General features: G+C 43.7%; 1 protein-coding gene across 9 annotated transcripts; it reads right to left on the reverse strand.

Annotated features, from left to right (window-relative positions):
* Positions 1–1,416: 1,416 nt before the first annotated feature.
* On the reverse strand, positions 1,417–46,291 carry ZBTB33 (zinc finger and BTB domain containing 33). 9 transcript variants are annotated; one of them, XM_056538736.1, is made up of 4 exons: positions 36,820–36,989; positions 36,317–36,351; positions 12,891–12,968; positions 1,417–6,216 (listed from the first exon to the last, which is right to left on the reverse strand). In XM_056538736.1, the coding sequence occupies exons 3-4, from the start codon at positions 12,937–12,939 to the stop codon at positions 4,196–4,198; spliced, it is 2,070 nt and encodes a 689-aa protein (XP_056394711.1). In that variant the 5' UTR covers positions 12,940–12,968; positions 36,317–36,351; positions 36,820–36,989; the 3' UTR covers positions 1,417–4,195. The 9 variants fall into 9 exon arrangements, with proteins under 9 accessions (XP_056394711.1, XP_056394714.1, XP_056394712.1 ...); XM_056538739.1 differs by lacking the exons at positions 36,317–36,351; positions 36,820–36,989 and adding an exon at positions 45,735–45,823; XM_056538737.1 differs by lacking the exons at positions 36,317–36,351; positions 36,820–36,989 and adding an exon at positions 45,290–45,707.
* Between the last annotated feature and the right edge of the window lie 25,798 nt (positions 46,292–72,089).

A 72,089-nucleotide genomic window follows, 5' to 3' on the forward strand; every position in this document is an offset into this window, starting at 1 on the left:
AAAGCACCACCGCAACTCATCTGCAGGTGATAATTCATTCGAGAGGGGGGGGGGGGGGGGGAGGGGCCCGAGCGGTATGGGAAAAATTCATATCGTGCCGGGAAATTATTTTGGTATGAACCAGTATACCGCCCAGCCCTACTCTCACGCTCCCTAATACTGGTCACTGGAAGTTCAACATGGCATCTTATGACAAAGAACCCTGAGGATCTGTGAAAAAAAATTGTTGCTCTACATAAAGATTAAAATGGAGCTGCAGCATGGTGGGCAAGGACTATAGAGCAGTTTCACAGGACATATTCCACTCTGAAGAGGCCTTGTCATGGTTGACTAAAGTAGTTGGGTTAGTTATATCTAGAAGTTGTCTGTGAAATTGACTTATGAGTGCTGCCAGCATTGCTGAAGAGGTTAAAAGCGGTTTAGCCTGTCAGTGTTCAGACCATATGCTGCACACTGCATCAAATTGGTCATCCTACACAGAAGCCTCTTCTCAAAATGAAGCACAAGAAAGGCTGCAAACAGCTTCTTTACCAAGACAGATGAACACTGCCTTGGTAAAGACGTTAATGGTAAAAGTGATGGACTGGCCAAGCATGTCTCCAGACCTAAACCCTATTAAGCATCTGTGGGGCATTCTCAAACAGAAGGTGGGGGAACGCAAGGTCTCTTAAATGCACCAGCTCTGTGATGCAGTCATAGAGCAGTGGAAGAGAACTCCAGTGGCAACCTGCGAAGCTTTGGTAAACACCATGCCCAAGAGGCTTAAGACAGTCCTAGAAAATAATGCAGACAAAATATTGACATTTTGGTCTCAATTTGGACATTTCCACTTAGGGATGCACTCACTTTTGTTGCATGTTATTTTGAGGAGGCAGCAACATCAAGGGGTAGAAATACACAGCTAATTTCTTTTATAAACAGTACCACCTCTGCTCTCAGGTTATGTGTAGTATTGCAGCTTAGTTCCATTGAGGTGAACGGAGCCATATTGTAATACCACACAACCTGAGGGCTGGAGTGGTGCTGTTTTTGGAAGAACTTCACTCTGTGTTTCTATCCCTGAATAGCCAATGTAATCACGTATACAGGCTGTGCATGCACTTTACTTTGTAGCAGAGTGTAATTTTTTTTTAGGGTTGTAACATGAAAAGATAATAGAATATTTACAAAAATGGAAGCGGTGTACTAACTTATGTGAGATACTATGTATGTGTATGTATATATATATATATATATATATATATATATATATATATATATATACACACACACACACACAAACATTTATTTACTCCTGCCTTAACATATTATATGCCAAAAGTAATATTCAGTGTTCTTTTCCATTTTCACATATGAAGACAGAAGTCCTCGATGTAATGTGTTAGTAAAACATACTATAGTAGGTATGCAAAACTCTATGGCCCAGAGATTTATTGAGTAATTCAACAAATACAAATACTTTAATAAGATAAAATGTTGTTAGAACTGCAACAGTGTGATAGAAAGTTTAAGCTTTTCTTTCCTTTGAACCCTTCCTTTCTCTTTCCAACTACTTTGGCTACTTTTCTCCAGTTTCCTATAAAAAGGCATTTAAATATAGTTGTTATCCTGAATTTAAGCTTATTATATACACAGATACCTGCACCTAGTCTTTGTATACAATGGTATGTATCCACAATGGTATTATCACACAAAACAAATCTCACTAGTTATATCAAGTCATCATTTAAAAAAAAAAAAAAAAAAAAATAAAAAAAACACATACGGATTTGCCTACTTATACTATGCTAACTACAACAATCCCAGTATTCTGTTTAGATCATTTATATCAAGCATGTAGTAGGAATGCTAAGCTACTTTAAACATGTTTGCAATATAGGAGGCCCACAGTGCACAGCAAGGAAAAGTACATACATATACCTAGCCTAAAGGAAACTGTAAATATGCAGTAACTAACCAAGTCTACAGTAAACAGAAAGGCAACTGTATAAAAAAATGTATATCTGTCAAATCCAGTAGGGGGTGGGGAGTTGAATACTTGTTTATCTAAATTAGAAACTGGTCCAATATTAGAAGGCATCTTGTTATAATGTAGCAAATGTCTTGCGCTCTTAAGCGGTGTGTGTCAAAAATCACAGTAGCATACGCAATATTAAATGGGCACTATTATTAAAACTAAATTTTTGCTATTGCCCTCCTTATGGTAAATAAAGGCAATCATAGCTAATCTCACACACTGAACTGCTCTGTGTGTAGCAGAGTGAGGGAGGAAGTTCTCCTCTGTATGGCTTCAGATGAGGTCATGTCTGCTGGGTAACGCCCCTTCCCAGTCTGTGAATCTGAAAGACTGAGCAGAGAATACAGAGCAATATCAAGGTAGAAAACTAGAAAAATAATAAAAATAAAGGCTGGGGTGGTTTATCACGATGCGGACAGTGAACTGGGAGGATTATAAAATTGAACAAGATGATAACAGGTGCTCTTTAAGAACAGAGCAATGTACTAATGTTTTGGAGTGTCTGGGTAATGCGCTGATCAAAGTCCCAAATTACACTCCGTGTTCTAAGGCATTTTTCTTAGAACACTGTACAAATCCCAGTGCAATACTGCAACTCACAAAGTCACTTAAGCTGAAAAATTTAAAAAACTCATATGAATAAGGAAAATGTCATGCGCCAACCCCCTTTGTTTTTGGATACAGGTTAGAAATTGTATAACATTTTAAAACCATATGCAATTCACATACATGAGCGTGGAATACAACTAGTCAGGACATGTGAGTTGACAGGATTAAAACAAGCATGTTTTAACATGGGTGAGATCAAATGTGACTCATGTGTATATAATGCTTCTCAATTTTATTATTGCTACCTTTTGTAATATTTTATCTTTGAAAATAGTTGCCGTACAGCAGTAATGCAATTCATTGTATTTCTTATTCTTATTTAGCTGGACCAATTAGATACCAGCTATGTGCTGCAATCTTGTTTATAACCTTAAAGGGGTACTCCGACGCTAAGACATCTTATCCCCTACCTAAAGGATAGGGGATAAGATGCCTGATTGCGGGGGTCCCTCCTTTGGATAGGGGATAAGATGTCTTAGTGCCGGAGTACCCCTTTGATGCTTGCACAAATATGGGAGTATTAATGCCTCTTACATACACAGAAACCTGCTATTTGGTTAGGGCAATTTTACAAATTGCACCTTAAAAATGCCCTGTGAATACACTATTTATACATCCTTACAGTAAATTTAAAACACAAAACTAGATGTTGGGGACATTTAATCAGAGTTAAAACCTCTAAACAATTTCAGTGGATTACAACAAAGCAAGACATCAGCAGATCTATAAAAAGGTCCAATCTATAAGAAAACACTTCTTAAAACATGTTATGTAAACGCCTTTTTTTCCCCTCTTTAAAAAGTAAAACTACCATGTTGCTATGAAAATGTCATACCATTCAAAGCTTAATGCAATCCCTTTTATTTAGCTATAATAGGACAATTCAAATGCTTCTAGTCCTAGTTCTATCTAAATAAAAGGGACAGTATCTAGTTTAGAAAAAAAAATTATGATGTGGCGTCTTTATACATATCTAGATCTAGGTGGGAAACCCAGCACCCAGAGTCCACAAGAGCGCTGTGATCTCTAATAGAAAAAAACAAGACCTTTGATTTTGACCCCTTCATCATGAGAGAACATTCGCACATCAGACCACTGAACTAGCTTACTTGTCTAGACATTGCCAAATGAATGTCAACATGAGATATCTTCATTTATAAAGTGCAAACATGTCTAAAGTATCGAGAAGCAGGTCTGTCTAACTCACATTGGACCAATTAGTGAAATGCAATACACACCTTAATTTTTTTTTTTTTTTTATTACAAAGTTCTGTGCCTAATCATTTCCTATACAACGACTGCAAAAACCAAGTTATGGCAATGGTCTGTGTAAATTTAGCATCAATGGCCGATTAAGAGGATGCTGTGAAGATGCCCTCACATACTGGTTGTAACTTACAAAAAAAAAAAAAAAAAAAGGCTAAAACTATGCCAGGTTGTAGGCTATATTAAAATGGTGTAGCTAAAAAAAAAAAAAAAAAAAAAAAAAAAATTATTATTTCCTGACAGCAGTTCACCTGAAGATTACGTACTCCATGTTCCTTTTACGCTGAACTTATGTTAACATGATTAATAGGATTCTGGTATAACAAACTCAAATTCAGTACTGCCCTCCGGAGTAGTTGGTTTAAACATGTTCTGGTTGGACTGCTGAATGAAGATATCATCCCAATTTACTGGTTTTGGCCCATCACCAGAATGATTCTCTGCAGAGGCTGGTTCAGATTTGTCTGGGTCAATGTCATACACAATTCCACCATCATTGATAACAGGGACAGCATTGGAACTTTCACTAATGTATGCATACTGCCTAATCTGTAATGTCTTGCATGGATTTAGACGATAAAGCTTTGAATCTCCAGCAGGGTCCATACTGTGAACAGATCGAATGTGTGAAGCCATGACTTGGTAATTAATAAATGAACTACCACAAGTCAAGCACTGATATCTTCTTTCACCAGTATGGTGAATTTCGTGCTTTGTACGATATTCTGCCAGAGGAAAGACTCTCTCACAATAACGACAAGGATATTTCTTTTCCCACGAGTGAACATTAAAATGTCTTCTTAAACTTGTCAGACAAACGTATGATCTCTTGCAGACAATACAGATATAATAGACCCTTCCATCAACGATGAGCTCATAGTGGTCATCATGTTTTAGTTTCATCCGTTTACGATTTGGAGAATCATCATCATCATCTTCCAGCTTGGGCAACCCTTCTTCAGGATCATCCTTGATGGGGATTACTATGTCATATGTGTCCTCTCCAATATTTGCATAAACTTTGCACCCTGTTGACAATCCCTCGATCTCGGATGCTGTGTCCAATGTAATGATTTTTTTTCCATCCAATATGCGTCGAGACTCTGAAGAGTCTTTGCTGCTTCCAGAAACAACATCAGCTATTTTAATTTTGAATTCTCCTGGTTTTGAAGATGATCCAGGACTGAAGGTAACTACTTGCTTTTTCTGTACACCGTCAAAAGACACATTTTTGTGTGTAATTGTAGGTGGCTGTTCCAAGGATACAGCTGTGGAAACAGGGGAATTTGAGATGCTGTTCCCATCTAATATCAATTCGGTTTTGGGCTGAATAATACCAATAGGTTGTAATTTTGGTAAATTTTGATTAGCATCAGTGGGAGTTTGCTTCTGGGCTGATATTGCTGTAACAGAAGAAGAGGCAGTCTGGGAAGTCTGAGCTGGAGGAGGAGCTGTAACCGGAACAGGTTGTGGAGCAGGAGGGACAACAGAACCGTTTGGAGGATCTTGAGTAGACTGCTTTGCCTCTGTATTACTCGATGCAGAACCCATGTTTTTTAAAGGGGGTTGGGTCAGAGGTTTAGTGTTTTGATTAGGCTGCTGAGATTGACTAGATGGTGTAGCTTTTTTTGTATCAGAGGCTTGTTCATCAGAAGTAGGAGTTGGGGTTTGCACAGATTCTTTTTTTTCTGGAGTCACTGGTTTGGCTTGCACAGTCTCTGAACAAAAGATCACATCGTCGTCATCATCGGATTCAATCACCTGAAAATCTGTATCAGTCTTGGATTCTCGAGAGAACGATAAGGAAAATGTTTCACCAATAACTGGCATATCTGATTCACCTACAGCTTTGGCTGAATGACCACTTGTGTTTTTTGTTGATTCCCGCGATTTTGGATCAGAATTAGACTGGCCTTCGGCAGGACCATCCTTAGGTCCACCAGCCATATTTTTCACTTGTGATAAAGGTATTCCAAGATCTGCTATAAAAGGAACTCCTAACAATTTCCCAGATTTGATCAGTTCTTCCAGCATGTCGCATTTCAAACGAACAATTTTAGCACTGTAAATATAGTTAAGAATTTCTGCAAAAATTTCAGCTCGGATAAAATTCAATTCCACTACTGGTCCAGCAACAATGAATAGCTGGTGGAAATAAGTGCTACAGGCAGAAAGAATATTTTTGTGAGCTCTGAATTTGCGGTCTTCAACGATGACAGTGACATCACAATACAAGCCCTGTAGCCGCTGGTCATTTAAAGATTGCAATAAGCTGCCAGAGTACTGGGTGTCAGTCGCCGTAATCAATTTCTTTCCCTCCATGTCTGCAAGTAAATATAAAAAAATGTCAGAGTGTGAATAAAGGACATGTTCTCATCTATACATAAAGCACCAATACATTTCATTCTTCTACAGCTTAAAAAACACAGGAAACATGTGAATGCAGGGAACTGTGACAGGTTCTATAGGACTTCTGGCAAATGCGTCTCCAGATCTTAATATTCTTTGTTACAAAAAGGAGAAGTGCTCCATGGTGCAAAACCGTTATAGTTCAGAAAAGCTTACTGTGAACATGAGCTTACCCTGGGTGGTTGTGCAGATCCAAGCACAACTTTTCTCCAACAAAGATGGGATTACTTGGGCGCTGAGAGAACTTCAAGACAACCTTTGACAGTTAAAAGTATGTTTAATACCCAGCAAGCAACATGTTTAATGGACCAATCTCGCTTCTACAGGCATAATTAGTTAAGACAAGTTTAGCAGTTATATAAGAATTTAACCAGGGCTGTGGAGTCGGAGTCAAGGAGTCGGACGAAATTTTGGGTACCTGGAGTCGGAGTTGGCAAACAATGCACCGACTCCTACTAAATTTAGATTGGAATAAAAAATAAAAAAAAAAGCAAGTTTAAATGTCCCAATTCACAAAAAGTTATAATTAATGAATTCTCTACTATAAGAATAAAGATCAATGCATGCAGTGCCTCATGTAACTGCAAAACGAACACATTAAGTGACTGAAGAAGCATGCTTTTCATGTGCTTTACTATTTAGGAGCGGCAATACTTATACTTTCCATAGTGTTGTGTCCTGCTGTTACAGGGAACCCATAGGTAACCTAGCCTCTCACTGATAAGGGATTAATGAAATATGTTTTTTGCAGGACTTGAGACACTTGCATAAGTGAAGGGAATGGAGGGTCAATAGTTCAAGACTGAAGCTGTAAACCATTGGAAAAACTGCTGCCATTCAGCTAAGGCTATAAAAAGTTGTAAATTCGATTGTTAGCTTAAAGGGGTACTCTGCCCCTAGACATCACGAGGGGCGGAGCCGTGATGTAGTGATGCTTCGGCCCCTGTATCGCCCGTCATTACGCACAGAACAAACTCGCTCTGTGCAGTAATGAAAGCGCGGTGCCACAGTGGCGATCCCGGGGGTCCCCAGCAGCAGGACCCCGGTGATCTGACATCTTATTCCCTATCCTTTGGAAAGGGGATAAGATGTCAGATCGCCGGGGTCCCGCTGCTGGGGACCCCCAGGATCGCCGCTGCGGCACCGCGCGCTCATTACTGCACAGAGCGAGCGAGTAATGACGGGCGATACAGGGGCCGGAGCATCGTTAAATCACGGCTCCGCCCCTCATGATGTCACGACCCGCTACCTCAATACAAGTCTACGGGAAGGGGCGTGGGGGTCGCCACGCCCCCTGCCATAGACTTGCATTAAGGGGGCGGGCCGTGATGTCACGAGGGGCGGAGCCATGATAAGCTGCTCCATCCCCTGTATAGCCCATCATTACGAACAGAGCGAACTCTCTCTGTGTAGTAATGAAAGCGCAGTGGCGATCCCGGGGGTCCCCAGCAGCAGGACCCCGGTGATCTGACATCTTATCCCCTATCCTTTGGATAGGGGATAAGATGTCTAGGGGTGGAGTACCCCTTTAAACTTGACTATGGGATTCTACTAGGGAAATCATGTTTTATAATAAATGCCCCTTCCTGGATCCTCCCACTGCCCTATCTTCAGCAGCAGATCAGCACACAAACTGTTCAATACAGTAGACTGTTGGCTTCCCAGCCAGTAGTCCTGTGGTAATGACATGTATGTTGCCTTTCTTTCCTTCAAGGAATGTATAAAATACATTCACATATTAATACAGAGGAGTCAGAGAGTCGGAAGTACAGAAAACTCCGGAGTCGGAACATTTATCTGCCGACTCCACAGCCCTGAATTTAACCCTTCATGGGATAGCACAATACATACATAAAATTATAACATAAAATATACCTGTATATACAGTCATGGCCATAAATGTTGGCACCCCTGAAATTTTTCTAGAAAATGAAGTACTTCTCACAGAAAAGGATTGAAGTAACACATGTTTTGCTATACACATGGTTAGTCCCTTTGTGTGTATTGGAACTAAACCAAAAAAGGGAGTAATAAAAGCAAATTGGACATAATGTCACACCAAACTCCAAAAATGGTCTGGACAAAATTATTGGCACCCTTAACTTAATATTTGGTTGCACACCCTTTGGAAAAAAAAACTGAAATCTGTTGCTTCCTATAACCATCAATAAGCTTCTTTACACCTCTCAGCCGGAATGTTGGACAACTCTTCCTTTGAAAACTCCAGGTCTCTCTTATTGGAAGAGTGCCTTTTCCCAACAGAAATTTAAGATCTCTCCACAAGTCTTCAATGGGATTTAGATCTGGACTCATTGCTGCCACTTCAGAACTCTCCAGCGCTTTGTTGCCATCCATTTCTGGATGCTTTTTGACGTATAATAGAAGACAAAGAGGCAGTGCAGCTCAATCTACCATCTACTCCGAGGTTACCTGGTAGGTCTAAAAAAAAAACAAAAGACCCAGTAATCAACAAAAAGAAATATAATAAGAGAGAATTATATAACCAGTCCTCAAGAAGTAGTGAAAATAAGTAGTGAAAAAAGGGGAAAGAATAAAAAAGGGGAAAATTAGTGGTTACGAATAAAAAATGTACAATGATATGTGAAATAAAAATAAAAATAAAGACAACAGTAAAAAATAAAAAAAATAAAAAAATAAAAAAAATGAAAAAGAGAAAGGGGAGAAGAAAATGATAAATAAATGAGGAAAAAAAATAAATAAATAAAAGTGCACAGTATCGAAGAAAAAAAGAATGAAATCAAAGTGATAAATAGAAAAAAATGTGAATAATAATTTGTTAAAAAACAAAAAAATAATGAATAAGCCTGCAGAAAATGATAATACTTAAACAATCATATGCATTTATTAAAAATAAAACTGATTGATGCCTGGGCAGGGCCCTTGCTCAGGCATGCGATAAAAATATACCAATAAAATAATAAAAAAATGCCAACTATCTCAAATTACAAAAATAGTCCTTTGTAGCCGAAAAAATGATGTGAATAGCAACAATATTAAATGAAAAATCCGGTGATCGGAGAGACTGTGTGCTCCAATGATACTCCTATATAAAATACAGTCACCTTGAGCTGTGATAAATGTTTCAATGTTTCATTGTAATTGCTCGCTGTTATCTACTTGTGTCCCACAACAAATGTTTGTAGAAATAACAATATTGATAGCAAGATACAGTTGCTTATGTGAGATCAGGCACAGTACCTTATGCTTATGTTCACCGTGATGATCGGCGGCTGTATATCTCCAAAGTTGCAGTCTCCGGGGACTGTGGGAGCCCAGTGCCTGCACGGACCGGATCGATCACTGCCCTGGTATGGGTAAAGAGGTACTTATCGTGCCGTGGTTGGGATGATGTGATGATCCCGATTACGATAATGTAAGCCGCTGGGTAATAGATCGTAGCCAGGTGGGAGTATCGTGCTTCGCACAGCTTAGTGGCCGGTCTATGGAGAAAACGGCAGCCGCTGCCCGGCGTCCTCGTGGCGTGTGAATGGCGCGTTAATTCACAGTGGTCCACTAGTCCGGGTCCTACAGCGCTGTCCAGGTAGTATCGGCTGACACAGGTGTCAAGCCAAATTTGAGATAGGGATGGCAAATGGATGTAAGACAAGGCTTAGCCTTGTCTTACATCCATTTGCCATCCCTATCTCAAATTTGGCTTGACACCTGTGTCAGCCGATACTACCTGGACAGCGCTGTAGGACCCGGACTAGTGGACCACTGTGAATTAACGCGCCATTCACACGCCACGAGGACGCCGGGCAGCGGCTGCCGTTTTCTCCATAGACCGGCCACTAAGCTGTGCGAAGCACGATACTCCCACCTGGCTACGATCTATTACCCAGCGGCTTACATTATCGTAATCGGGATCATCACATCATCCCAACCACGGCACGATAAGTACCTCTTTACCCATACCAGGGCAGTGATCGATCCGGTCCGTGCAGGCACTGGGCTCCCACAGTCCCCGGAGACTGCAACTTTGGAGATATACAGCCGCCGATCATCACGGTGAACATAAGCATAAGGTACTGTGCCTGATCTCACATAAGCAACTGTATCTTGCTATCAATATTGTTATTTCTACAAACATTTGTTGTGGGACACAAGTAGATAACAGCGAGCAATTACAATGAAACATTGAAACATTTATCACAGCTCAAGGTGACTGTATTTTATATAGGAGTATCATTGGAGCACACAGTCTCTCCGATCACCGGATTTTTCATTTAATATTGTTGCTATTCACATCATTTTTTCGGCTACAAAAGGACTATTTTTGTAATTTGAGATAGTTGGCATTTTTTTATTATTTTATTGGTATATTTTTATCGCATGCCTGAGCAAGGGCCCTGCCCAGGCATCAATCAGTTTTATTTTTAATAAATGCATATGATTGTTTAAGTATTATCATTTTCTGCAGGCTTATTCATTATTTTTTTGTTTTTTAACAAATTATTAATATTCACATTTTTTTCTATTTATCACTTTGATTTCATTCTTTTTTCTTCGATACTGTGCACTTTTATTTATTTTTTATTTTTCCTCATTTATTTATCATTTTCTTCTCCCCTTTCTCTTTTTCATTTTTTTTATTTTTTATTTTTTTATTTTTTTTATTTTTTACTGTTGTCTTTATTTTTATTTCACATATCATTGTACATTTTTTATTCGTAACCACTAATTTTCCCCTTTTTTATTCTTTCCCCTTTTTTCACTACTTATTTTCACTACTTCTTGAGGACTGGTTATATAATTCTCTCTTATTATATTGCTTTTTGACGTATGTTTGCGGTCATTGCCCTGCTGGAAGACCCAAGATCTCGGACGCAAACCCAGCTCTCTGACTCTGGGCTGTACATTGCGACCCAAAATCCGTTGGTGGTCCTCAGATTTCATGATGCCTTCCACACATTCAAGGCACCCAGTGCCAGATGCAGCAAAACAACCCCAAAATATAATTGAACCTCCACCATATTTCACTGTAGGTACAGTGTTCTTTTCTTTGTAGGCCTTATTTCATTTTTGGTAAACAGTAGAATGATGTGCTTTACCAAAAAGCTTTATCTTGGTCTCATCTGTCCATAAGACGTTTTCCCAGAGGAATTTTGGCTTACTCAAGTTCATTTTGCCAAAATGTAGTCTTGCTTTTTTTATGTCTCTGTGTCAGCAGTGGGGTCCTCCTTGGTCTCCTGCCATAGTGTTTCATTTCATTTAAATATCGACAGTTCATGCTGACACTGATGCTCCCTGAGCCTGCAGGACAGCTTAAATATCTTTGGAACTTGTTTGGAGCTTGTTATCAACCATCCAGACTAGCCTGCATTGACACCTTTCATCAATTTTTCTCTTCCGTCCACGTCCAGGGAGATTAGCTACAGTGCCATGGGTTGCAAACTTCTTGATAATGTTGCTAACTGTGGACTGTGCAGGTGGGATTTTTATATTGCCCACACCTGTTACTTGCCCCAGGTGAGTTTAAAGGAGCATCACATGCTTGAAACAATCTTATTTTTCCACAATTTTGAAAGGGTGCCAATAATTTTGTCCAGCCCATTTTTGGAGTTTGGTGTGCCATTATGTCCAATTCACTTTTTTCCCTCCCTTTTTTGGTTTAGTTCCAATACACACACAGAGAATAAACATGTGTATAGCAAAACACATGTTACTGCAATCCTTTTCTGTGAGAAATACTTCATTTTGTTGAAAAATTTCAGGGCTGCCAACATTTATGGCCATGAATGTAACAAACAGTGCTTATTCATTCACAATTATGTACATTTTTAATAAATTGTTTCACGGTTAATACTAGTTTGATTTTTAATCACAGCACATACATTATCTTTTCCTGCATTTAATTATACCTCTTTTTTCACTTTGATGAGTGCATATTAATATTAATGCTAAAAAATGGCAGCTAGATTTTAATAATATACTGATATCTTAAGTTTTTATATGTAAAAAAAATAGGTTCTCTATTATATATTTATATTTGTTTTTATACAAAAAATATTTGTATAGTTGTAGTATAATTGTTTGTTATATGTAGGTATATTTATGTTATAATTTCACGTATGTATTGTGCAATCCCATGAATGGTTATGTTTTATCCCTGAATGGGTTAAATTCTTCTTATATAACTGCTACACTTTTCTTACCTAATTATGCCTGAAGAAGTGGGATTGGCCCATGAAACAAGTTGCATGCTGGGTAGTAAACATACTTTTACCTGTCTGCGGTTGCCTTGAAGTTCTCTCAGCACCCAAATAATCCCATTTTGTAAGAGGAAATTTGAAGTATTGCATTGATATTCTTTGGGAACGTTTTGGGCATAGAAGTTGTTGTGAATTTTAAACAGATATACTGCCGCAGAGTTCATCATTAGAGGTAAGCATTAAAAGCATTTGTAAAGCATCTAAGCCCCATAAATGATAATCGATTGTAAAAGTCATGTTAGTAGCTCCATGGATGGAACAGATAATGTAAATAACTATATTAGCAGTCTCTAGCACCACCCAAACTCTGCAATTTTTTTTTTTTTACTGAGCCATAATTTTGACACCCATCTCACCTACTCCTCCTGGCCAACTTGGGATCATGCAGTTTCTTTGCTGATGCATGATCAAAGGGACTCCGGTCACAAGTATTCCTGGTACAAAAGGTACAAATCTTTCAATTATATATTTTGTTCTCTGTAGCTTCCACTTTAATTTGGGCTGACAAATACTGATGAAAAATACTGAGCCAAATACTGCCATGTGAAAATAGCCTTTAACCACTTCGGGACCAAGGGCGTACAGGTACACCCTGACACTTAAAAGGGTTACTCCACCCCTAGGACATCTTATCCCCTATCCAAAGTATAGGGCATAAGAAGTCTGATCGCGGGGGTCCCGCCGCTGGGGACCCCCGCAATATAGCATGCGGCACCAACCTGTTTCTTGTCCGGAAGCGCTGGAGGGTCTGGGTCCCGACCACGGGAATGGAAGTCCATGAAGTCACGACTCCGCCCCGTGTGACGTCACGCCCAGTCCCCTCAATGCAAGTCTACGGCACACGGGGCAGAGTCCTGACTTCACGGACTTCCATTCCCGTGGTCGAGACCCAGACCCTCCAGCGCTTCCGGACAAGAAACAGGTGGGTGCTGCATGCTATATTGCGGGGGTCCCCAGCGGCGGGATCCCTGCGATCAGACATCTTACCTCCTATCCTTTGGATAGGGGACAAGATGTCTAGGGGTGGAGTACCCTTTTAAGGACCAAGGGCATATCTGTACACCGGGCAGGGATCGGGATGCCTGCTGAAATTATTCAGCAGGCAACCCGTGCAAACCCTTGGTGGTGATTTAAAGTTTGGTTCCCCTGCTCTGCCCACCCATGGTAGTCAGGGCAGAACGGGGGAACCGTAATGTGACTGGCGGTCACTTACTGGCGGCGATCGGAGGCAGTGGGCAGCGATTACATGCGGCTCCCTGGTGCAGACTACGGAAGCCGGTGAGTTGTTGCCTAGCAACATCTGAAGGGCTACAGTTTGGAGAGCACTATATACTGTGGTCTCTAAACTGTAGCCCTCCAGATGTTGCAAAACTACAACTCCCAGCATACCCAGACAGCTGCTTTCTGTCTGGGCATGCTGGGATTTGTAGTTTTACAACATCTGGAGGGCCACTGTTTGGAGATCACTGTGCGGTGGTTTCTAAACCGTGGCCCTTTAAATCTTGCAAAACTACATCTCCCAGCATGCACGAACAGCAAAAGGCTGTCTCGGAATGCTGGGAGATGTAGTTGCGGGCCTCCAGTTGTTGTATAACTACATCTCCCAGCATGCCCTTTGGCGATCAATACATGCTGGGAGTTGTAGTTTTGCAACAGCTGGAGGCACACTGGTTGAAAAATGCTGAGCTAGGCAACAGAACCTCACTGAAGGTTTTCCAACCTGTGTGCCTCCAGCTATTGAAAAACTACAACTCCCAGCATGCACGGACTATCAGTGCATGCTGGGAGTTGTAGCTTTGCAACGGCTGGAGGTTTTCCACCCCCCCCATGTGAATGTACAGGGTACATTCACAGGGGGGGTATACAGTGAGTACCTGCTTGAAGTTTGAGCTGCGGCAAATTTTCCGCCGCAGCGCAAACCTAGTGGGAAACTCACCGTAAACCCCCACCCGTGTGAATGTACCCTAAAAACACTACACTAAACACATAATAAAGGGAAAAACACTACATATACACACCCTTACACTTGTCCCCCCCCCCCAATAAAAATGAAAAATGTATCATATGGCAGTGTTTCCAAAACGGAGCCCCAGCTGTTGCAAAACAACAACTCCCAGCATTTCCGGACAGCCACTGATTGTCCAGGCATGTTGGTAGTTTAGAAACAGCTGGAGGCACACTGTTTGGGAATCACTGGCGTAGACTGCCCCTATGCAAATCCCTAATTTAGTCCTCAAATGCGCATGGCGCTCTCTCACTTCGGAGCCCTGTCGAATTTCAAGGAAACAGTTTAGGGCCACATATGGGGTATTTCCGTACTCGGGAGAAATTGCGTTACAAATTTTGGTGGGCTTTTTCTCTTTTTACCCCTTAAGAAAAGGAAAAGTTGGGTTCTACACCAGCCTAAAAAATTTGACAGTAACATGCTGGTGTTGCCCCATACTTTTTATTTTCACAAGAAAAATAGACCCCAAAAATTTGTAATGCAATTTCTCCTGAGTACGGAAATACCCTATATGTGGACATAAAATGCTCTGCGGACGCACAACAAGGCTCAGGAGTGAGAGCGCACTATGTACATTTGAGGCGCAAATTGGTGATTTGCAAAGGGGTGGCTGATTTTACAGTGTTTCTGAAATACGCAAAAAAAAATATATATACCCACGTGTAACCCCATTTTGGAAACTACACCCCTCACGGAACATAACAAGGGTAATAGTGAGCCTTAACACCCCACAGGTGTTTGATGAATTTTCGTTAAATGCTGGATGGGAAAATGAAAAAAAAAAAAAAAGTATTTTTTTTTTTTTAACTAAAATGCTGGTGTTACCCTACATTTTTCATTTTCAAAAGGGAAAAGAAAAAAAGACCCCCAAAATTTGTAACCCTATTTCTTCTGTGTAAGAACATACCCCATAAGTGGATGTAAAGTGCTCTGCGGGCAAACTACAATGCTCAGAAGAGAAGGAGCGCCATTGGAGAGCTGCTCGGGACCGCTATGGTGAAATTGCGGCGTCCTGAACAGCTGAGGGGACAGTGGGAGGCGTCTTACTTTCTACCCGACTGTCCGATCAGCGTTTGATTGCTCAAAGCCTGAAATCCAGGCTTGAGCAATCAAGCACAGAAAACACTGATCAATGCATTACTATGGCAATGCATTGAACAGTGCATGCAATCAGCATGTGCAATGTTACAGCTCTTAGAGGGGGCTATAACACTACACACACACAAAGATCTGAATCACTTCCCTTTTCCCCATTAAAAAAAGTGTAAATATAAACAAACATGTGGTATCGCCACAAGCGTAAATGTCTGAACCATAAAAATATATCGTTAATTAAACCGCATAGTCAATGGCGTACGCACATAAAAATTCCAAAGTCCAAAATAGTGTATTTCTGGTCACTTTTTATACCACAAAATAAAAAAAATGAATAAAAAGAGATCAAAAAGTCAGATCAAAACAAAAATTGCACCAATAAAAACTTCATATAAGTAGGGTATCATTTTAATCGTATGGACCAAAAGAAAAATAAGGTACTGCATAGAAACGGAAGCACACAAAAGTTACAAAATGTTACAAAGTAGAATTGGTGGCGCAAAAGAGCCATCATATGGATTTTTAGGTGCAAAATTGAAAGGGTTATGATTTTTAAAAAGGTGAGAACAGGAAAAGGTAAGAACGGGAAAAAAGGAAAGTGCAAAAGCTGAAAAACGCTTGGTCCTTAAGGGGTTGAAAGGGTATTCCAGGAATTTTTTTTTTTATATTAACTGGCTCCAGAAAGTTAAACAGATTTGTAAATTAATAAACAAAGCAGCAAGGAAATTGGGAGAGCACTCAAGGGGCTATATCACCTAACGCTGTGTGCATTAAGTTTCTCGGTGACCTCCAATCAAAGTCTCCTGCGGGGTGCATGTACACAGATATGAAGCATCAGTATATAATAACCAAAGAACAAGAAGTTGCACTCACCGCAAAGCAGAGACTATCAGGTCTTAAAGGGGTACTCCGGCACTTAGACATCTTATCCCCTATCCAAAGGATAGGGGATAAGATGCCTGATCGCGGGGGGTCTCGCCGCTGGGGACCCCCGTGATCTTGCACGCAGCACCCCAGTTAAAATCAGTCCCCGGAGCATGTTCGCCCCCTCCCATAGGCTTGCATTGAGGGGCGGAGCGTGACGTCACACGGGGGCGGAGGCGTGACGTCACACGCCGCCTGCCCCGTGGTCGCCGGTAATCAAACCTGGAGCGAGCATGCTCCGGTGACTGATTTTAACTGGGGTGCTGCGTGCAAGATCACGGGGGTCCCCAGAGGCGGGACCCCCACGATCAGGCCTCTAATCCCTTATCCTTTGGATAAGGGATAAGATGTCTAAGCACCAAAGTACCCCTTTAAAGTCTGGTGGCGGGGTGCCGGGTCACGGCATAGGCGCTGGTGAAGTGTGGCACTCGGAGGCTACGCCGTCAGTTTCGCACGTAAGTACGCGCTTCTTCCAGCCTCTGATTTACGTCATGCCGCCCGGACATTTATCATGGGAGAGAACGTAGTGTTGTCATAGTAATAGTAAACAAAGCTACGGAAAGCCAAGTGGTTCAAAAATAATCTGCCAAAACCAGGTGAAAAACAGCAAAGGTGAAAAAGTGTAACACCAACTGTGATCTAAAAAGAAAAAAGGATGAAACCCACATAGAACCAGGCTATATAAGTCATGTCCACTCGATCATTGAATCCCGCAGGACCACGGGCATTAGTCCTCATGATCATGCGGGCTTCATGTTGTAATAACATATTTTGTATGTCACCTCCTGTGTCAGGCATGACAACTTTTAGGAGGCCATCAAATTTAAGTACCTCTACATTATTCTCATGATGTGTCATTAAATGTTCAGCCAACCTGGGGATCCCTGTACCTTTCCTCAATGTATAAAGATGTTCCCTAAAACGTGCGCATAACTGGCATTTCGTTTTACCTATATAAAAGCGAGAGCAGGGGCAAGTAATATAATACACTACGTCTGTGCTCTTACATGTTATAAGCTGAGTCACTGAATGGGAAACACCTAAATTGCAATGCTTAGCGCATGTATTGTGACGGCAAAATTTACAATTGCCGCATGTAAAGTTTTCCGGGCTATATTGCAGATGTCCCTATCATTTTCAAGGAAGTGCCGGTATTTCCGGATACAGTGGTCCCTCAACATACGATGGTAATTCGTTCCAAACGAGCCATCATTTGTCGAATCCATCGTATGTTGAGGGATTCGTGCAATGTAAAGTATAGGAAGCTGTATTCACCTGTCCCCGCCTCTCCGGACCGCGTACCACCGCTCCCGATGGTGACCCTGGGCCTCCGCTGGGCTCTTCTGGTCTTCTCCGGTCCTCCACTGTCTTCCGCAAGGCCTTACTGGGCCTACGTAGCGACGTCATTATGCAGCAGCTTCGTATTGACGTCACCGGAGAGGACCGAGAAGACACCGGAGGACCAGCGCTGGACCCGAAGGGCACCCCAGAGGGGTAAGTAATACTCATCGCACCACACGGGGAACATTAAGCTGCTATCCGGCAGCAGCTTAAAGGGGCACTCCGCCCCTAGACATCTTATCCCCTATCCAAAGGATAGGGGGATAAGATGTCAGATCACCGCGGTCCCGCTGCTGGGGATCCCCGCTGCGGCACCCCGCTATCATTACAGCACAGAGCGAGTTCGCTCTGAGCGTAATGACGGGCGATACGGGGGACGGAGCAGCGTGACGTCATGGCTCCGCCCCTCGTGACATCACGGCCATTCCCCTTAATGCAAGTCTATGGGAGGGGGTGTGACGACAGCCACGCCCCCTCCCATAGACTTGTATTGAAAGGGGCAGGCCGTGATGTCACGATGGACGGAGCCGTGATGTAACGATGCTCTGGCCCCTGTATTGCCCGTCATTACGTGCAGAGCGAACTCGCTCTGTGCTGTAATGATAGCGCGGTGCCGCAGCGGGGATCCCAGGGCTCCCCAGCAGCGGGACCGTGGCGATATGACATCTTATCCCCTATCCTTTGGATAGGGGATAAGATGTCTAGGGGCAGAGTACCCCTTTAAGCATTTTGCGCTGCTGGATAGCACTTAATGCGATGGCCCCAACATAAAAAAGCATCGTATGTCGATGCTGACATCGACATGCGATGGCCTCTGAGAGGCCATCGTATGTCGACTTGATCATATGTCGGGGCCATCGTATGTTGGGGGTGTCACTATAGTTCAATTAATTATAGATTTAATTGGACAGTTTTTAAACGAAAGTGTGAACCTTCTTTCTTCATGTTTTATATTTTTCTTTCTTTCTGTTCTTATAGGTGAGGAGATCCTGTCTGCTCATGGCAGAGACCTTCTCTTGTGTGCTCAAATAGGAGAGAGGATAACCCCTATCTAAGAGTCTGTTTTTTAACTCTTCAGATTGTCGCATGTAGGTTTCTGGGTCACTGTTCAGACGCTTGAGTCGGATAAGCTGACTCAGCGGTATTTCTCGCTTAGTATGCTCTAGGTGTGAGCTCGAAATGTGAAGAATGCTGGTTTTAGCAATATTTTTACGATATCCCTCTGTCCGAAGTCCCCCTGGAGTGATAACGATGTTGATGTCCAAAAATTCTAAGTTAGTGGAACTAAAAACACTTGTAAACCGCATATTCATGGAGTTGGCAGAATTCAGGTATGATACAAATTCATTAAAGGCGTCTTCAGGTCCGCCCCATACTATAAGCATGTCGTCGGCATAACGTTTGAAAGCTACTTTGAAAGGTACTTAAATTTGGTGGCCTCCTAAAAGTTGCCATGCCTTACACAGGAGGTGACATACAAAATATGTTATTACAACATGAAGCCCGCATGATCATGAGGACTAATGTCCGTGGTCCTGCGGGATTCAATGATTGAGTGGACATGACTCCATTCCTAACATAGCTCTGCATCCGTCTCCATAGTACACATTCTACTATTTTTATTCTCGCTTTCCCTTTTTTTTTAGTTTTGCATGTTTTTGCATTATTGCTAATTAGGGCTGGGCGGTATGACCAAATATGTGTATCACGGTATTTTTTTTTTTTTTTTTTTTTTTTACTTACGGCGGCTCCACGGTATATAACGGTATTTTCAACCCCCCCCAATCATGTGACCCGCGCTGTGTTCCGCTTCCCCCCCAAATCACGTCATCCGCCAGCACTGTTCTGCTCCCCCCAATTAATGATCAGCCCAGCGGGGTACTACTCACAGATGTCACCTTCAAGCACTGCCCTCCTCCTCTTTGTTGGGGGCCACCGGCGATGGAACTCAATGTACGCCAGTGGTCTCCAACCTGCGGACCTCCAGTTGTTGCAACAACTGGAGACCACTGCCGTACACTGTATCCCTATGCTCGGGCTGCAAAAGATACAGAAAACAAATTTTAACTTACCTACGTTGGCCTTACGCTGGGGACTGGAACGACGGACATCCGCCTATCAGCCTATCACCGGCCGCAGCGATGTCCTGCCCCGGCAAGTGATAGGCTGAGCGCACTGTCATGTAAGAAGCCGGCCACAGCTTCTTACATGACAGTGGGCTCAGCCTATCACTGGCCGGGGCGGGACATCGCTCCGGCCGGTGATAGGCTGACGGCTGGCCAACATTCCCGTCCCCAGTGTGTGGCCGACGTAGGTGAGTTACAGTTTATTTTCTTTATCTTTTGCAGCCCGGGCATAGGGATAGAGCGTACAGCAGTGGTCTCAGAACAGTGCTGGCGGGTCACATAGGATTAGTTCCCCGATGTCGGGACAGCGCTGCGCTGATAATACATTCCGGGGGGGAGAGGCCCAACCGGTATTGCGGTATGGGGGAAAATTCATATCGTGCAGCCCAAAAAATTCGGTATTCGGTATGAACCGGTATACCGCCCAGACCTATTGCTAATAGTATTTCTCTTTTTTATATAGCCTGGTTCTATGTGGGTTTCATCCTTTTCTTTTTAGATCACAGTTGGCGTTACACTTTTTCACCTTTGCTGTTTTTCACCTGGTTTTGGCAGATTATTTTTGAACCACTTGGCTTTCCGTAGCTTTGTTTACTATTACAACACTGCATTCTCTCCCATGATAAATGTCCGGGCGCGATTACGTAAACCAGAGGCCGGAAGAAGCACGCACTTACGTGCGAAACTGCCGGCATAGCCTCCGTGTGCCACACTTCACCAGCGCCTATGCCGTGACCCGGCACCAGACTTTAAGACCCTATAGTCTCTGCTTTGCGGTGAGTGCACTAGTGGTTGCCAAACTAAAACTCATAGCATGCCCAGACAAGACAGCCTCTGGCTGTCTGGGCATGCTGGGAGTTGTAGTTTTGCAATATCTGGAGGGTCACAGTTTGGAGACCACTATATAATACAGTGGTGCCCAAACGGTAGCCCTCCAGATGTAGCCAAAACTACAACTCTCAGCATGCCAAAACTGCCCAGGCATGCTGGGAGTTGTAGATCTGTCACTTCAGATTTTGCAATTTTCATGAACATTTTGAAAATTGCTGCTATACTTTGAAGCCCTCTAATTTTTTCAATAAGTAAAAATATGTATATTTTATGATTCCAACATAAAGTAGACATATTGTATTTGTGAATCAATATAACATTTATTTAGAATATAAATTTTCCTTACAAGCAGAGAGCTTCAACGTTAGAAAAATGCAAAATTTTCATGAAATTTGGGGATTTTTCACCAAGAAAGGATGCAAGTAACGATGGAAATTTACCACTCAGAATCAGAATAATCGGTAAAAGCATCTCAGAGTTATTAATGCATAAAGTGACTGTGGTCAGAATTGCGAAAAAGGGCTCAGTCCTTAAGGGGTTAAAGGGGAGGATTTTTTTTTTTTTTTTTTTTTTTTAAATCAACTGGTGCCAGTTAAACAGATTAGCAAATGACTTCTATTAAAAAATCTTAATCCTTTCAGTACTTATTAGCTGCTGAATAGTACAGAGGAAATTCTTTTCTTTTTGGAACACACAGCTCTCTGCTGAATCGCGAGCACAGTGCTCTTTGCTGCCATCTCTGTCCATTTTAGGAACTGTCCAGAGCAGCATATGTTTGCTATGGGGATTTTCTTCTACTCTGGACAGTTCTTATATTGGACAGAGAGGTCAGCAGAGAGCACTGTGTTCCAAAAAAGAAAATAATTCCCTCTGTAGTATTCAGCAGCTAAGTAGTACTAGAAGGATTAAGATTTTTTTTATAGAAGTAATTTACTAATCTGGACCCAGCCAATTTTCACTGTAGGACCCGGCCATTTTTTGCACATCTGACCACTGTCACTTTAAGCAGTAATATCTCTGGGATGCTTTTACCTTTCATTCTGATTCCGAGATTGTTTTTTTGTGACATATTCTACTTTATATTAGTGGTAAATTTCCGTCAATTCTTGCATAATTTCTTGGTGAAAAATTCCAAAGTTTGATGAAAATTTTTTTACATTTTTTTTTTTTACTTTGAAGCTCTCTGCTTGTAAGGAAAAAGGAGATTTAACACTTACTGTAAAATCTCTTTCTCGAAGGATCCATTGGGGGACACAGACCGTGGGTGTATGCTGTTGTCTCTAGGAGGTATGACACTATGGCAATAAAAAAAGTTGGCTCCTCACAGCAGGATATACCCGCCTCCAGGCCCTGATCTAATCAGTTTAGTACCAGAGCAATAGGAGAGGACCGACAGGTCAAGGAAAAAACATGAACTGTCCGAGAACCAGAAGAAAAAATATAACTGAACACACCCTCGGACAGAGAACCAAAGAGAAACCTAAAAAGGTGGGAGCTGTGTCCCCCAATGGATCCTTCGAGAAAGAGATTTTATGGGAAGTGTTAAAAAATCTCCTTTTCTCTATTGGCTCCATTGGGGGGACACAGACCATGGGACGTACCAAAGCCGTCCCTCAGGTGAGCAGATAATCAGTTAGGCAGACGGCTCTTCCACTGCCGCCTGCAGCACTTTACGGCCCAGACTAGCATCAGCCGATGCGAAGGTATGAACCCAGTAGAACTTCGAGAAAGTGTGCAAAGACGACCAAGTAGCCGCCTTGCAAATCTGCGAGGCTGAGGCCTTGTTCTGGAGAGCCCAGGATGCCCCAACAGAACGGTTAGAATGAGCCAAAACCCTGAAGGGAGGAACATTCCCCCTACAGCGATAGGCTTCCGAAATGGCAAACCGGATCCACCGAGAAATGGTGGCCTTGGAAGCAGGTTGTCCCTTGCGACGACCTTCCGTAAGGACGAAAAAGGAATCACACTGACGAAACGAAGAAGTGATAGAGAGGTAAGACCTAACAGCCCGAACCACATCCAGTTTGTGGAGTAAATGCTCCTTAGGATGAGAAGGAGCAGGACAGAAGGACGGAAGAACAATGTCCCCATTGAGATGAAAGGCCGAAATAACCTTAGGCAAGAAGGAAGGATCTGGCCGGAAGACAACTTTGTCCTGATGAATCACCAGAAATGGAGAACGGCGGGAGAGAGCTGCCAATTCAGACACTCTCCGAATGGAGGTGATAGCAACAAGAAACGCCACCTACCAAGAAAGGAGGCGCAGGGACACCTCCCTAAGGGGTTCAAAAGGTTCACCTTGGAGGACCCCCAGAACCAGATTCAAGTCCCAAGGGGGAGAATGTGACCGATAAGGAGGGGCAGCATGCGCCACTCCTTGAAGAAAGGTCCGGACATGAGAATTAGAAGCCAGAGGACGCTGGAAAAGAATAGAAAGGGCCGAAACCTGACCCCTAAGGGAACTGAGAGACAACCCCAGTTCCAAACCCGACTGCAAGAAAGAGAGAAGACGGGGAACAGAAAAAGTAACAGGAGACAAAACCTGAGCTTCACACCAACGAAAATAAGACCGCCAAGTACGGTGGTAAATTTTTGCCGAGGAGGGTTTACGAGCCCTGAGCATGGTGCGAATGACTTGGGAAGAGAAACCGCGGGCTCTCAAAATCGCGGTCTCAACCGCCACGCCGTCAAATGCAGCGACTGTAAATTGGGGTGGCAAAGAGGACCCTGAGACAGAAGTGTCGTCCAGGAGCCTGACCACGTCGGCGTACCACCACCTTCGGGCCAGTCTGGAGCTACCAGTATGGCGGGAACACACTCTGCTTTGAGCTTCCTCAGAACCCTGGGAAGGAGTGGAAGGGGAGGAAACAGATAGGGCAGAGCAAACCCTGTCCAAGGAATCACTAGGGCGTTCACAGCTAGCGCCAGGGTGTCCCGGAACTTCGCCACAAACGGAAGGATCTTCCGATTCTGACGAGACGAGGTCCACATCTGGAATGCCCCAGAGGAAGCAGATCTGCGCGAAGACCTCCGGATGCAGAGACCACTCGCCGAGGTTGGCCGAGGACCGGCTGAGGAAGTCCGCTTCCCAGTTTAGCACACCTGGAATGTGAATCGCCGAAATGGCCGGAACCTTGCTTTCCGCCCAGATGAGAATCTTCTACCCCTCAGCCATGGCTGCCGAGCTGCGAGTGCCGCCTAGCCGATTTATGTATGCCACGGCCGTGGCGTTGTCCGAATGGACGCGGACAGGGCGGGACTGAAGCAGGGACTCCCAATGAAGAAGGCAAAGAAGAATTGCCCTCAGTTCCAAGATGTTTATAGGAAGAAGAGCTTCCCGGGGAGACCAGAGGCCTTGAACTGTCCTGTCCCTGAACACACCGCCGCAGCCCGACAGACTGGCATCCGTTGTAACCACCTGCCAGTGGAGGGGAAGAAATGATCGCCCCTGAAGAAGAAGGGGAGAGTGGAGCCACCAGAGCAGAGACTGACGGATCCGAAGAGGGAGAGCAATCTTGCGATCGAGAGACAGAGGAGATCTGTCCCATCGAGAGAGAATCGCCAGTTGAAGGGGACGGTAATGAAACTGGGCAAAGGGTACGGCCTCCATGGTCGCTACCATCCGACCCAAGACTTCCATGCAAACACGGATGGAAACTGGGACCTGGGCCCGAAGGGAGCGGACTCCTGACAGAAGAGTCAGACAATTGTCCGGCGGAAGGCAAATCCGGGCAGAGGCCGTGTTGAATTGAAGTCCCCATTTACCATCCACCCGAAGCGATCCAGGGTCTGGAGGGTGATATTCACATTCTCCAGGGTCTGGACTCTGGTGGGAGCCTTGATGAGAAGGTCGTCTAGGTAAGGGATTACTGAGACTCCCCTTGACCGCAACAGGGCTATCACTGGCGCAAGGATCTTGGTAAAGACCTGAGGAGCAGTGGCCAGACCAAAGGGGAGGGCTACGAATTGAAAATGCCGCTCCGGAACCGCAAAACGGAGGTACCGTTGATGGGCGGGAAATAGTGGAACATGGAGGTAGGCATCTTTGATGTCCACAGAAGAAATTCCCCTTGTTCCATGGATGCCACTACCGAACGGAGGGATTCCATTCGAAAGTGGCAGATGAGAAGATGACAGTTGAGACGCTTGAGGTCCAGGAATGGCAGGGAGCGACCCTGATCGGGTACGTGGCTCTGGCGAGACAGAGTGGCGACTGCGGGAACGTCCTCTGGAGGAGCGACGTTTGTGGCCAGATGACCCGGGGGGGGGGGGGGGGGGGGGGGACCCACGAGGGGGAAGCCCACGACTACCTGAAGACTCAATGGAAGAGTCAGAAGATGCACCCCTAGTACGCTTGTGAGACCGTGAGGTGTGTGGATAAGGGGAGCGGGTTCCTTTAGAGGGCCGGTGCAGGGCAAACTTCTTCAAGGCAGACACCACATCACGGGAGGCCTCAGCCACCGAACGGGAGACTTGAGTCAAGTCAGCCATATACTGGGATAGGGAAGAAACCCAGGCTGGAGGGGCGGCCGGAACTGAAAGAGCATCCGGGGGTACCATGGGGTCTGGGGCAGCAGGCAGAGCAAGTGGGTTCAGCAGAACCAGGCATTTTGGAATTACAGGTCTTACAGACAAAATAGGAAACTAATGCTCCAGTTGTCTGTTTAGAGGGAGGAACAGTTCTGGGTATGGACATAACGAAAAAAAGAACTCTCACCCAAGTCTGTGTCCCCTCTGGCAACGGCTGTGAGGAGACTCCGCTATAATTGAAAGAGAGGGAGAAACAGCCAGCCAATAGCCATAGAGGGGCGTGCCTGGAGCAGAGGCACTGTCTAATTGGCCTCTGGCTCTGAAAATCATGTGCACAGCACTGATTGGAGGGCGGTTCGCGCCCCCAGTAAGCTCCGGCGGCCCTGTGGGCGGAGCTATAGCGCCTCAGCCGCCGCGAAGAAGAATAGTAATGGCGCCCACTCCTTGCCCCGGGCGCACATGTCAGTCGCGTCTGCGCCCGCGGGGAAGTGAGCGGGCGATACACATGTCTGCCGGCAGCTGTCTGCTGCTGAAACAGAAAGTAAGTCGGCGCTCCGTGCGCCGAACAGTACAGACGCCGCGGCTGTCAGCCACATAGTAAGCGCTGCGGCTGACAGCCGCATAGTATAAAAACACACACACACACACACACACACACTTTAGTAAAAAGTAACCCCTTTTTCCCCAAATGCCCTTGCTCGCCCCTGCTTTGAATAAAGATAGAGCCCCAACACAAGCCAGCCCCTTAGACTTGAAGGTGGTCCAAAAAATGAGGGTCTCCAAAGGTTGCAAGTTAGCACCTAAGGGAGGAAAATATATAATCACCTTAGTCAGAAGAACTTACCTAATGGAATCTTCTGCGAGGTCTTCAGTCAGCTTTCTGTTACCTGCATCACGCCGAGCTACCATGTGCGAGCAGGGAATAGGGGGACCTGGACCCATAAGGTACAACCCCAGGAGCTGACCGTTGGCGAGAGGGGGTTAACAGCGCATATATATGCAATGTCTGTGCCCCCTTACTCGCAATGGGGAAACAGTGAGCCAATGGGGAAACAGTGCAGTTCCTGTGTCCCCACCTGAAAACATGAAAGAGAAAGGATTAAAAAACTAACATCCCTAATTAGGAAAATAATAAAACATAAGACCTGGTCTGGAGAAATCCAGACCATGTCCACCTCCTTCAGACACTAAGCTTAAACTGATTAGCTCAGGGCCTGGAGGCGGGTATATCCTGCTGGGAGGAGCAGACTTTTTTTTATTGCCATAGTGTCATACCTCCTAGAGACAGCAGCATACACCCACGGTCTGTGTCCCCCAATGGAGCCAATAGAGAAATAGACATTCCAAATAAATTATATTTTGATTCACATATACAATATTAGGGATCGACAGAGTTCGTTTTTTTTTTAGGGACCATACGATACTCTGTGGAGGTTAGGGCCGATAACTTATACCGTTATTCCGGTATAAATTAACGTCTGTTTTGCCCACCTCCTCCCCCCCCGGCGACACCGCTGCAGATCATTGATTTAAAGAGGGTGCTTTAAATCTATGAACTGCAGCGGCTTTTGCTGTGCTGGGGTCCTAAGTCCTATCATGGATTAACCCTTTAGGTGTTTCACAGGAATAGCAGCAAAGTGAAGGAGAAAATTCAAAACCTTCATTTTTTACACTAGCATGTTCTTGTGCACCCAGTTTTTGAATTTTTGCAAGGGGCAATAGGAGTAAAAGTCCCCCAAAATTTGTAACCCAATTTCTCGAGTAAGGAAATAACTCATATGTGTACGTCAAGTGTTCGGCGGGCGCAGTAGAGGGCTCAGAAGGGAAGGAGCAACAATGGGATTTTGAAGAGTGAATTTTGCTGAAATGGTTTTTGGGGGGCATGTCACATTTAGGAAGTCCCTATGGTGCCAGAACAGCAGAAAACCCACACATGGCATACCATTTTGGAAACTACACCTCTCAAGGGGTATAGTGAGCCTTAACACCCCTCAGGTGTTTGACGACTTTCCGTTAAATGTGTAAATGAAAAAAAAAAAAAAAATCTCACTAAAGTGCAGTTTTTTCCCAAATTTACCATTTTTACAAAGGGTAATGGGAGAAAATGCCCCCCAAAATTTGTAACCCCATCTCTTTTGAGTATGGAAATTAGGGATCGACCGATTATCGGTATGGCCGATATTATCGGCTGATAATCACGATTTTGGGCATTACCGGTATCGGCAATTACCTTTCCGATAAGCCGATAATGCCCCACTCCCCCACCGCACCGCGATCGGGTGGGTGGCGGCGGCCTATGGCACCGCAAAAGCCACTGCAGTGAATTGATTTAAAAGCGCCCGCTTTAAATCAATGATCTGCAGCGGTGTCGCTGGGGGATAAATAGCCGATAACTTATACCGGAATATCGGAATAAGTTATCGGCCCTTACCTCCACTGATTATCGGTATCGGCCCTAAAAAAACGATATCGGTCGATCCCTAATGGAAATACCCTATGTTAGGACGTAAAATGTTCTGCGGGCAAACTACAATGCTCAGAAGAGAAGGAGTCACATTTGGCTTTTGGAAAGCAAATTTTGCTGAAATAGTTTTTGGTGGGCATGTTGCATTTAGGAAGCCACAAGGGTGCCAGGACAGCAAAAAAAATAAAAAAAAAAACCACATGGCACACTATTTTGGAAACTACATCCCTCAAGGAACGTAACAAGGGGTACAGTGAGCCTTAACACCTCACAGGTGTTTTACGACTTTTTGTTAAAGTTGGATTTGTAAATGAAAAAAAAAAAATTTCCACTAAAATGCGGTTTTCCCCCCAAATTTTACATTTTTACAAGGGGTAATAGGAGAAAATGACCGCCAAAATTTGTAACCCCATTTGTTCGTACGGAAATACCCCATGTGTGGACGTCAAGTGCTCTCCTGGCGAACTACAATGCTCAGAAGAGAAGGAGCGCCATTGAACTTTTGGAAAATGAATTTGTTTGGAATGGAAGTCAGGGGGCCATGTGCGTTTACATAATCCCCCCGTGGTGCAAGAAAAGTGGACCCCCCACATGTGACCCCATTTTGGAAACTACACCCCTCACAAAATTTAATAAGGGGTGCAGTGAGTATTTACACCCCACTGGCGGTTGACAGATCTTTGGAACAGTGGGCTGTGCAAATGAAAAATTAAATTTTTCATTTTCACGGACCACTGTTCCAAAAATCTGTCAGACACCTGTGGGGCATAAATGCTCACTGTACCCCTTATTACATTACATGAGGGGTGTAGTTTCCAAAATGGGGTCACATGTGGGGGGGTCCATTGTTCTGGCACTATGGGGGCTTTTTAAGCACACGTGGCCTACAATTCCGGACAAATTTTCTCTTCAAAAGCCCAATGGCGCTCCTCTTCTGAGCATTGTAGTTCGCCCGCAGAACACTTTACATCCACATATGGGGTATGTTCTTACTCAGAAGAGATGGGGTTACAAATTTTGGGGGGGCTTTTTTCCTATTTTCCCTTATGAAAATGAAAAATTTAGATTAACACCAGCATTTTAGTGAATTTTTTTTTCCATTTTCCCATCCAACTTTAACGAAAATACGTCAAATACCTGTGGGGTGTTAAGGCTCACTGTACCCCTTGTTACATTGCATGAGGGGTGTAGTTTCCAAAATGGGGTCACATGTGGCTATTTATTTTCTTTTGCGTTTATGTCAGAACCGCTGTAAAATCAGCCACCCCTGTGCAAATCACCAATTTAGGCGTCAAATGTACATAGTGCACTCTCACTCCTGAGCCTTGTTGTGCGCCCGCAGAGCATATTACACCCAAATATGAGGTATTGCCGTACTCAGGAGAAATTGGGTTACAAATTTTGGGGGTCTTTTTTTCCTTTTACCGCTTGTGAAAATAAAAAGTATAGGTCAACACATGCATGTTAGTGTAAAAAAAAAAATTTAAAAAAAAAATTTACACTAACAGGCTGGTGTAGCCCCAAACTTTTCCTTTTCATAAGGGGTAAAAGGAGAAAAGGCCCCCCAAAATTTGTAGTGCAATTTCTCCCGAGTACAGAAATACCCCATATGTGGCCCTAAACTGTTTCCTTGAAATACCACAGGGCTTCGAAGTAAGAGCGCCATGTGCATTTGAGGACTAAATTAGGGATTGCATAGGGGTGGACATAGGGGTATTCTACGACAGTAATTCCCAAAAAGGGTGCCTCCAGCTGTTGCTAAAATCCCAGCATGCCTGGACAGTCAGTGGCTGTCCAGAAATGCTGGGAGTTGTTGTTTTGCAACAGCTGGAGGCTTCGTTTTGGAAACACTGCCGTACGATACGTTCTTCTTTTCTATTGGGGTGGGGACAGTGTAAGGGGGTGTATATGTATTGTTTTACCCTTTATTATGTGTTAGTGTAGTGTAGTGTAGTGTTTTTAGGGTACATTCCCACTGGCGGAGGTTTACAGTAAGTTTCCCGCTAGGAGTTTGCCCTGCGGCTCAAACTTCAGGCAGGAAACTTACTGTTAACCCACCAGTGTGAATGTTCCCTGTACATTCACATGGGGGGGGGGCAAACCTCCAGCTGTTTCAAAACTACAACTCCCAGCATGTGCTGACAACTCCGTGCATGCTGGGAGTTGTACATTTGCAACAGCTGGAGTGTGCCAACCAGGGTGCCTCCAGCTGTTGCAAAACTACAACTCCCAGCATGTACTGATCGCCGAAGTGCATGCTGGGAGATGTAGTTATGCAACAGCTGGAGGTACGCAGCTACAACTCCCAGAATGCAGACAGCGCTATTTGGGCATGCTGGGATTTGCAGTTTTGCAACATCTGGAGGGCCACAGTTTAGAGACTACTGCACAGTGATCTCCAAACTGTAGCCCTCCAGCTGTTGCAAAACTGCAAATGCCAGCATGCCCACACAGCAAATAGCTGTCTGAGCATGCTGGGAGTTGTAGTTTTGCAACATCTGGAGGGCTACAGTTTAGAGACCACTGTATAGTGGTCTCAAACTGTAGCCCTCCAGATGTTGCTAGGAAACTCACCGGCTTCCGTAGGATTCAGGGAGCCAGCCGCATGACATCGCCACCCGCCGATCCCCGTCGCCTCCGCTGCCGTCGGATGGCTATGTGGATCTTCGGCGCTGGTCCCCGTCGGTTTCCCCGTCCTGTCCCGCCTATTGTGGGTGGGCAGAACGGGGAAACCAAAAGTTAACCCCCACGCCCCCGATCTGCTATTGGTCGTCGCTTCTTGACGACCAATAGCAGGGATAGGAGGGGTGGCACCCCTGCCACCTCGCTCCTATCCCTTCAGGGGGATCGTGGGTGTCTTGGACAACCCTGATCCCCCTTATTTTCCGGGTCACCATAGACCCGTATGACCCAGAATCGTGCAAATCCCTCTGGGCATTTGCATGGGATGCCTGCTGAATGATTTCAGCAGGCATTCCGATCCCCACCCGGCGCAGGACCAGAATTGCCCATGACGTAGCTGTACGCCATGGGTCCTTAAGACCCAGGTTGTCGTGACGTAGCGTTACGTCATGGGTCCTGTAAGGGTTAAGGACCAAACCCATTTTGACCTTAACCACTTAAGAACTGAGCATTTTTCCACTTTTGTTTTTTCCTCCTTACATTTTAAAAATCATAACCCTTTCAATTTTGCACCTAAAAATCCATATGATGGCTTATTGTTTGCGCCGCCAATTCTACTTTGTAATGATGTCAGTCATTTTACCCAAAAATCAATGGCGAAAAAAAAATAAAAATAAAATCATTGTGGGACAAAATTGAAGAAAATAAGTCATTTTGTAACTTTTAGGGGCTTCCGTTTCCACGCAGTACATTTTTTGGTAAAAATGACACCTTCTCTATTCTGTAGGTCCATACGATTAAAATGATACCCTACTTTATATAGGTTTGATTTTGTCGTACTTCTGGAAAAAAAATCATAACGTAGGAAAATTTATAGTTTAAAATTGTCATCTTCTGACCCCTATAACTTATTTTTTCGTGATCTGATTTTATCGGTACCATTTTTGTATTGATCGGACTTTTTGATCGCTTTTTATTCATTTTTTGAGGATATAAAAAAAGTGACCAAAAATATGCTATTTTGAATTTTTTGGGGCGCGTACGCCACTGACCGTGCGGTTTAATTAACAATGTATTTTTATAATTCGGACATTTCGACAGGCAGCGATACCACGTTTTTATTTTTACACAATTTTTTTTTAAATGGGAAAAGGGGGGTGATTCAAGCTTATTAGGGAAGGGGTTAAAAGATCTTTATTCACTTTTTTTTTTTGCAATGTTATAGCTCCCATAGGGGGCTATAACACTGCACACACTGATCTTTTTCATTGATCAATGGTTTCTCATAGGAAACCATTGATCAATAATTCTGCCGCTTGACTGCTCATGCCTGGATCTCAGGCACTGAGCAGTCATTCGGCGATCAGACAGCGAGGAGGAAGGTAGGGGGACCCTCCTGCTGTCCTACAGCTGTTCGAGACGCAGCGATTTCATCATGTGTTAATAAATATAAACATATGTGGTATCGCTGCTGTAAAATTCCAAAGTCCAAAATAGCGTATTTTTGGTCACTTTTTATATCATGAAAAAAATGAATAAAAAGTGATCAAAAAGTCCAATCAACATAAAAATGGTACCGATAAAAACGCCAGATCACGGCGCAAAAAATTAGTGCTAATACTAGCCCGTACGCAGAGAAATGAAAGTTATAGGGGTCAGAAGGTGACCATTTTAGACGTATAAATTTTCCTGCATGTAGTTATGATTTTTTTTTAATAATACAAAATCAAACATATAAGTAGGGTATCATTTTAACCGTATGGACCTACAGAATAAAGATAAGATTTCATTTTTACCAAAAAATGCACTGCGTAGAAACAGAAGCCTCAAAAAGTTACAAACTGGCCCTTTTTTGTTGCACAATTTTTTTTTCCGCTTCGTCATGGATATTTTGGTAAAATGACTAATGTCACTGCAAAGTAGAATTGGTGGCACAAAAAATAAGCCATAATATGGAATTTTAGGTGCAAAATTGAAAGCATTATGATTTTTAGAAGGTGATGAGGAAAAATGAAAATGCAAAAACGGAAAAACCCTGTGTCCCTAGGGGGTTAAGGACCAGGCCAATTTTTGTTTTTGCTTTCTTTTTCCCTTCCTCCTCTTCTAAAAATCCTAAAGCTTTAAATTTTGCACCTACAGACCCATATAAGGGGCTTGTTTTTTGCGCCACCAATTGCACTTTGTAATGACATAATTTAATAAAATCTACTGCAAAACCAATAAAATATAATGGTGTGGTGAAAAATGAAAAAAAATCAAATAAATATAAAGCCATTTTGTAAATTTTGGGGGCTTTCGTTTCTACACATTGCAATATTTGGTAAAAATGACACCTTATCTTTATTCAGTAGGTCCATATGGTCACATGATACCCAATGTATGTGGTTTTATTTTATGTTACTACTTTAAAAAAATATAACTACTTGCACCAAAATTTGTATGTTTAAAATTGTTGTCTTCTGACCCCTATAACTTTATTTTTTCACATACAGGGCAGCTATAGGAGAATTCATTTTTTGCGTTGTGGTCTGTAGTTTTTATAGGTACCATTTTTTGTTTTTGATGGAACTTTTTGATCGCTTATTATGAGTTTTTTTTTTTATGGTATATGAAGTGACCAAAAATGCACAATCCTAGGACTGTAGCCACCTTTTCCAGCCCACCGGAGCATCTGAAAGCTGAATAAAATTTATGCAGGCTAAAGTCAGTAACTGCCGAGCAGTTCGTGACGAATCGAATCACTGTAAGTTCGCTCATCTCTTATATACACACACACACTTATATAAATATACACATATAGATACACACACATACATATATACACACAAATACATACACACATCAGCAAATAACGCAGCACCCCAAAGAAAAGAGGATTTATTTTCTTGTGTCAAGCAATATTGCTGTGCTCTTTGCTGGTTTTTATACTACTAGAGGACTTTGATCAGGTCTGAGAGAGCGCTGGCACCGCTGACAGTGAGGATTGATAAGTAGTGGTCCAAATATGTTCCAGGTTCTCTCTCTCTCTAATATATCTATTTTTTTTTTATATACTTTTTTTTATTTACTTTTTTCTTATTTACAATTTTTCGTGCTGAAAACGCTCCCCTCGGCTTATACTCAAGTGAACTCTCTGCCTGTCAATCACCAGTGGTCTTCAACCTGCGGACCTACAGATGTTGCAAAACTACAACTCCCAGCATGCCCGGACAGCCATCGGGAGTTGTAGTTTTGAAACATCTGGAGGTTCGCAGGTTGAAGACCACTGACAGGCCTTCGTCATCATCCAGACCCCCCTTTAGTTTTCTACTCGGCTCCCCTCGGTGGGAAGGGTGAGCTGGTCCGGGCCATCTATGCTGAAGGGACCATCCGGTGGGGAGGATTAGTTGTTCCGGGCTGTCCATCTTCACCAGGAGGCACCCTTTTCCACTCCTGGCCGGCCCCGGACTAGTGACATTGCCTTGACGATGACGCACAGGGAGTTTCATGCGCATAAATGCCCCTGTGCGTCGTCATCAAGGCAACGTCACTAGTTCGGGGACAGCCCAGAGCGAGCAGAGAAGAGGGCCTCCCGGTGAAAATGTACAAACCGGAACGACTAACCCTCCCCACTAAAGGGGGGGGGGTCTGGATGATGACAGGGTGATGATGATGGGGGTCCGGATGATGACAGGGTGATGATGATGATGGGGGTGTTAATGACGGGGGTCTGGATGATGACAGTGGGGGGGGGGGGGGATGTAGCATTTCCCACCCTAGGCTTATAGTCGAGTCAATAACTTTTCCTTGTTTATGGGGTGAAATTAGTGGCCTCGGCTTATATTTGGGTTGGCTTATACTTGAGTATATATGGCATACAATGCATAATCTCCCCTCCCCCAAGAAATGTCTTATGTACGGGGCTTAGCAACTCACTGGCTGAGATGTGACCCTTGTGGATAAGGGATAAGTTGATTTAGGGGATGTACCACAGCATTTTTTTTTTGTTCCTAAACTACACACGCGGACAATTATATTTAAAAAAAAATAAAAATAAAAATAAATAAAAAAGACACCACTCTTACCTTACTCTCTCCTGCATTCAGCCACACACCCGCTCAGCCAATCAGAGGTAGGTTGCTGATTGGGAGGGGTGTGTGACAGCACATCAACCAAAATCAGAAGTGCTGTACAGCAGAAATCAGAGCTTCATGACAGCAGCGGCAACAAAGATGATAAGTGTGAGGCTTTTTTTTAAATCACCACCTCCCTGGTTAAATATGGAAAAAAATTCTTTGTCCAGACATGCCATAACTAACAAAATCAACTCCATGTCAATTCACCTTTAACACAAGGTTATTTTAACCTCTTGAGGACAATGTGCATACCTGTATGTCCCTGTCCAGCTCTCCTATGACAAATGCTCAAGAGCTGAGTGCGGGTCATAGCAGGCTGGTCCTGCGGCTAATGCTGGACATCCCCTATCACGGTGATGCCTGGCATTAACCCCTTAGATGCAGCGATCTAAGTCAATTGCGGCATCTAAAATGCGGTGCTGATCGGGACCACCGTGGTTTCACCAAGGTCCCAATCAGCTGAGAGGACCGCAGGAGGGCCCTTACCTGCCTCCTCGTTGCCTGATCAATGATTTGATGCTTAAGCCAGCCATGAAGCAGCAGAGCACCGATAACACTGATCAATGCAGTGTTATGGCATAGCATTGAACAGTGTATGCAATCTGAAGATTGCATGTAATAGTCCTATGGGGACTGTGTGATTAACCCCTTTAACAAAAGTTTGAATAACCCCCCTTTTCCCATAAAAAAAAAATATATATAAAATATATACACACAAAAAAATAAACGTGGTCTCCAGAGTGCCTAAATGTCCGAACTATAAAAATGTAAGGTTACTTCAACCGCACGGTCAATGGCGTATACATAAAAAAAAAAATACAATAAAAAGTAATCATGAAGTCCCATCAAAACAAAAATTGTACCGATAAAAACTGCAGATGACAGCACAAAAAATGAGTCCTCAAACATCCCTATATACAAAAATTGTTTTTTTTTTTAAAGTTAGAGAGGTTGGAAGAGGACATGACGTACCGTTAACATCATGAGTCCGCTCCCGGACTCATGATGTAATAATAAAAAAAATGAAGATCATGTAACACCTTCCCTAATAAAAGTTTGAATCACCCCTTTTCCCATAAAAAAAAAAGTGTAAATAAAAATAAACATATGTGGTATCACTGCGCGCAAAAATGTCCAAATTATAAAAATATATCATTAATTAAACCGCACGGTCAATGGCGTACGCGCAAAAAAATTCCAAAGTCCAAAATAGGTAATTTTTGGTCACTTTTTATATAATGAAAAAATGAATAAAAAGCGTTCAATAAGTCCTATCAATGCAAAAAGCCCTCATACCGCCCCATACGCGGAAAAATAAAAATGTTATAGGAAGATGACAATTTTAAACGAATTTTCCTGCATGTATTTAAGATTTTTTCCAGAAGTACGACAAAATAAAACCTATATAAGTAGGGTATCATTTAAATCGTATGGACCTACAGAATAAAGAGAAGGTGTCATTTTTACCGAAAAACGTAATATGTAGAAACGGAAGGCCCCACAAGTTACAAAAGGGCATTTTTTTTATTTACAATTTTGTCTCACGATTTTTTTTTCCGTTTCACTGTAGATTTTTGTGTAAAATGACTGACGTAATTACAAAGTAGAATTGGTGGCGCAAAAAATAAGCCATCATATGGATTTTTAGGTGCAAAATTGGAAGATTCAAACATGATAATTTTCGTACAAAAAGTTATTTTTTAAAAGAAGTAAAAAACACAGACCAAACCTGTATAAGTTGGGTATCCTTTTAATCGTATTGACCTACAGAACAAACATAAAAAGGTGTCATTTTTACCCAAAAGTGTTTTGAGTTGAATTGAAAGCCCCATTTTGCCCCACAAATTCATTTTGGTTCCACCATAAATTTTGTGGTGAAATGATTGATATCATTGCAAAGTAAAATTGGTGGCGCAAAAAGAAAAGCCCTCATATGGGTCTGTAGGTGGAAAATTTAAAGCGTGATTTTTAGAAGGGGAGAAGGAAAAAAATAAAGTGAAAAAAATTTAAAATGGCCTGGTCTTCAGGGGATTAATCTGAAATTGTGATAATGGACTAAAAAGGAGGAGGAAAATGCAGATATTGGCCCAGATGCATCAATCTGCCTGAACCCAAAATGGTCTGGTTTACCCACATCAACCAATCACAGCTCAGCTTTGATTGTAACTGACTTCAGCTGTGATTGGTTGTTATAAAATAAAAATAAAAAGTTAAAAAAGAAGCCAAACTCACCTGTCCTGAGCCCCCCTTCCCCTTGCAGCTGCTGTTATGACAGCTCTTGGTCCCAGCTGCTTCCTGTGACACCTTATAGCAGCAGGAACTGCTTGTTCAGCCAATCACTTGCCGCAGCAGAGTTTCATCTTAGACAGTGACTGACTGTGCTGGTAGTTCTTGAAGAGGTGCTAACATTAAAACCACCAAGAAGAAATGGTGAGAAGCCGGGATTGGGAGCCATTAGAACAGCGCTGCAGAGGATTAATGCAGGTATAACTTCATGTTTACTGCATTCCCAGCCAAATTTTTTTTGTCTTCAGACAACCCCTTCAATTTCTTTTCTTGCCGATCTGTTTAATAGAGGGCAGTGCTTAAAGTGTTATTACTAGAGTTAAGCGAACTTACAGTAAATTGGCTCGTAGCAAACCTCAGATTTAGTTGACCAGAGAAAAAGTTGACCCGTTGCCCTTAGCAACCAGATCGCTTCTTTCATTTTTTTAAAGGCCTGTGAAAAATTAAAGAAGCGGTCTGATTGGTTGCTATGGACAACTGGTCAGCTTTTCCTGTGCACAGGTTTTGTTAAATCTCTACCTTTGTCCATGCCTGTGCTTCAGCTTGGACAAAGCCATGATTTCTACAAAAAGAAAATACATTTTTCTTATGAAGTATATTAGAAAGGGTAATGTTTTGCCAAGATGTACAATATATAAAATTTTTTGAATCTGACAGTACTCATTTAATGATGAATACAATTTTTGCTGATTTGCACATATCAAATCTGCAGCATGTCAATAGCTGTATTACTTTAAAGTTTAGGGGTGAAAGCTATGGTATATTTGCATTAGGGATGTCCCGATACCATTTTTTTTTTTTAAGACCGAGTACAGATACATTAATTAAAGTACTCGCCGATACCAAGTATGAGTACTTTTATTTTAACCCCTTAAGGACTCAGCCCATTTGGGCCTTAAGGACGCAGAAAATTAAATTTTTACGTTTTCATTTTTTCCTCCTCGCATTCAAAAAATAATAACTTATATTTTCATCCACAGACTAGTATGAGGGCTTGTTTTTTGAGCGACCAGTTGTCCGTTGTAATGCCATCACTCACTTTACCATAAAATGTATGGCGCAACAAAAAAAAAATATGTGGGGAAATTAAAACGAAAACCGCAATTTTGCTAATTTTGGAAGGTTTCGTTTTCACGCCGTACAATTTACGGTAAACATGACATGTGTTCTTTATTCTTTGGGTCAATACGATTAAAATGATACCCGTGATAACCTACTTTTCTATTACTGTTGCGCTTAAAAAAAATATCACAAACTATTTAACCAAATTAGTACGTTTAAGATCCCCCTATTTTGAAGACCTATAACTTTTTCATTTTTTCGTATAAGCGGCGGTATGAGGGCTCATTTTTAGTGTCGTGATCTGTACTTTTTATTGATACCATATTTGCTTATATAAAACTTTTAATACACTTTTTATTAAAAAAAAAATTTGGAAAAAAGTTATAAAAAGCAGCTATTTTGGACTTTTTTTTTTACGTTCACCGTACGGTATCATTAACATTTTATTTTAATAGTTCAGATATTTACGCACGTGGCGATACCAAATATGTATATAAAATATTTTTGTAACACTTTTTGGAGGTGAAAGAAAATGGGGCAATTTACGTTTTTATTGGGGGAGGGGGTTTTTCACTTTTTTTTTACTTTTATTTTTACACTTTAATAGTCCCCATAGGGGACTATTTAAAGCAATCATTCGATTGCTAATCCTGTTCAGTGCTATGTATTGGACATAGCACTGATCAGGGCTATTGGTCATCTTCTGCTCTGGTCTGCGGGAAGGCAGATCAGAGTAGAAGACGCCGGGAAGACAGCGGAGGCAGGTAAGGGGACCTCCAGCTGCCGTGCTGGATGATCGGATCGCCGCGGCAGCGCTGCGGGTGATACGATCATCCAATTAAGTGACCGCAATGCTGTAGATGCCGTGATCTGTATTGATCACGGCATCTGAGGTGTTAATGGTGGACATCCGCGGGATCGTGGATGTCCGCAATTACCAGCGGGTCCCTGGCTGCGATCAACAGCCGGGACCTGCCGCACATGATCCGGGCATCGGAGCGATGCCCGGATCATGTGCGGCAGGTCCCGGCTGTTGATCGCAGCCAGGGACCCGCCGGTAATTGCGGACATCCGCGATCCTGTGGATGTCCACCATTAACCCCTCAGATGCCGTGATCAATACAGATCACGGCATCTACAGCATCGCGGTCACTTAACTGGATGATCGTATCACCCGCAGCGCTGCCGCGGCGATCCAGCGGTTATGCTTAGGACGTAAATGTACGTCATGGTGCGTTAAAGGGTAGCTCCCACCATCCTATTTATTTTTTTTTTGCTAGCCCATTCTTCCCCCCCCCCCCCCCGCTACGGCACTAGCCCGTTCCCTCCTCCCCCCCCCCCCCCCGCTACGGCAAATTTTCCGCCACAGCTCAAACGCCTAGCGGGGAACTCACCGTAAACCCCTGCCAGTGCGAATGTACCCGAAAAACACTACACAAAATAAAGGGTAAAACACTACATACACACACACACACACACACACACACACACACACACACACACACACACTGTCCCACCCAATAAAAATGAAAAACATCTCGTACGGCAGCGTTTCCAAACGGAGCCTTTCTCCTTTTACCCCTTATGAAAAGGTAAAGTTGGGGTCTACAACAGCCTGTTAGTGTAAAAAAAATGTTTACACTAACATGCTGATGTTGCCCCATACTTTTTATTTTCACAAGGGGAAAAGGAAAAAAAATGTGTAACTCAATTTCTCCTGAGTACGGAAATACCCCATAAGTGGACGTAAAATGCTCTGCGGGCGCACAATAAGGCTCAGAAGTGAGAGCGCACTATGTACATTTAAGGCCTAAATTCATTTGCAAAAGGGTGGCTGATTTTACAGCAGTTCTGACATAATTGCAAAAAAATAAATACCCACGTGTGACCCCATTATGGAAACTACACCCCTTATGGAACATAAGGTGTATAAGTGAGCCTTAACACTCCACAGGTGTTTGACGAATTTTCATTAAAGTTGGATAGGAAAATGAAAAAAAAAAAAAAAAAAAAAGTTTTCACAAAAATGCTGGTGTTACCCTATTTTTTTCATTTCAACAAGGAAAATAGGGGAAAAAATGTAAAGCTCCATTTCTTCTGAGTATGAAAATACCCCATATGTGGATGTAAAGTGTTCTGCGGGCGAACTACAATGCTTAGAAGAGAAGGAGCGCTATTGGGCTTTTGGAGAGAAAATGTGTCCGGAATTGCAGGCCATGTGTGTTTACAAAGCCCCCATGGTGCCAGAACAATGGACGCCCCACACATGTGACCCCATTTTGGAAACTACACCCCTCACGATGTAATAAGGGGTACAGTGAGCATTTACGCCCCACAGGTGTCTGACAGATTTTTGGAACAGTGGACTGTGAAAATGAAAAATGTAATATTTCATTTGCACAGCCCACTTTTGCAAAGATCTGTTTAACGCCGGTGGGGTGTAAATGCTCACTGTACCCCTTAAATTCTGTGAAGGATGTAGTTTCCAAAATGCGGTCACATTAGGGGGGGGGGGGGGGAGACGACAACATACTCCACTGTTCTGGCACCATGGGGGCTTTGTAAACGCACAAGGCCCCCGACTTCCACTCCAAACAAATTATCTCTCCAAAAGCTCAATGGCACTCCTCTTCTGAGCATTGTACAGGGTGGGCCATTTATATGGCTACACCTTAATAAAATGGGAATGGTTGGTGATATTAACTTCCTGTTTGTTGCACATTAGTATATGTGAGGGGGGAAACTTTTCAAGATGGGTGGTGACCATTTTGAATCCAACTTTTGTTTTTTCAATAGGAAGAGGGTCATTTGACATCAAACTTATTGGGAATTTCACAAGAAAAACAATGATGTTTTAACATAACTTTATTCTTTCATGAGTTATTTACAAGTATCTGACCACTTATAAAATGTGTTCATTGTGCTGCCCATTGTGTTGGATTGTCAATGCAACCCTCTTCTCCCACTCTTTACACACTGATAGCAACACCACAGGAGAAATGCTGGCACAGGCTTCCAGTATCTGTGGTTTCAGGTGCTGCACATCTCGTATCTTCACAGCATAGACAATTTCCTTCAGATGACCCCAAAGATAAAAGTCTAAGGGGGTCAGATCGGGAGACCTTGGGGGCCATTCAACTGGCCCACGACGACCAATCCACTTTCCAGGAAACTGTTCATCTAGGAATGCTCGGACCTGACACCCATAATGTGGTGGTGCACCATCTTGCTGGAAAAACTCAGGGAACGTGCCAGCTTCAATGCATAAAGAGGGAAACATCATCATGTAGCAATTTCGCATATCCAGTGGCCTTGAGGTTTCCACTGATAATATAAAGATAGTGGGGCCATTCTTTATCGGTTTGGCCCATACTATCGGCCGATAATCACGATTTTGGGCATTATCGGTATCGGCAATTACCTTGCCGATAATCCAATAATGCCCCCCCCCACCGCACCGGCCACATTGCCTCCCCCATCCCTGGTTTCATAATTACCTGTACCCGGGGTCCACGCTACTTCTGGCTCCTGCTGCGTCCTGCGTTACTCTGTGCGCAATGACGAGTGACGTGACGTCACCGTCAGTGCGCACAGTGACAGCTCAGGAGGACGCCACCGGAGCCAGATGTAGAGTGGACCCCGGGAACAGGTAATTATTAAAACCGGGGATGGGGGAGGCAATGGGGCCGGTGCGGTGCGGTGCAGCGGCCGCGGTGATAGGACTCAGGACCAATTTTTATTTTGCCCATTCTGCAGCACCTGAAATTACAGATACTGGAAGCCTGGGCTAGCATTTCTCCTGCGGTGTTGCTATCAGTGTGTGAAGTGGGAGAAGAGGGTTGCATTGACAATCCAACACAATGGGCAGCACATTGAACACATTTTATAAGTGGTCAGAAACTTGTAAATAACTCATGAAATAATAAAGTTACGTTAAAACCAAGCACATCATTGTTTTTCTTGTGAAATTCCCAATAAGTTTGATGTGTCACATGACCCTCTTCCTATTGAAAAAACAAAAGTTGGATTCAAAATGGCTGACTTCAAAATGGCCACAATGGTCACCACCCATCTTGAAAAGTTTTCCCCCTCACATATACTAATGTGCCACAAACAGGAAGTTAATATCACCAACCATTCACAATTTATTAAGGTGTATCCATATAAATGGCCCACCCTGTACTTTGCCCACAGAGCGCTTTACATCCATTTTAACGAAAAGTCATCAAACACCTGTGGGGTGCTCAGGCTCACTGTACCCCTTGCTACGTTCTTTGAGGGGAGGAGTAGATTCCAAAATAGTATGCCGTGTTTTTTTTTTCTTTGCTGTTCTGGCACCATAGGGGCTTCCTAAATGCGACATGCCCCCGAAAAAAACATTTCAGCAAAATTCACTCTCCAAAATCCCAACCCGCTCCTTCCATTCTGAGCATTCTACTGCGCCCGCAAAACACTTTACATCCACATATGGTGTATTTCCTTCTCCAGAGAATGTGTAAAAAAAAATTAAGATTTTGAATTTTCTCCTTCACTTTACTGCTATTCCTGTGAAACACCTAAAGGGTTAATCTTTCTGAATGTCATTTTGAATACTTTGAGGGGTGCAGTTTCTGTAATGGGAATATTTCTCACAGAAAGGCCCCTCAAATCCACTTCAAACTTAACTAGTCCCTGAAAAATTCAGATTTAGAATTTTTCATGAAAATCTTGAAAATTGCTGCTATACTTTGAAGCCCTCTAATGTCTTCAAAAAGTAATAACATGTCAACTTTATGATGCCAACAAAAAGCAGACATATTGGGGAAGATTTATCAAAACCTGTGCAGAGGAAAAGTTGCCTATAACAACCAATCAGCTCTCTTCTTTCATTTTTAACAAGGTCTCTGCAAAATGAAAGAAGCGATCTGATTGGTTGCTACGGGCAACTGAGCAACTTTTCCTCTGCACAGGTTTTGATAAATCTTCCCCATTGTATTTGTGAATCAATATATAATTTATTTGGACAATCCATTTTCCTTACAAGCAGAAATTTTAAGAGTTAGAAAAATGCAAAATTTTCATGAAATTTGGGGATTTTTCACCATTTTTACCACTATGTTAAAGTAGAATATGTCACGAAAAAAAATCTAGGAATCAGAATAAAAGGTAAAAGCATGTTATAGTTATTAATGCATAAAGTGACAGTGGTCAGAATTGCAAAAAACGGCTGAGTCCTTAAATGGGCACTGCCATCAATTTTTTTTTTGATATGTTGTAGTACATATGTTACTACAACATATCTCTAATGTGTTCATTTTTTTTTATTTTTATTAAAATGTTTTAATTCACGTTTGAAAACCGGCCCCTAGGGGTCTCCCTCCTAGTGGCCGGCTGCAGGCTGGCGTGACATCGCACCTGAATTCAGGCCGATGCCGGGAAATCGGTCTGAATTCATTCAGCCTGCGCTCGCTCCCTGCCTGTCAATCAGACAGGCGGGAGCGAGCGCATTGGCTCCCTGGCCTCAGACGCCGGCCACTCCTCCCGCACCATGTCGCTGCTGCTGCTGGACTCTGCAGTTTGTTTGCATGTATGTTTAGGGGAGTGTGGGGATCGGGGTTTCAACACGAGGGTTGGGGAAGAGCGTGGCTCGGGGTTGTAACACCGGGGGTGGTGGGAGCGAATTGTAGTGCGTCCATGGCCCTAAATTGTTTTCAACACAGGGTGCCTCCAGCAGTTTCACCACTACAACTCCCAGCATGCCCTGACAGCCAATAGATGTCAGAGCAAGCTGGGAGTTGTAGTGGTGAAACAGCTGGAGGCACCCAGTGTAGATGAACTGAGGGCGGAAGTCGCCCCCCCCCCCCCCCAGCAGGCATCAGTGATTTCCCACCTGCTGGGGAAGTCTGCCTGGTAATGAGCACACTACCAGGCAGCCAAAAAGATCTTTTTAATATAGTAAAAAAAAAAAAAAAATGTAAGCAGGGATAGATGGGCAATAGGCAGGGAAAGAAAAAAAAAATAGGTTGGTGGGATCTACTCTTTAAAAGGTGAAAAATGGGCTGAAGGGGTTAATGGCTACACTTTCATGTATAGGGATAACCAATGTAAGTGTGAGGAAACTTTTAGAGGGTTGTAAATGTGGATAAGTAGAAATGACATTACTGCCTCTAAATTGTCACTTTTTTTGCTGCCTATGTTTACATTTATGTTGCCAATATCCTGTGTGTCATACTTGATCTCTGTCTAGTCCACTATCCAAATTGTAAGCAGCCACTGTGTTCCACCCTGGTGAAGGGAGGCATCAGTCTAGATCCCATCCCCTCATTATGGAGGGCCCATCTCATTGGTTATGGGAACATAACAGCACATGAGGCTAGACTCTCAGAAGTGACACATTGCTGCTGGATCCAGGTTGTCTGCCATGTGGCCATCACTCCACCCTTTAGCCCCACAACACATTCCCATGCCACATGCTTTTCCTACCCCTGGATCCGCCTGAGGAACCAACATTCCAGAGATTTTGTTTCTCTTCCATTTCATCTACAGGCTAGAGACTTGTGGACTTTTTACAATCCTAACTTCTGATGAAGTGGACGACTCACTCTAAACACTGAGGCCCTTGGACACTGACCATCTCAGCGGAGCACAGGGGTTAATGTTTTCATCCATCGCAATGGGCCGACCCAGGTGACAAATAACCTAACGCTATCATCCTATGCAACTAAAACATGTGGAAAATCCCATGTGAACTCATCCAGAGCCTTGGGAGGACAATGCAGAGGGGGTGTTGGCTGCAGTGCCTGTCATCACAGCGACCGATCACCCCCCAAGTGCAGGATCTGAAGTGTGTGCCCAGCTCTTTGTAGCAGTGCTATACCCCCTGAGCAGGAGCCTCCCCCTCCCTCTCATCCATGTGCTGCACCAGTCACACTTCATGATCAAGCACTCTCCATGGGGCAGGACAGCGGCCGATCTCCTCTATGTCCCCCGGGGCCCTGCAGTCACCACGACACACAGCCCAGTGCAGCACACACGGGGACTTCCACCGGCCTCCATGTTGTCCTCACTAGCGGCCTACACGCCCAGCCGCCGCCTATAAGGCCTCACCGCCCGCCAACACAGAGCGCCTCACACCCAGGCATCATCCCCCGGGTCGTGCACAACCCTGAGCCTCACACAGGCACTACAACATGGCGGCAACGGCGCTCACAAAGGAGTAGAGACCGGGCTGCTTCTGGCGCTGACGCGTCTAGGCCCCGAGGTTCATTGCGCCTCACGTTATCGCCTCCGACCCATAACCTGCCTTCGGATCACTGCCCTGGTGTCACAGGCTGCTGAATAGCACACCGCGGCCGTCCTCATGTGCAGTATTTACCTGGCGTCCCCGGGCCACCCGGTGCCTCGGCTTCCGCAGACCACGAATGAACACGCTCCTCCCACAGCCACCGAACTCCGATGCAATTCCACGCTCAGACCTGCAGAGGGCACCCAAAGCGCCCGCCACCTCTGACGACCGAACTGTGTAGAATGAAGCGCTCGGAAATTGTCGGCAATTTCCGTTAATAGAAAATCTCGCGGGATTTCCCTACATTTTTTTTCTTAAATATAAAACGCTTTCTTTCACGCAAACGTATCAGAATGGCTCTTGTGCTGTCCGCCCTACGTAACATTAGCAGTATGGGGTCATGTCACGATAAAACCTGTCGGCGGGCTCGATAAACGATGCTGCTCTTGTCATGAAGTGAACTTCTATGAATGTATTTATTACACCACATGAATGACGCCTTATTACTCAATGACAGGAATCCCCTTTGTTCTACCTCACGACGTAGTTAGGCAGTAGCTAAAAGAAAGCAGCGCCTCCTAACGTTCAATCCTGGAAATCACTCAGCCGAGCTTTCCTGAACATACAAGCACCAACTCACATGCGCAATGTCGCGCTGGCCTGGGGCGCGCTCTTTTATAGGCGTTCACGTAAGTGCTGTCCAGGGTTCTGCTGGTCCTTTGTGTGGTAACTGTTGGACTGAAGACGTTTAACCTACCGCACCAATAACTTTCCGCGATTCCCCGGGAGCTTCAACTACGAGCTGTGGACTGCTGGCTACACATGTATTGATACCGCTTCTATTGCCCTCATACAGAGCGGTACATATAGGCAGCAGTCATAGCGCTCTGCTGGCCATGTATATGAGGAGGCGCTCTGCTGTGTTTTCATGGTGTCAGTACATTATGAAGGAGATTTATCATTCTTTTCAATCCTATGGCTTTTATATGATAATTTTTTTTAACTTACTTTTGCTTACGTGCAACCTATTTATCAAATAGTCACACGGCTGTGACAAATAAATCGCATGTAAGCAAAAACCAGGAAACCCGCTTACAAAATCATTTTTTAAAGCAGAATTTTATCAACCCTTTATCACCAGCAGGGCTACAATCAAAAATTCTGGGGCCCCTTATACAGCTCAAGGCCTGGGTCCCCCCTCCCTCTCCGTGGTCTGCCCCCAATTTTATTTTATTTTCTAATTATATATTTCTAATTAGATTAGTAAATTTGAGTAGCCGTATTAGGGTGGGTTCACACTACGTTTTCTCCCATACGGGAGCGCATACGGCAGGGGGGAGCTATAACCTCGCGCTCCCGTATGCCTTAGTATGCGCTCCCGTGTGTCATTCATTTCAATGAGCCGGCCGGAGTGAAACGTTCGGTCCGGTCGGCTCATTTTTGCGCCGTATGCGCTTTTACGACCGGACCTCAAACCGTGGTTGACCACAGTTTTAGGTCCGGGGGAAAAGCGCATACGGGGCAAAAATGAGCCGACCGAACCGAACGTTTCACTCCGGCCGGCTCATTGAAATGAATGACACACGGGAGCGCATACGAAGGCATACGGGAGCGTGAGGTTTTAGCTCCCCCCAGCCGTATGCGCTCCCGTATGGGAGAAAACGTAGTGTGAACCCAGCCTTAGTCCAGTAATGCAGATGCAAATCAAAAAATGTTGCAGTATCTTGTAATACCTTTTTTATTGGACTAACATAATTTTGTAGAGACAAGCTTTCGGGAAGTCCAGAGCAAATCTAAGCTCACAAGCTGAATACACAGGTTAGATCTCACAAATATGCAGGGGTTAAGACAATAGATGTGGAGAAATCACACTAAGATGGGCCGTAAATTGTCCTGTTATAGGAACAAGACTAAATAGATATGGATGAGAAAAAGGGGGAGGGAGGGGGGAGCAGGGCAAAGACTGATAATTAAGCAGGACAAAGTGAGATGCAAAAGAGAATCCAGTACAGTACAGGTTATAAGAAATTTTGATAATGAGATAAGAAGCTCAAATCCACATTGTGTCCCCTGTTTTTCGAGTCAAAAAACAGTATCATTTTGGCTTCAAATTAGATTAGAGCAGAGTGCAGCGCTGTATAACACTGTGCTATTAAGGGAGTAGTCTGGTGAAAAATAATTTATCCCCTATCCAAGGATAGGGGATAAGTTATAGATCGTGGGGGGTCCTATCATTGGGCCCCCCACTATCTCCTGCACGGGGCCCCGGCAGTCGGCTGGAAGGGGGGCATGCCATACCCCAACACGCCCCTCCATGTACCCCATAGAGATACATGGAGGGGGTGTGCCAGCCGCGGCTTCCTGCGGGGTACAGACACCAGCTTCCAGCAAACTGACGGGGCCCCGTGCAGGAGATCGCGGGGAGTCCCAGTGCTTGGACCCCCCTGCGATCTATAACTTATCCCCTATCCTTGGATAGGGGATAAGTTATTTTTCACCAGACTACTCCTTTAACAGAGGGGCCTACCGAAACTATATGGACGCAACCATTAACAGAGGGGCCTGCCCAAACTATATAGGGGGCTCTATATAGTTTGGGTAGGCCCCTTGGTTAATATTTGCCCCCATAGTTGTAGTAGACCCCTCTGTTAATAGTTGCCCCCATAGCTGTGGTAGGCCTGGGCCCCTCTCAAAGAGGCCTACAACTATATGTGGGGGGGAACTATTAGCAAAGAGGGGCCTACAACAACTATATGGGCCGGGGCACAACTTGCCACTATATAGTTGTCGTACGCCCCTTTCTGCTGCTTATTGTTGACCCCAATGCTGTATCAATGCGCAGCGGCCGTGCACAGGGGTGTAGCTAGAAACCACAGGGCCCTGATGCAAAAAATTACCCAGGTCTTCCTCCAGCTCCAACTTCTCTGCAGAGTCTGACACCCAGACATCATTGGCTCCTCACTTTGTCAGCAGATCCTCATCCTGTGCATGAAGACAGTAATCATTATAACCTTGCCAGAAAGTGTACCCTAAATAAAATACTGCCCCACACTGTACCCACTAAATATAATTCTGCCACAAACTGTACCCTGAATATAATACTGCCATACACTATACCCACTAAATATAATCCTGCCACACACAGTGCCCACTAAATATAATCTTGCCACACACTGTACCCTGAATATAATGCTTTCACACACTGTATCCACTGAATATAATCCTGCCACACACTATACCCTGAATATAATACTGCCACACATGCATACACATCATATATACATATACATCCCCTCTTATCCTCTGTGTCCGCATCACTCCTCATCACCCCCATAACCCCCCGCCAAACCTCTCCTCATCACTACTATAACCCCCCCGCACCTCTCCTCATCACCCCCATAACCCCCTGCACCTCTCGTCATCCCCATAACCCCCCTGCACCTCTCATCACCATTGTATTCTTCCAACCACCCCCTGCACCCCATAACCCCCCATCCACCCCCCCATAACCCCCCTGCACCTTTCATCCCCTTCATAACCTCCCTGCAACTCTCATCACCTCCATAACCTCCCCCCTGCACCTCTCATCACCGCTGTAGTCTTCCAACCACCACCACCCTCTGCACCTCTCCTCATCACCCTTATAACCCCCCTTCACCTCTCATCACCTCCATAAACCCTGCACCTCTTATCACTCCCATAACCCCCCTGCACCTCTCATCACCCCAATAACACCCCCTGCACCCCTCATCACCTCCATAACCCCCCACACCTCTTATTACCCCCATAACCCCCCTGCACCTCTCATCAACCCCATAACCCCCCTGCACCTCTTATCACCCCCATAACCCCCCTGCACCTCTGAACACCCATATAACCCCCCCTGCACCTCTTATCACCATTGTAGTCTCCTGACCACCAAACAACCCGTACCCCCTCCCCCCCCCCCTGGGCAGGTTCACCTTCCCTGCCGGGGATCGGTGCAGTCGCGTGAGGCAGCAGAGGCGGTGGCTGCTGCTGCTCCTATCACTGCACAGGGAGGATCGTCTCTGCCTCTGCTGGAGATTGTGCGGGGACATAGGCAGGGACAGGTCGGGTGATTGGAGTAGACGTCCGTGCTTGCACGGGGCACGTCTACTCCCATCAGCCCCTGGCCTGTCCGGCCCTGCCATGATTCTTAAGGGGCCCGCGCCCTAGAAAGAGGTGATTTAAAAGAAATGTGCTGGCAGCGACGGGCTTGGGCCCTTGGGCAGTGCCCAGCCCGCTGCAGTAGCATGTGGGAGAGTGGCAAGGGGCCCGCAGACTAGGAGGCCCGGTCATAGCCCTGGCGGGCACCCAGCGGTCAGTGAGGGACAGTCGCAGTCACTCACTGAGCCAAAAAAGGTCCAGGGACGTCCGGGTCCCCTGAAGCTCCGGGCCCCATACAGGTGTATGGGTTGTACCCCCCCCTGATGGTGGCCCTGATCACCAGTAGCAATCATCACTGCGGCTCGCACAGTGCCCGAACAGTAAGCTGTTTTCTGGGCTAGCTAATTTTCGTTTTTGTAAGATCCTGCAGTAGAGTGTGTGTGTGAGTAAGTGTTTGTGTGAATGTGTGTCTGAATGTGTGTGTGTGAATGTATTTTACCGTCACAGCTGGTATTTCCAACCTGCTGCCGGTAAGTTCTCACAAATACCGGCCATGCCAACAGCCGATATTTTACATTAAGGGCCACCCTGCGCCTGCCCCTGGCCGGCCACTGACGAAAATCATTTTACCTCCTTTAGAAGCACGCGCTACGGCCACTTTAAATAGAGCTGCGGCGGTGACGAGTGACATCCTCTTGCGCCAAGGGGCCGCGCAGAGGGACGTCACATGTCACTGAAGGAGCCCCCCTCTCTCCAGAAAGCCCGCCGACGCCAACACACTGCTGTGAGAAGCTGCCTGCAGTGAAGAGGTACAGGCAGCACTGTGACCAGCGCCAGCAGGGAAATGAAAGGGGGGGGGGGGGGGTCTCTAAATGGTATTATGGGATGGTGGGGTGAGGAGTGGGACTGGGGACAGGACCGTAAGATTGAAGATACTGTTGTGGTGGGGACGGGTTTAACCCCTTAAGGACTCAGCCCATTTTGGCCTTAAGGACTCAGACAATTTAATTTTTACGTTTTAATTTTTTCCTCCTCGCCTTCTAAAAATCATAACTCTTTTATATTTTCATCCACAGACTAGTATGAGGGCTTGTTTTTTGCGCGACCAGTTGTCCTTTGTAATGACATCACTCATTATATCATAAAATGTATGACGCAACCAAAAAACACTATTTTTGTGGGGAAATTAAAACGAAAAACGCAATTTTGCTAATTTTGGAAGGTTTTGTTTTCACGCCGTACAATTTCTGGTAAAAATGACATGTGTTCTTTATTCTGAGGGTCAATACGATTAAAATGATACCCATTATTACATACTTTTATATTATTGTTGCGCTTAAAAAAAATCACAAACTTTTTAACCAAATTAGTACGTTTATAATCCCTTTATTTTGATGACCTATAACTTTTTTATTTTTCCGTATAAGCGGCGGTATGGGGGCTCATTTTTTGCGCCATGATCTGTACTTTTTTTTGATACCACATTTGCATATAAAAAACTTTTAATACATTTTTTATAATTTTTTTTTAAATAAAATGTATTAAAAAAGTAGGAATTTTGTACTTTTTAAATTTTTTTTCGTTCACGCCGTTCACCGTACGGGATCATTAACATTTTATTTTAATAGTTCGGACATTTACGCACGCGGCGATACCAAATATGTCTATAAAAAATGTTTTTTACGCTTTTTGGGGGTAAAATAGGAAAAAACGGACGTTTTACTTTTTTATTGGGGGAGGGGATTTTTCACTTTTTTTTTACTTTTACTTTTACATTTTTTTAATTTTTTTTTTACACTTGAATAGTCCCCATAGGGGACTATTCATAGCAATACCATGATTGCTAATACTGATCTGTTCTATGTATAGGACATAGAACAGATCAGTATTATCGGTCATCTCCTGCTCTGGTCTGCTCGATCACAGACCAGAGCAGGAGACGCCGGGAGCCGCACGGAGGAAGGAGAGGGGACCTCCGTGCGGCGTTATGAATGATCGGATGAATGCGGGCGATCCGATCGTTCATTTTAATCGCGAACTGCCGCAGATGCCGGGATCTGTATTGATCCCGGCACCTGAGGGGTTAATGGCGGACGCCCGCGAGATCGCGGGCGTCGGCCATTGCCGGCGGGTCCCTGGCTGCGATCAGCAGCCGGGATCAGCCGCGCATGACACGGGCATCGCTCCGATGCCCGCGGTTATGCTTAGGACGTAAATGTACGTCCTGGTGCGTTAAGCACCACCTCACCAGGACGTACATTTACGTCCTGCGTCCTTAAGGGGTTAATCAATTAAAATTGCTTCGGGGGGGTCCCCCTGTGCTATTTTAATTGACCCCCCTTCCCCTGAATCAAGGGAATGGGGGGGGGGGGTCAATTATAATGGCACAGGGGGACCAGGGGTCAATTAAAATGGTACAGGACGATACAGGGCTAGGGGTCAATTGAGGGGTTAATTTACTGTTGCTGGGCTGGTATGTGACGGGACATGTGCGGAGCTTCCTATGATGTCATGCATATATAATTAATTATGCAAATTAGCATGGCCAGTATGTTTTTCGCAAGAAAGGTGGCAACCCTATCTGTGTGTGTGAGTATGTGTGTGTACATTAGCAGAAAAGAATTGCATTAAACACCCATGCACAGAGCAAGTGAGAAAGCTGTAGAAAACACCACAAGGGCAATATACATAGCTAGTGCAGCGGGGGGCAATATACATAGCTAGCGCAGCGGGGGTAATATATATAGCTAGTGCAGCAGGGGGTAATATATATAGCTAAAACATTGGGGGGGGCAATATATATATAGGTAGCGCAGCGGGGGGCAATACATATAGGTAACGCAGCGGGGGTGTTAATTAAAGTGGGTGTTAATTTCATTTTCTGCGGATGTATGCACTTTCTGTAAGCTAGGTTGGACCTGGAATACATATGCGACTTTTAAACGGAGATGTGACTTTTTTTCTTCATAAATAGTGACTATCGCATTTGATAAATACATGACCACTGCAAAGTAAAAAAAACACAATTTACTACGTGAGCAAATTTCTGAAATGTGCGTTGGGATAAGCAAAAATCTAAAAGTCGAAGCATGTATAAAAAAAATATGGAGCTTGATAAATCTCCTTCTATATGTGGGGCAGTGCTGGCACTTTTTATGTGGAATACCTAAATGATGGTACTTTATGAAGTTAAAGGGGTTATCCAACATAAGGTGACTTTAGTACGTACCTGGCAGGCAGTAATGGACATGCTTAGGAAGGATCCGCGCTTGTCTTGGGCTAAATGGCTATGCTGTGAGATTACCAGAACACTGTGGCTAGCTTTCTGTGAACTTGTATTTCCTGTTTTCAGTCTTCTTGTTTGCCTACAAATCCCATGATACCATTTTCCTCCTTCCCACACATCAGCTACCCCACCCATTGAAACTTAAATGAGCTGCAGACCTGTGGTTTTCAATCAGGGTGCCTCCAGCTGTTGCATTAGTTGCAGTTTGCTCTCTCCACCCATTAAAGCAGACAGGCTCCCTGTTATCAGCTAACTAGTGAGTCAGGTCTCGACCGCATTGCAAGCTGGGAAAAATCCGAGACAGCAGTCATTTTGTATGCTGTTAAAAATAAATATTGGGATGAAAATCACATAAGAATTGTGAGAAAACCGTCACACACAGGTAAAGACACTATATTATGAACTACACTAACTTTACAGCCACTGTAGCATAGTCAAATAAAAAAATAAATCCTGGTATACCCCTTTAAGGTCTCCTTATGCACGATTTGCAGGGATGTATTCAAGCTACATTTGCATACCTCCCATCTTTTGCTGAGAGCAAAGAGGGACAAGTCTAGCCCCCTAACCGCATCCTCAGCCATGCCCCTTACCTTTTGCCTCAGCCACGCCTGCACATTCAGAATGGGAATACCAGCAATAATCAGTCTGTCGTCTAAATTTAGGAGGACTTCCTAGAACAGTGGTTCTCAACCTTTTTCGCGACTGCACGCCCAAAGGGTGAAAGTATGTCCGTGGGTAAATCGTGTGGAATGTACGCGCGATGGGTACGCGCGGACAAAATAAGTAATAAAATTACTTATTTTCATAATGGCGTGTGCTTACCTTTATACTAATGCGATACTTAATCCCCTTGTGCCATTATTCCCCCCCTCCCACTGATCCCCTTTTTGCCATTATTCCCCCCTCCCTCTGATCCCCTTTTTGCCATTATTCCCCCCTCCATCTAATCTTCTTGTGCCATTATTATCCGGTATGGCAAAAGGGGATCATAGGGAGGAGGGAATAATGGCACAAGGGTATTAAAGTGAAGGGGGGAATAATGTTACAAGGGGATTAAGATGGAGGGGGGATAATCATTAGCGCCCCCCTCCATCTTAATCCCCCTGTGCCATAAGTCCCCCTCCCTCTGATCCCCTTTTGCCATTATCCCTCCATCTTAATACCCTTGTGCCATTATATACATATGTACAATAACGTCCCTCCCTCCCATACACTTAGTTTTTACTTTCTTTTAACATTACCCGGCCTGTTTGGGTATACGGCACTCCAGAGTCCCTTTCGGCGAGGCTACATAGAAGGGTGACGTCCTGCGCTGTGCAGCACTTCCGTGCAATGTCAGGGGACGTCACACGTCTGCCTGGCAACCACGCAGCTCCCGTAAAGTAGCTGCGGCCGAGGTACAGAGAGCTGCCACGGTCATTCCCCGCACTGCGCTGACAAATACTGGCCAATACTGGCCCTGCACAACCAGTGGTGTACCCCAAGGGGTACACGTACCACCGATTGAGAACCCCTGTCCTAGAATGACAACAACCAGGCCCAATAAAGGAAGTTGAAGCATAGAAAATGCAGGGGTTCTGACTTCCAAGCGCTACTTTGGTCATGAAATGAGTCAAGGTGCCAATAGATACACAGGATTCTTTTTTATTGGTACATAAAAGCTACAACTGGACAACGCGTTTTGGCATGTTCTCACGCCTTCCTCAGGTCCACAAAAATAACTGTAAAAAACATATAAACATATATACAACTTGAAGGTAAAAATAAACATATATATAAGACCCTATGTAGAGAGAAAATAAATAATTTAAATGATGTGGGGTACATTAAAATCATATTTATATCATATATAAAAAGATGGAATAGGGGAATTAAAATAATCAAGTGGTGATAGAGAAAACAATTCATTCAGGAGGCGACTACTTGTTTCGGTGAGTGATCATATGGCTTAATGGCACAGAGTATAGTTTCTCACTGGATTATCATAAAGCGTTGGTGGTTATAGTGTGGATTCCATGTAGGTAAAAAATGTATAAAAATATATATGCTGATATATGTGGATTCCTATAGGTAAAGAATATGCTTATATATGTGTGACCTGGGAGTCATTAGATAGGGTGGCTAAATATAAGTATATCAGGGGTAGGAACTTGCCAAAGTAGGTGTACATGACTGTAGTAGTCTGGATCCATAAAGAGAGGTGCTGGAAAAGTGGGTTACTTTTAGAGTGTCCTGTTCTCGAGTTCCTGTGTGTTGGCGGCAACTAGATGTTTAGGCATGCCAATATTTATCAGGCAGCCGGGGGTAGAGTACTTCCGGTCATGCGCACAGTGTTGCACGCGTCAGAAGGGAAACAGTGCGCGTGCAATTGCAATGTTACACTCACATTTCTGAAGACAGGAACCCCGGTGGTTGTGGATCCGCTGGACCGGTGTGGCAGATGACTCGGACCGTACCAGGGAGAGGAGTCCAAGGTGCCGCTGGTTTTTACTATAGCCCGCCACAAAGTGGGATGAACTTGCTCCTGCAGGCGGCACCCAGGCCGCTACCCCTGGCACGGCTCGTCCACACAGGCAGCTGAGGAGATGCGAGGCACAGAAGGGATAAGGCAACTCGTAGTCTGGATAGCAGAAGGTCAGGGCAGGCGGCACAGTAGCGTAGTCAAAGCGAAGCAGGAGTTCTGTAGGCAGGTGGCAGAGGAGCAAGGTCAAGTCACAAGAGCAAGAGATCTGATACACGGCAAGGCAATACAGAGGAATGCTTTCTCAAAGGCACAAGGCAACAAAGATCCGGCAGGGAACTGAGGAGGGTTGAGGAATTTGTAAATGAGCCACAGGTAGAGCGTACTGGTGGAGCGTACTGGCCCTTTAAATCTTAAAGCTCCAGCGCGTGCACCCTAGGGGACGGAGACATGCGCGTCGGAGCAGAGAGGCAGAGGCAGGAGAAACACCCAGAGAGTGATGGACTTGGGCTCACATGCGGGAGTGTCCCACGATGTGAGTCCCAGCCCCGTCAGCAGCAGAAGGTAAAGGGACCATGCGCTCATGGCCAACGTGTGTGGCCGGAGCACATAACATAACAGTACCCCCCCCTTTGGTCTCCCCCTCCTTTTACGAGAGAGAAAACTCCTGAGAAGGTCACGGTCCAGGATATTCTCCTCAGGCTCCCAAGATCTCTCCTCAGGACCATAACCCTCCCAGCCGACCCAAAAAAATTGTTTACCTCTCAAAGTTTTTGCAGCAAGAATCTGTTTAACTTTGTAGACGTCAGATGAGCTGGAGACAGGTGTGGGGATAAGATTCTTCTGAGAGAACCGGTTTATGACAAGAGGCTTGAGGAGAGAGATGTGGAAGGAATTGGGAATATGTATCGTAGCAAGTAGATGGAGTTTGTAGGAGACAGGATTGATCTTTTGTAGAATCTGGAAGGGACCAAGGTAGCGGGGACCGAGCTTGTAACAGGGAATCTTGAAGCGGATGTACTTGGATGAAAGCCACACCGTGTCACCAGGAGAGAAGGACAGAGGAGGTCTTCTACTGTTATCCGCTTGCGCCTTCCTGCGTGAAGAAGCCTGGGACAATGACTGTCAGGTCTGTTGCCAGATGGTGGAGAAGTCACGGACCAGCTCATCAACAGCAGGCACACCGGAGGAGACTGGGAGAAGAAGAGGAGAACGGAGATGGAGTCCGTAGACAACCAAAAAGGGGGACGACGTCGTGGACTTGGAATCCTAATGATTATCTGAGAATTCAGCCCAGGGGAGAAGGTCGACCCAATCATCTTGGCGAGCTGAAACAAAATGTCAAAGTCTCAAGGATTTGATTAACCCTCTCCACCTGACCGTTAGACTGAGGGTGGTAGCCCGAAGAGAAGTCCAGATTGATGTCCAGACGGTTACAAAGGGCTAGCCAGAACTTAGAGACAAACTGCACACCTCGATCCGAAACAATATGGTGAGGAAGACCATGTAAACAAAAGACATGCAACAAAAAGTGCTTCACCAGCTGTGGGGCAGAAGGAAGTCCTGGTAGAGGAATGAAATGAGCCATCTTGGAAAACCGATCTAAAACAAACCAGATGACAGTGTAATTATGAGAAGGTGGCAAATCGGTGATGAAATCCATTGCAATATGGGACCAGGGAGTCTCTGGAATGGGTAAAGGCTGTAAGAGCACTGCAGGTCTTTGTCGAGGAGTTTTGTCACGGGCACATGTTACACAGGACTGAACAAAATCAGAAACATCACGTTCAAGATGGGGCCCCCAATAGTGCCGGGAAAAAAGAAGTAGAGTCTTGTGTATTCCAGAATGTCCTGCTGTCAAGGAAGAATGACCCCATTTCAGGACCTTGCGTCTCAATCTGGCGGGCACAAAGGATTTTCCCGGAGGAACTTGCTGAATCTCGGCAGGAGCTGCAGGAATCAAACGGTCAGGAGGAATGACATGCCTAGGCGTGGAATCCAAACCAATGATGTCAGAGGACCTGGAGAGAGCATCAGCCCTGATGTTCTTGTCTGCTGGACAGAAATGAATAAAGAAGTTGAACCTAGAAAAGAACAGTGACCATCTTGCCCAGGCAGGGGTTGAAATGCTGAGCAGACAGAAGGTATTGAAGATTCTTATGATCTGAGTAGATGCTGACCAGATGAGAAGAACCTTCCAATAAATGTCGCCATTCCTCCAAAGTTAGCTTGATAGCGAGGAGTTCACGATCTCCAATGGAGTAATTCCTCTCAGCAGGAGAGAATGTCTTGGAGAAGAACCCACAAGTTACACTCTTGCCCTTGGCATTTTTCTGAGTGAGAACGGCACCCGCTCCAATAGATGAGGCATCAGCCTCCAAAGCAAAGGGCCTCTACTGATCAGGTCTTGTAAGCACGGGAACAGAGGCAAATGCAGACTTTTAACGGGAGAGGGCCTCTTCAACCTCTTGAGGCCAAGATTAAGGATTAGATGCCTTTTTAGTGAGAGCCACAATAGGAGCAACATATATAGCAAGCCATAGTGATGATATTTCAGAAAGAATGGAATACTCTCAAATAGCACCTTTTGATAAACTAATGGTAATCAAATTTTCATAGGAAAAGGTAGATACATGATGGTAACATTGTCAATCCTTTCTTTAACAATGGCCCCCACTGGCTAGAAATTTCATATATAAATATAGATTAGAATTAAAACAACAAATTGTGTCTTATAAGTGCGTGCTCTGAAACAATATAGTGAAATGTGTAATCTAAATATTTACACATGTATATTCACCTGTCAAGCCCCAAGATAATTTACGCTGAAAAAAGCTGGGAACTTCAATAGACTCTTTATTCCAAGATGACACAAAACTGAACCTAGATGGTATTATATAGATATAATCACAAACGACATCATACTAGTAAAGATGACCAACAATTGTTAATAATAATGACAACCATCTAGTAAAATCACTCAGATTACCTCAAAAGACTATTTCACGTCTCTTCCATACGCTGAATAAAATATGTGATGTCACTTCAACGTGCTAAATTGCACAAGAAAAAGCAGAGGAACCTGACAAAAGACAATAACAAGGTGTATTGCAATTGTCCCAAAATCCTCATGGGTGATGAAAAAAGGGGGGCTAGATTCTGAAAATATATTTCTTACCCTAAGACACCACGGACCTCAATCTGTCATGTGGTGTAGAAATCACTCCATTAAATACCTCTGCCAGATAATACAAATGTCACCATAAGTCTAATAAATCTTTCACTATATGTCAAATGTAGGTCCCAAAATATAGACCAGAACCTACCTCCACTCCATGTAGGTCACCATTCCTGACCACTCCAATCTCTGATAACGGTTGGTGGCATCTATACAGAGTCCGCAAGCGCCTTTAGTATCCCTCGTTACATGTGCAGGAGCGCGCCCGGGTCAGGACACCACATGCGTCACTTCCGGGCGCCCTCCCCACATGCGTATCACTATGCATTCCACTTCTCACATTGATTCCCATTGATACTTCCGTTTTGCGTGTCACCATGCGTTCCACGCCTCGCATTAGATGCCATTGACACTTCAGGTTTACGAGTCAACGACCAATCAGTGTTTACCAGGTAATCATACGGCCACTTCAAATAATCAGAATAAATCAATTTTAAATAATGTCAGAATAGAAACAAAAGACCTCCACCATGAATATACATGTGAAGTGTGTACTAATTCTGCCAATGGGGGCCAATTATAGTTACAACTAGAGATGAGCGAACTTTTGAAACATTTGATTCGGCCGATTCGCCGAATTTTCCGAAAAAGTTTGTTTCAATCTGAATTTTTTCGCAGCGAATCTGTATTAAAAAAGCCGATTTCTAGCCTACATACAGCCTCAATAGAGGTATAGAATACTTTGCTGTGTTCTAAAACGCATATGAAGTGTGCTGCGGTAGTGAAATAATACTGTTATTCAGAATAAAATGCAGATTACAGCATCGCTTTTAGAATCACTGCCGCACAGCAGCACAGTGACAGAGCCTGGTGGTGGCATCAGTGTCAGGAGACCATATAGTGACTGAATGACACAGCTTGGAGGTGTTGGCAGCATGAGGATACCATATAGTGGCTGAATGACACAGCTTGGATGAGGCTGAAGCATGAGTACACCATATAGTGGCTGAATCACACAGCGCGGAGGTGTTGGCAGCATGAGGAGACCATATAGTGGATGAATGGCACAGCCCGGAGTTGCCAGCAGCATGAGTAGGCACTAGGCCTTCACAATCCCTAAGATTAAAAGATGAATTCAGAAATTTAAACTGAAGATTTTGGATAGCGGGTGCTACCTATGATAAAATTTGAATTTCCCAGACCCAGGCCCAGCAGCAGCATCAGTAAACCATATATTGCCTGAATGACACAGCCTGGAGTTGATTGATGCATGAGTATACACCAGGGCTTCACAATCCCCCCCAAAAAACACAACAATTTTAGAAATTTTTGAAAACGATTTTGGATAGCGGGTGCTACCTATGAGAAAATTTGAAATTCCCAGACCCAGGCCCAGCAGTGGCATCAGTAAACCATATATTGCCTGAATGACACAGCCTGGAGTTGGCTGATGCATGAGTAGACACCAGGGCTTCACAATCCCCCCAAATAACACAATTTTAGAAATTTTTTAAGAAGATTTTTATTTTTGAAGAAGATTTAGGACAGCGGGTGCTACCTATATATTGCCTGAATGACACAGACTGGATTTGGCTGATGCATGAGTACACACCAGGGCTTCATAATCCCTTAGAAAAAACAACCATTTTTGAAATTTTTGAAGATTTTGGATAGCGGGTGCTACCTATGAGAAAATTTGAAATTCCCAGACCCATGCACAGCAGTGGCATCAGTAAACCATATATTGCCTGAATGACACCTACTGGAGTTGGCTGATGCATGAGTACACACCAGGGCTTCCCAATCCCCCCAAAAAAACACAACAATTGTAGAAATTTATGAAGAAGACTTTTGGATAGCGGGTGCTACCGATGAGAAAATTTGAAATTCCCAGACCCAGGCCCCACAGCGGCATCAGTAAACCATATATTGCCTGAATGACACAGCCTGGAGTTGGCTGATGCATGAGTACACACCAGGGCTTCACAATCCCCCCAAAAAAACACAACAATTGTAGAAATTTATGAAGAAGACTTTTGGATAGCGGGTGCTACCTATGAGAAAATGTGAAATTCCCAGGCCCAGCAGCGGCATCAGTAAACCATATATTGCCTGAATGACACAGCCTGGAGTTGGCAGATGCATGAGGAGACCATTGAAATGTCTGATTTTTTTATTTGAAATTTAAAACAAACTTTGAGTGTTCTGGACCCCAGCGTGTGGGTACGAAGGACCAAATCCAACAAGCCCCCACAGGGCTCATGTGGCCGTGAGATGTAGGCGCAACGTCTCCATTGCCTTTATCGGCCTTTTTTTTTTTGTACCTTTTGTTTAAGAACAAGAGTCCAGAAGACTCTATAATGCAGGACGGTGGACCACAAAAAGACATTCTTCTCTAAAGTAATGTTTTCTGAAATAAAGAAGCAGAGTTCATCCATCTCCGTATTATTTTTTGACAATTTTAATTAAAAAATCACACACAACAAGCGTTCAATGGTGTAATGGTCATTTATTCTTGAAAATTCAAGTTTATTACTGAGAAAATTATCATAAAATTTGAAAAAAAACTGTACCCAAGAGGGTTTAATAACCCCATACATTGCACCATAAATGTTGACATTTTAATTAAATGGGCACTGTCACCAACTTTATTTTTTGATATGTTGTAGTACTTATGTACTACAACATATCTCTAATATACTTTTTTTTTTTTCATTAAAAAGGTTTAATTTACATTTAAAAACCGGCCACTGAAAAAGGACTGATTTTGGAGTGGCAATCAGTCCTTTTTCAGTTAGGCTGCACTCGCTCCCTGGACGAACGGGCTAGCAAAAAAAAAAAAATAGGATGGTGGGAGCTACCCTTTAAGCATATATGTATCTATTTCACAAATCGTAAAATTAAAGGCCCAAGCCCAGAAGCATCATAAAGGCAAGTAGTTCCTGAAAGACACAGGAGCAGTCAGGAGTAGACATCAGCAGAACCCAAGAGGCTTTCATAGCCCCTTACATTGCACGATCAATCGTGAGATCGAGCAATAACAGGTGTGTGATGTCCTCAGATGTCCGATGCTGCACGCGCGCTACACTGAACGGACCAGCGTGTGTCTATCCTTCACCAACAAGTGCGGGTAACCCGCTCAACCCCGTTCGTGATAGGGATCGGGGATTGCAATTATTTGCCATGAAAGAAGAATTCCAACTAAGTGCGGGTCATAAGCTCCTGTCTCTACTACCGATTGGATGGTTTAGTGAGGTGCTCGGATCGGCCCCAGCGGGGTAGGCGACGGCCCTGGCAGAGCGCCGAGAATTTAAAGATCATTGTTGAAATTAGCATTAAGCATGTATTAGCTACTGCTAAACTTCTAAAAATTAAAGGCCCAAGGCCAGAAGCATCAGTGATGGCTTTTCTTTGTTCGTATAGTTTGTTCAACATATGGAGGGTGGATTTCTAACATGTGGCAACGTCACAGATAAGACTATGTTGTGGGATACAGTTCTGACGCTGCAGCTCAAGGAAGGTGTGCTTGGCGGTGTACGGGTGGCTGAAGTGCATGCACAGTTTCCTTGCCATTTTCAGGATGTTTTGCAAATGGGGTGAAGACTTGAGGAAGTGCTTGACAACCAGATTCAGCACGTGTGCCATACAGGGCGCATGTTCCACACTTCCTTGTTGCAGCGCAGACACGATGTTCTTCCCGTTGTCGGTCACCATGGTTCCCATTTCCAGATTTCGTGGAGTAAGCCATACTCGGATTTCTTTACAAATTAATTTTAGCTGTTCTCCCCTGTGTGACTCCATTCGCCAAGGCAAACCATGTGAAGAATAGCTTGACACCGCCGTGCCCTACAAACATGGTACGATGACGCGCCACCGAGATTTGGACGTGCAGTGGAGGCTGAGGACACGGTGGAGGATGAGGAGGCGGCATCGCACACTGTAACAGGACCAACTGCCTGAGAGCGAGAGCGTGGAGGAGGAAGCGGTGTAACCTGTCCAAGTTGCTGTTGTGGCTGTGCAGGAACCACATTTACCCAGTGGGCCGTAAAAGACAAGTATTGTCCCTGCCCGTAGTTACAGCTCCACACGTCGGCGCTGCCGTGCACTTTTGAACACACCGACAGGCTCAAGGACTGGCCCACCTTCTCTTGTACAAACTTATGCAGGGCTGGTACTGCCTTATTCCCAAATAATTGACGGCTTGGGACTATCCACCTCGGCTCGGCACAAGCAATCAATTCTCTGAAAGGTGCAGAGTCCACCACTTGAAAAGGGAGGGACTGCAGCAACAGCAACTTGGACAGGAGCACATTCAACTTCTGCACCGTTGGATGAGTGGGCGCATACTGTTGTCTCTTGGACATGGCTTCGCCGATGGATTGTTGGCTGAATGGCTGACTAAAAGCGTGAGAAGCAGGAGCATCTGGAGCGACAGAAGGAGGGTTAGACACACAGCTCCCTTCATTAGGCATAGTATACAGTAAAAAAAGTACTCACTTTTATAAGAAGACAAATTGAAAAGGGATGACCACTTCCGGGATACCGGAGGAGCCGTGTGCAAAAAACAAGCTACTTACAATAAAGAATTCTAGCAGCAATTGATAAAAGAAAAAAAAAAATATAACAATATATGTATGATTAAAAATGAGTAAAATTAAAAAAACTAAATTATACTATGCAGAAAATAAATAATATAAATAATATACATTCATTTGTGAAAAAAGAAAAAAGATGATGCTATGATAAAAAAAAAAACCTCCAGTAGATGGTAGTGTTGGGCAGCAATAGCAGGATGTTTAACATGTTAATGAACACTTGAAAGCTGATCTACGGGGAAACGAGCAGAGCGATGTCAATCAACTAGAAGACTCTGCGATCAGCACATACTCTAGGAATATCGTGGTAATAAGGTAGGAATATGGAGAAATGTGATTAATGTAATGAATAATGTGTTAGTATATTAAATTATTGGAACAGGATGACAAATATGAAAACCTTTACATCCACAGATTTAAAATGAGAGAAAGTAAAAAATGAATGTTCATCGTGAGAAACACAGAGATCTAAAAACGTGATAGTGTTAACATTAGACTCCATAGTGAAAGAAATCCCCCAGTCATTATTATTAAGGGTCTCAATGAGTAATGTTTCTGACCCAATGGGGCCATCCCAAATAAAAACAAATCATCAATGAATGGGCGATATAGAATAATATGAGGGTTTAAAATGGTATTTCCCCAAATAAATAGATTTTCAAACACTCACATAAAAAAATTTGCAAAAGAAGGTGCGACTTTAGCACCCATCGCCATACCGACATCCTGGTGATATATTTTAGTATTATAAGTAAAAAAATTATTTTCTAAAATGAATTTAAGAGCATTGATTAAAAGCTGTTTGTGAATAAAAGATAAGGTGGGGTCTGTGTCAAGAAACTCCTGTACACATAATAATCCTTTCTGATGATGAATATGACTGTATAAAGCTGTCACATCACAGGTGATCAGTATCCATCCCGGTTTTTAAGTGATATCAAGAAGGGATTCAATTAAATGTGCAGAGTCACGGAGGTGACTTGGAAGTTTTGTTACATAATCTTGTAGATATAAGTCCACATAGTGTGCCATACTGCTTGTAGCAGAATTTATGCACGACACATTAGGACGTCCTGGTGGTTTATGAACGTCCTTGTGGATCTTACACAAGAAGTAGAAATACGGTTTATTCCCGTTTTTTATTTTAATGTAATTTCTTTCATCTTTGGTGAGTATACCTTGATCAATGGCCTCATCTATAATTTTGTGTAAATTAATTTCTAGCTGTGGGAAGGGGTCATGATGTATAACACATCGGCAGTAGTGATATTCTGTTTCTTATTAGAATTTTTTATTTTATCTGTCGTGATCTTTTTAAAATCAGCCAAGACAAGATCTGAGAAAACTTCAGTGTGTGGTCCCTGTTTATAAATAGGGTAAAATCTTGAAGGCAATTTCACAGATTGGTGTCTGGTATTTGGGGACTCTGGTATATCCGATGGATGAACAGGTGCATCCCTTGGTTCCCCCTTTTTATGTTTGTTCGGGTCATTATATTCTTTGTGATCAGTAGATTCTTTTAATGCAAAAAACCTTTGTAAGGTCAGTTTTCTTATAAATTTTTGAAAATCTAATAAAATAGCTGGAAGTGATCCATCTGTTGTTGATGGACAAAAAGATAACCCCCGTTGCAATAAAGAAGTTTCTTGTTGGTTTAATGTATATCTGGAGATATTGTATATGTAAACTGAATTATTTTTAGTAATTTTATCTGAGTAGTTAGTAATACAAGGGGGGGGGGGGGGCATTTTGTTGCCCCGGAGGGAGCTGTATTCAAGTTCGTTCCTTTCTTTCTTTTTTGGCCCCCTCTACGTCCCCTGGGTCTTCTTTTTTTCTTTTTTGACTTCTGGGGCTGAAGAACTGCGTAATGCGTTGATTTACCTTCGGGCGAGTCCCTAAAAAAAGTGAAAAAGTGGATCTATTTGGGGCCTTACAACAGTCTGTTGAGGGTTCTTGATGAATGGAACAGTAAAAGTATGATTATCAGTATTGTCTATAGTGGTGATATTACTGTTGTTGCTGCTGTCTAGATCCGAATCTGATATAGGTGATGTTTGAAGTGGTATAGGCGAAAATGCTCTAATGGGAGTGGGGCAAACAGAAATGTCCAAAAGATCAATGAGATCACTATGCAGAGGTCGAGTAAGGGTCAGCTTGAGGGGTGGAGAGGGGGATAACTGTAGGAATGGAACTGGGGTAACAGATTTGGTGGTACACTGATTAATAATAGTTTTACTAGCCTGTAAAAATAGGCTTCTGGGTGTATGAGGAAGCCCCGGTATTTTCATAGATGAAGATGATATTTGATCACAATCAATAGTGGATAATTGCTGCATCTGGACACAAGGTAAACTGATATCTGATGCAGGATGAATAGATATTGTTTCTGTATGAGGTGTGGACACTGCACTACAAGATGGATCTATGTGAGAAGCTGAACCTAGCATAGGCATTGTTACTTCTAGAGTATTAGAAACAGTAGTCGGAGATATGGTGATTGATAGTGTAGATGATATACTGGAAGTATGGGGAGACTGTATATGGATGGGCTGAGATTTGGATTTATTGTGATGTTGAGTCCGAATATATCTGTATTTGCTGTTGGTGAAATTACGTCCAGTTTGTTTATGGTTGCTAGGGGTAACCGTGTTGGGAGAAGGTTGGTCAGAACTATGGGCTATAACTGAAGAGTAATGAGGTTTGTTAGAGGTGTTTCTAAATGCCTCTGCGGTCATGACAGTGGTGTCTGAAATGTGGTGATTTCGCTGTTTACTTTTGTTTGTATTTTTATGCCATGACCACGGGTCTCCAGAATTGTAATCATTACGATCTCTATTGTATTTAATGGCCTTTTTCTCTATTAAATCGGTTTCTAATTTGATTAACCGGGTGGAGATATTGTGATAAATTTTCTTATAATCAGAAAAAGTGGAATATTGCTGTAAAGAGTTATGTATACCCATGATCTCAATATTTAGCTCATTACAACGGGTTATACGTTTATCACAAATATTTCTCAACAATTTAAATGTACATTCATCAAGTAGAGTGTGCCAATTATCAATATAATTAGTATCATCTACAAAAGATGGATTAAAAGTTAGTCTCAGTCCACGTGGTGTAATTTTTTCCCTTAAATAAAGTTCAAGGAAATGGACTGAAATCTGCTGCTGCATTTCCTCTTTAAGTTTATTTTCAAGGGTATGGAAAAGAGTCAGCATTACCTGTATTCTCAAGGTGTATCAGAAATATTAGCATATGATCCAGATAATGAATATGGTATTTTTAATGATATAAGTCACAGGTATATATAAGTCACTAATACCTGTCCCTGCAGGGCCCTTGCAAGGTACATAGAAATCAGTGCATGAAATTCAGTGCATAAGTATAATACAAATACTCATAAAAAATTAAAATATAATAAAAATATAATAAAAATAATAATATATTAAAAAATATATTAAAAACTTGCATCCATATGAAAAAGTATTGTGCTAGCAGCAGTTCAATGTTCTCATGATAGAGTTCCAGTAGCTAAGTACACAGTTCAATTGTTTGCGATCCCTGTGTGGAATAGACAGTAGCAATCGTTGGTGGTACAGTATGTATCACATTTATAAGAATAACGATACGAGGTCTGGTGCACGGCACCACTCACCACTCCTGAAGCCGTCTATGGGGCTGGTTGTACGGGCTGACACGGAGATGTCAGGTCTCCGGAGGTGCCCGGTGTCTTAGTAGCAGCGCAGATCTCCTTCTCCTGTGGTCCTCGGCTGGCACGGGTGGCACCGACCTCTCTGGTATGCCGTGGATTGCTGGTTGGTCCAAGGAGACGGCGACAATGGCGATAGTTTAGCAGCAATGGTAGTGTAGTAGCAGCGGTGGAAGTAAGTGCGGCGTGTCTCGTGTGAACTGAGCGCTGTGCGCGCGTAATAGAGCAGTGGTCCCGATAATGAGGACTTCCAGCAGTTGCAAATGGTAAGTTGGAATATCGCTATATTGAAGATGAATTCATATGTATGATAGTAGATGCAAGTCTATGGTAAGTCTATACCATAGACTTACATCTACTATCATACATATGAATTCATCTTCAATATAGCGATATTCCAACTTACCATTTGCAACTGCTGGAAGTCCTCATTATCGGGACCACTGCTCTATTACGCGCGCACAGCGCTCAGTTCACACGAGGCACGCCGCACTTACTTCCACCGCTGCTACTACACTACCATTGCTGCTAAACTATCGCCATTGTCGCCGTCTCCTTGGACCAACCAGCAATCCACGGCATACCAGAGAGGCCGGTGCCACCCGTGCCAGCCGAGGACCACAGGAGAAGGAGATCTGCGCTGCTACTAAGACACCGGGCACCTCCGGAGACCTGACATCTCCGTGTCAGCCCGTACAACCAGCCCCATAGACGGCTTCTGGAGTGGTGAGTGGTGCCGTGCACCAGACCTCGTATCGTTATTCTTATAAATGTGATACATACTGTACCACCAACGATTGCTACTGTCTATTCCACACAAGGATCGCAAACAATTGAACTGTGTACTTAGCTACTGGAACTCTATCATGAGAACATTGAACTGCTGCTAGCACAATATTTTTTCATATGGATGCAAGTTTTTAATATATTTTTTAATATATTATTATTTTCATTATATTTTTATTATATTTTAATTTTTTATGAGTATTTGTATTATACTTATGCACTGAATTTGATGCACTGATTTCTATGTCCCTTGCAAGGGCCCTGCAGGGACAGGTATTAGTGACTTATATATACCTGTGACTTATATCATTAAAAATACCATATTCATTATCTGGATCATATGCTAATATTTCTGATACACCTTGAGGACTGGTCCTTAGTTGTTTTTCAACTATACCTATTTATTATTTTCCATAGGCCCTTGGGTGAGGGCAACACCAGTTAACCTCAGGTTCAAGTATCTTCTTTATTACTGAGTGAGCTACACTATCTTTCCTAATTTTATTACCTGTATTCCTTCGGTATTTTGAATACTTATAGGAGCATCAGAGTCCCGTGGTTAAGATGACTCCACGGAGACTAAAGTTAATCGGGAAATGAGTTGTTCCCGCAGGCACATACGGTTAGCATAGTAATCCATGTTAGCCTAAAACATGCACGGTCCTGGTGGTTTAACCTCCAGTGGGACAAAGTCCAACCGGTCACCGAATTCGGTGCCGTCACAAAACTAATACAAGGAGATAAAAAACGACAAGAGGTGCGCCCCTAGAGAGGACCGTTTGGGTGGGTGATATGAAGTGGTAAGAAAAATGGGTCCTTACCCTTAGGTGTTGCGCTTAGAGCACAACACCTACAGTAGCGTCTTGGAATGAATGGAGAGCCGGACAGCTGCCACGAGGAACTTCCCGGAGTGACGTCAGTCTCACCGGTAACGAGGCATGGATAGAAATGTAGAAAAGGTGTTCCCCTCAATAACGGTGCTGGTCCGTGAAAAGATATATATGCATTTATTTTCAAATTAAAAGCAACGCGTTTCAACCCTGGACAGGGGTCTTCATCAGGCATAGTATACAGTAAAAGAAAAAATCCACTGATCACAAAGAATATAATGACCCGAACAAACATAATAAGGGGGAACCAAGGGATGCACCTGTTCATCCATCGGATATACCAGAGTCCCCAAATACCAGACACCAATTGGTGAAATTGCCTTCAAGATTTTACCCTATTTATAAACAGGGACCACACATTGAAGTTTTCTCTGATCTTGTCTTGGCTGATTTTAAAAAGATCACGACAGATAAAATAAAAAATTCTAATATAAAACAGAATATCACTACTGCCGAAAGAAGAGCATTAAAGAATCTACAGGACAATAAACAAATTGTTTTTCGCCCTGCTGATAAAGGGGGAGGGCTTGTTATTATGGATTTAGATTATTATGAACATGAAGCTAATATCATCCTTTCAAATAAAAAATACTATAGTGTTATACATCATGACCCCTTCCCACGGCTAGAAATTAATTTACACAAAATTATAGATGAGGCCTTTGATCAAGGTATACTCACCAAAGATGAAAGAAATTACATTAAAATAAAAAACGGGAATAAACCGTACTTCTACTTCTTGTCTAAGATCCACAAGGACGTTAATAAACCACCAGGACGTCCTATTGTGTCGTGCACGTATTCTGCTACAAGCAGTATGGCACACTATGTGGACTTATATCTACAAGATTATGTAACAAAACTTCCAAGTCACCTCCGTGACTCTACACATTTAATTGAATCCCTTCTTGATATCACTTGGAAACCGGGATGGATACTGATCACCTGTGATGTGACAACCGACGGATTACAAAAAACTGTACCAAAGATAGCGACCTTTATGACCAATCACTGATACTGAAGGAGCGGTTCATAGCTAAAAAATATCCACCACAGGTCATCAATGATGCATTTGAAAAAGCCAAATTATTGAACCAAAGAAAATGCCTTCTCCCAAAGAAAGCAATGAGTGAATCTGAACAAACAAATAAATTCGCTGGAAATTTAATCACCACTTTTAAACATAATGCTACAGCCATTAGAAACACTTTAAAATTACATTGGCATGCACTATATCAAGATAATTATTTGAAAAATTCTCTACCAAAAGGACCAAAATTTACCTTTTGGAAAGCACCAAATTTGAAGAGTATTCTAGCTCCCAGTCAATTGCGGCAGCATCGCCAAACTAGAAAAGAAAACGATCTAAGACCGGGAAGCTACAAGTGCAATAAAAGGAATTGTCTCTGCTGTAAAGAAATCACCCATGGCCTGACATCGGTTACTTAAAAAAAAACCTGGAGATGCCTTTAACATTAAAACCAGACTAACATGTCAATCTGACCATGTTATTTATGTTATATAGTGTATTTGCACATTGCAATATGTAGGACCCACCACCCAGTCCCTTCACAATCGATTAAATAAACACCGTCATAATATTCGTAATACATTTTTATTACATGGACTGTCCAGACACTGTGCACAATTTCATCCTGATATACAGCATCCCATAACCATCACACCTCTGGAAGCAATCCCACAATATGTTTCTAACCGCTTTGAACAGCTAAAAAGAAAAGAAATATATTGGATATATAGGATGGGAACTCTGGTCCCGGACGGATTAAATGAACTTTCAGAGGTTATATTGTAATATCACTTATTAGCTCTCTGCCAAATAGCAAATACTATATCTTTGCTAGGTTTTCATATTTGTCATCCTGTTCCAATAATTTAATATACTAGCACATTATTCATTCCATTAAGCACATTTCTCCATCTTCCTACCTTATTGCCACGATATTCCTAGTGTATGTGCTGATCGCAGAGTCTCCTAGTTGATTGACATCGCTCTGCTCGTTTCCCGTAGATCAGCTTTCAAGTGTTCATTAACATGTTAAACATCCTACTATTGCTGCCCAACACTGCCATCTACTGGAGGTTTTTTATCATAGCATCATCTTTTTTCTTTTTTCACAAATTAATGTTTATTATTTATGTTATTTATTTTCTGCATAGTATAATTTAGTTTTTTAATTTTACTCATTTTTAATCATACATATATTGTGTTTTTTATTTTTGTTTCTTTTATCAATTGCTGCTAGAATTCTTTATTGTAAGTAGCTTGTTTTTTGCACACGGCTTCTCCGGTATCCCGGAAGTGGTCATCCCTTTTCAATTTGTCTTCTTATAAAAGTGAGTACTTTTTTTTTACTGTATACTATGCCTGATAAAGACCCCTGTCCGGGGTTGAAAAGCGTTGCTTTTAATGTGAAAATAAATGCATATATATCTTTTCACGGACCAGCGCCGTTATTGAGGGGAACACCTTTTCTACATTCCTATCCATGCCTTGTTACCGGTGAGACTGACGTCACTCCGGGAAGTTCCTCGTGGCAGCTGTCCGGCTCTTCATTCATTCCAAGACGCTACTGTAGGTGTTTCGCTCTAAGCGCAACACCTAAGGGTAAGGACCCATTTTTCTTACCACTTCATATCACCCACCCAAACGGTCCTCACTAGGGGCGCACCTCTTGTCGTTTTTTTTATCTCCTTGCATTAACACAGCTCCCTTCGGCTGAGGTGGTGGATCCTTGGCTGGATGAAGGAGGGAGCGGATGGCCACTGGGTGATGCAGCAGGCTGGACCACTACATCGGAGCCACGGTTCTCCCAGGCCGCTTTATGGTGGCGTAGCATGTGTTGACGCAGGGCCGTGGTGCCAACATTGGGACTCTGGCCACGCTTCACCTTTTGCCGACAGATCTTGCATGTGGCTACGTGAACCTCCTCCAGATGCCTGATGAAAACTGCCACACCGCCGAGTAGCTGATTTTCCCACCTACAGTCCGCACTAATTGACTGCTACTGGTGCCGTCTCCAGGAACCCCTGTTCCACTACCTCCTGGAAAGGTAGGCTGCCGCGAAGCAGGTGGTCTCCCCTGGGCACGTTTGGCTCCGGAATTTCCACTTCTGCCACCACGCTGACTGGCAACCGTGCTACCGCCTTGTTGCCTCAAAGGCAACCTGCAACTCTCTTCTCCTGATGATGACAAAGCCCCTTCTGCACCCGGCTCCCAATTGCGATCGGCTTCATCATCATCAACATGTGTGTACACGTCTCTGATGTCCTCCTCAGGTTCCCCAACAGTGTCTGCTTCAGGACCCTGAACCCTTGAAACACCGCCTCCCACGTCACTCTCCGCATCACTACTTGGCAGCCTAGCGGAGCAAGCGGCTCATGTCTCCTCCCCTTCTTGGCTGGGCAGTAGCTGCTGACTGTCCTATTAGATCGTCCTCAGTGAATAGTGGAGCTGAACCAACAGCATAAGATACTTCTCAAGGAGAGGGAACAGCATAGGACAAAGGCAATGGGAGGACAGGGACTGCTCCCGGGCCATACCAACTGAGGGTTGTGTCTGAGGAACCCACCGACTGTTGACTGGGAGTGTCAGATGTCACTTGTGATGATGTGGATGAGCGTGTTAACCAATCGACGATGGCAGATGGGTTGCTGGTCGAGCGCTTGCTGATAACGGGAGCTCAGGCCTCTCGCTGCGACTCCTGCTGCCACTCGCCCCTAGTCTGCTGCCAACCCTGCCTGAAGTATTTAGGCCTCTGCCACTCCTCTGTGCACGTCCTGGCACTTCTCTGCTTGACATACTTAGTGCGTATAGGAGGGTATTACTA

Source organism: Hyla sarda, chromosome 9, assembly GCF_029499605.1.
Source record: "Hyla sarda isolate aHylSar1 chromosome 9, aHylSar1.hap1, whole genome shotgun sequence".
NCBI lineage: Eukaryota > Metazoa > Chordata > Amphibia > Anura > Hylidae > Hyla > Hyla sarda.

Bases quoted from the DNA above. Each gene is read 5' to 3' on its own strand.
- ZBTB33 (XM_056538739.1), bottom strand. From the start codon at position 12,939: ATGCATCAGCAAAGAAACTGCATGATCCCAAGTTGGCCAGGAGGAGTA. The intron at 6,217-12,890 runs GTGAGATGGGTG...ATTTACTTGCAG, and splicing joins AAGTTGGCCAGGAGGAGTAG to ACATGGAGGGAAAGAAATTG.